The sequence below is a fragment of the Saccostrea echinata genome, unplaced genomic scaffold, assembly GCF_033153115.1.
Source record: "Saccostrea echinata isolate AGI-Se365-2 ecotype Australia unplaced genomic scaffold, CSIRO_AGI_Sech_v1 ptg000056l, whole genome shotgun sequence".
Taxonomy (NCBI): domain Eukaryota; kingdom Metazoa; phylum Mollusca; class Bivalvia; order Ostreida; family Ostreidae; genus Saccostrea; species Saccostrea echinata.
This window is the reverse complement of record NW_026889805.1, coordinates 1,450,745-1,522,833: the sequence shown is the minus strand read 5'-3', so window position 1 is coordinate 1,522,833 and position 72,089 is coordinate 1,450,745. Positions and strand designations below refer to the sequence as shown.

General features: G+C 33.2%; 1 protein-coding gene and 1 long non-coding RNA gene across 4 annotated transcripts; both read left to right on the top strand.

Annotated features, from left to right (window-relative positions):
• Positions 1-12,508: 12,508 nt before the first annotated feature.
• Positions 12,509-17,041, top strand: LOC133173383 (uncharacterized). Its single transcript, XR_009719037.1, has 4 exons — positions 12,509-12,596; positions 15,106-15,138; positions 16,470-16,502; positions 17,019-17,041. It is a non-coding gene; the product is annotated as an uncharacterized LOC133173383 (long non-coding RNA).
• A 27,622-nt stretch (positions 17,042-44,663) lies between these two features.
• LOC133173403 (uncharacterized) lies at positions 44,664-58,217 on the top strand. Of its 3 annotated transcripts, none has more exons than XM_061308385.1 (7): positions 44,664-44,879; positions 44,958-45,347; positions 49,086-49,183; positions 53,973-55,175; positions 55,492-55,578; positions 56,404-56,611; positions 57,500-58,217. In XM_061308385.1, exons 1-7 carry the CDS (start codon positions 44,693-44,695, stop codon positions 58,168-58,170), a joined length of 2,844 nt encoding a protein of 947 aa, XP_061164369.1. In that variant the 5' UTR covers positions 44,664-44,692; the 3' UTR covers positions 58,171-58,217. The 3 variants fall into 3 exon arrangements, with proteins under 3 accessions (XP_061164369.1, XP_061164368.1, XP_061164370.1); XM_061308384.1 differs by having other exon boundaries at positions 53,973-55,190; XM_061308386.1 differs by lacking the exon at positions 55,492-55,578.
• Positions 58,218-72,089: the final 13,872 nt, after the last annotated feature.

Genomic DNA, 72,089 nt, shown 5'->3' with positions numbered 1-72,089 from the left:
AATATTTTAACCTGTTATTCTGAATGTTATGTTATACAAAATAAGCTTTTTATCAAATCGAAACTAAATACATATATAAGGGAAATAAATCAAGTCTTACAACTAATGCAGGTATTAAATCAAACAGGAAGTTGACTTTGTATATTTTTAAAGTGATTTATTTTACATTATAACTCATTATAAAATCGTTGCATCAAGAACGTTTATAAAGGGCGTCTTCCTACAATCAGAATCAGATAAAATATTAATGTAAAACAAAATCGGGATTTTCCCCTAGATGTTTAAGAACAGTAACTGTACTCGTGCTTATATTTAAAATTCCAAGTATACAGATTTTATACCGAGGAGCTCCTTTTGTACCTGGAGACAAGTTTTATTGACACATATCTTACTTACTGACTCATTTATATAATATTTTTGATACTAGTGGGGTTTCACTTGTCAAAGTATATTAGATAAAAAAAAATGAATAAATGTATTTCTAACATGACAAATTCATGTTTTAAGAAATTCCACTGCGGGACGTGGAGACTGGTCCTTCGAATGAGACCCTATAAACCGAGGTCCCGTGTCGCAGTAGGTTTTGACACGAAAAAGATCCCTCACTTCTCAATGGCTGTAAGTGCCGTGTATAGGTCTAAGTTTTCATAAATCATTATGACGTTGAAAAACAAAGACAGAAACTCAGGTAAGTCGCGGAAGAGAGTTCGAACGAATGATCGCCCGATCAGGGAGCGAGTGCTTTACCGAATATTGTGACGGTATACAAGAAGACAATATTAACACATGGAGTAACTATGACAAAATAAGTTTACAAGTATATCCAATTTGATTGAAATGGGAATTATGAGAGTAGAACAGTTACTGGAGTAATTTCGAAGAATCTTTGTCAATTGTGTATTCAGTTTCATTGATATCGTTAAAAACGTGGGAGAAGTAGCGTTTGAAAAGGATTTCATGGAAAGGTCCTTTTAGTAACCATAAAAAAAAAGCGTTCATCGAAATCAAAATTCAATAAACATCATATACACCATAGTATAGTTTAATCGTGTACTTGAATTAAAGCTCAATAAAAAGCTAAGAATTGTAAAGAAATATCTCTATTTAGTGCCTAGAAGAATTACATTCTAAAATTCTATGGTCGTTATAAAGACCTTGTTAGCAAATATATTCTATCACTGGGCCATATTTTGGCTGACTATATTCATACCAATTGTTAAGTATTTGCTTTATAATGAATATGACTTTAGAATTTCTGTTTACTTAATCAAAACAAAGGGCTAATCTCAGGTGTGACCGGTCAACAGGGGGTACGTATCTCTCAGAGGCACCTGATCCCACTCCTGGTATTTCCGGGGGTCCCTGTTTTTGCCTGTTGACAGATTTGTTTGTTTGTTGATTTTTTGAGATGGATCACTGTTAGTTATCCTCACATTTTTTCATTGAAATCGAAGATCAACAAACAGAATTAGTTATCTTTATGTAGTCTACTTCTGAATTAAGCTGCAATTAAATCCAGATAAAAAATATGGAGGAAAGAATTAAGTATCTTTTAATTTGTTCCATTGAATCGGCCCCAATCTATGGGAGCTGAGGTGAAGAATTTTTAAAGATGTCAACAATCTATAGTTTAATGAAATATGGAGATAATAAACGGTATTCAAGCTCAAAAGTCCACTAAAACGATACAAATAGGGAGCAGAGCAAACACGGACCTCTAATGATCAGAGGTGGGATCAGGTGCCATGAAGGAGTAAGCATCCACTGTCGACAGGTAACACTCACATTGTGCTCCTTGTCATCATCGGAAAAACGAAAGAAAAAAAAAACATAGACAGTTCAGTGTGTAAATAATGGCTTAACAATTAATATGAAGAACGTCAGTCAGCATTCCACTTTATGACATTTAATTTCTGACAAGGTCGTTGTTTCGATTAATAAACTTACCAAATGATGATCTTAAACGAGACTGTTAATATTCTTGTTTAATCAACTTGATTGTCAAAAGCTTGCCCTGTTTTAGAAATTATTCGAACTTAAAATATACTCTTGCCTATCAAATTAACCCCATAGGCAGGTAATAAGGGTATATTGCTACATAAGTAAGGGAAGTTGACAATAGAAAAGTGAACGTCATCACATCTATCATAAAGTTTTGTTGAAATGTTACCATTAACGTCTCTTTCCAGTAAAATATCGACATATGAATGGAAGCATCTATATTTAATTGATAATACGTCGTCGATATATCTAAATGTAGAGTCGAAGCCCACAGCAATTTTTTTTTTCAAACATCTAAAAAAAAAACGTGTTTTTGTTGTTCCCGTTTTTTTCCGAAAAAAAAAAACCTGGAAAAATCTGTCGACAAAACAGTGTGTATATAGCAGTCAAACAACTGGTATTAAAAAACGTCAGTCGGCATTTGACTTACCTATGTTAGCTTAGAAATAAACTGTCTAAGATGATCAAATATGTAACAAAAAATTGAAGTGTACGAAACAAGACATCTAAGCAAAATTCTATTTTCCCTGAAATTGATTAAAAAAGTTTTGCTCGATAAGATTTGCTAATGAGTTCAACGCTTGGTTGCAAACCAATGGAAATGAATATATTTACAGATATATGTAATGGTTTTCCAAGTTTTATGATTAGAAAATTTATTATAGTCTGTCCCACGACCGGAACGTCACCACTTTTTGCAAGATATCTCAAAATATATAAATACCTTGGATTTCAACCTAGGTTCGATTGGTAGATTGATTTTTTTTCCAAACTTCCTGCAATTATACGAATTCTCGAGGTCAACCAGTGTATTGACACGGCGGCTAATTCTTGTCTTTCTCAGACAACAGCTTCATTTTGTCTCTAAGGTCCCATACAAATGTGGACTTAGAAGGTTCTCATCTGAGTACTTCTTTTTCAAATCCCTATTCACTGGTATTTGCAATTTTCTGTTTGCATAGTTTAATGCAACAATATTCATTTAGAGATCTCTTAACACCCATATGAGAGAATAGTTTTTTATTGTAAAAAAAAAAAAACTTTATAAAAAATATGGTAATTGTATCCATAGCATAATATATTTTACGCCGAGAAACCTACTATGAAAGAAAGTTATGAATTGTTTTCTATTGAATAAAAATTCAAACTTCTAAATTAAAAACACTTTTGATGAAATAGATGCCCTGTATATACAGGTATGGCACATTCTCTTGATTCAGCTATGTAGTTTGATTTAGATAATGAGAGTGGCAGATCAGAAATCCGTGGCTAAAGCAAAAATGATTTACATTATAAACCAGTCAGACTATTATAAGGTCTAATATCTTCAAACTATCCTGTGTCTTGTATCTTTTACATATTAAACAATCAGAATGAAACTTTGAAGATTAGCACACTTAGAGATAAATTTTCTCAAGTGTATTATTTTTGTCCCTCAGCATCCTCAGTGTTTACATTTTTCTCTTTCAATCAAGAGATTTTGCCTTTAAAATTTACAGGTCATTTTTCTTTCTTCAAAACTTTAAAAAGAATTTAATTTCAAGAAATATAATACATGTGATGTCCAAATCTGAAATATTCTGTAAGTTTACCGGACGTACAACTTACTCAACACGGACAAAAAATGTAATGTATCCTGATACACAAACCTTATATATTCTTGTATTTCATGATACATTACATTTTAAGCCTTGTCATTTTTTTTTTATTTTTATCTTCCCATTGCACAGTCCTAACTAACTGAAAGACAAAACATTGATCAAGTGAAATATATGGAGATAACGAATAGTATTCAAGCTCAAAAGTCCATTAAACAATACAAAATAGGAGCAGAGCAAACACGGACCTCCAAACATCAGAGGTGGGAACATGTGCCATGGAGGAGTGAGCATCCCCATCCCGACCGGTCACACCCGTCGCCGCCGTGTGCTCCTTGTCATGATCGGGAAATAACGGAAAATCTGTCGACAATTCAGTGTGTAAATAATGGCCTAACAATTAGTATGAAAAACGTCCGTCAGCATTTGACTCAATGATAAATTGTGTTTGCTGACAAGGTCATTGTATCGATACATTATATATACATTATATCGATTATACATTATATCGATTGTATCGAACTTACGAAATGATGACTTTAAACAAGACAGCTGATATTCTTGTTTCATCAATTTGTTTGTCAATAATTTATCTCCTTTTAGAAATTGTACATACGTAGAGTATGCTCTTGCGTATCGAATCAACTGAGAGATATATACTCCGTATGCTGGTGATGAAGGTATATTGCTGCATAAGTAAGGGAAGTTGACGATTGAAGAGTTAAAGTCATCACGTTTATCATAAAGATTGGTTGTTAGATTACCATTAACGTCTTTTTCAAGTAAAATATCCAAATATGAAAGAGATGTGTCAGACTCTGTGGTATCTTTTATCTCAAGCTCACCGGGATATATCGTATCGACAAAAGAATGGAAATAGCCATTGGTTATTGACAATACTTCGTCCATATATCTAAATGTCGAGTTGAAGGCTACAGCAAGTGTTTTCTTCTTTTCATGTACAAGATTTTGGACAAATTCTGCTTCATAATACAAAACAAAAAAGGTCTGCTAATAACGGGGTGCAATTGGTATCTATGGGAATTCCAATAGATTGTTGAAAGACTTGGTCTCCAAAAACCACATAGATATTGTCAATCAGAAACTCAAGCATCTTTTTAATGTCAACTGCAGAGTACTTGTGTGTTCAATCAGAATGTTTTTTAACAAAATTATTTTGCAAATGACCAATGACAAGGTAAGCAAATTTACGAGTTCCATTTTTATTGAAAAGGCAGTTGTCAATGATATCAAAAAGCCTTGACTTTAATTTATCGTGGGGAATGATTGTGTATAAAGTTGAAAAGTCGTAAGTTTTTAAGCTGTTGATTTTGGTAAAATCTTGTGATTTCAAATTTTCCAAAAGTTCCTTGGAATTTTTATGTATCCACATCTGATTTATACCATTTCTCGAATATATTGTTGCACAGTACTCTTGAAGTTTCTCCTTCACTTCTGTTAATATTGTAACGAAACCGAGGGTATATGGTATTAACTAAATCAGTTAATCGTGGGCCGCTGTTGGTTACTGGTAACTGGTCAAGGTTGAAATGGTTATCCACAAAGTTTATATACAATCGGAATAATGACCAAGTTTTGGTCCACTGAATAATTGACGAAATGACCAAATTTTAGTTCACTATAATATCTGCACTAGAACCGTGATGAATAACACGTTGTAAAGTTTATGATATTTATTCAGACGATCAAATGGTTCAATTATAAGCACAATGATAAACTTGGTTGGTACAACGTTATTTGATAGTGATGAACCTATCCAGGACGTTACCATTAATTTGGTAATAAACTATAAGAACTAATGCCACAAAACCAATATATGGTTAAACGTAATTAGACTTGGTAATGTTTGTACATACCACTGACTTACTTCGAGAGATGCTGAGTCGCTCTCCACAGTCGACTGGCTTCTCCTCACAAAACAGCTGACTTTTATAGACAAAAGTTGTTATGATGACGTATAAACGTCAGATACCAATAACGTCACAATCAATATCTGATTTGTAAGTTTGCGGATTTTAACCACTAAAATTACTAAATAACGTTGTACCTATATAGAACATATACAATATCACGCTTTGTCATTACAATACATAAATCAAATTGATAAAGTTCAAATAAATCAATTATTGTTCAATTCTTTCGTTCATTGTTCATAGACAAATATTTTAGTAGCTTATATACATCGGGTTCAGGGTCCGTTTATTCTTACTTTTATGCGGTTAGTCCAAACGAAAATCACAACACTGTACACATATATAATGATATGGATTTAACGTAATGTAATAAGTGAGTCAATTATAATATCGTTATTAATAAATTATCCTGAACATTATGTTCATAACAATATGGTAAGTTCGTGACAATATCTTAGTGAGGAGTAAAAAAAGAGGCTTGGTTGAACATTTACTGGAACCCCCTATGTATCTTTGTTTGTAAGGATTTTTATGAAATTTCGGAATCCAATATAGATATGGTAATTCAAATTCATTTTGGTTGTTTGGAATATTGAAATTATTCAAAACTGACATATGATTTTGAAGAATTTCTTCCTTAGAAAGGGAACTATGAGTATAAGTTGGATTACCACTTGTAGAATTAAATCCAAGTTCCTCTAAAATACATTTAATATAATGAGCCTTATAAACAAAAACAATGTTGTTACCTGCTTTGTCAGCAGGGACCAGTGCATACTGATCATGTAATCTATCTATTTCTTTTTTTTACTTCTGGATTATTGAATACAGAACGATAGATAGTTCTCATATTGCCCCTCAATCTTTTAATGCGCGATTTTAACATACATCTGATACATTTAATCCATTCTGACAAAGTGTCAAGGTCTTCTTTTTCATGTCTGGCCCATCGCCTGGCGTAGTCCTCTACAGAATCTATAATATTTATGAAATTAAATTCCGACGCCAGTTGAAGGATCGAGGTTCCATATATTTACGACCTTTTAATATTAGTGATCTAAGGTCCTCATTATTAAGTATATTTACGTCACCAGTAATAACGTGTCCAGCAGGATTATAGTTATAGGGTGAAGAAGAACATGAACACGATGGAGGATTATGTTTCAGATATTCGATATCCAGGCCCTGTAAAGTTTTCTTGTAATTAAAACGTTTGGAAGCAATAGTCGATGTATATTTGTAGGAAATACAAGGTGTAGTCTTTAACTTTAAATATGGTGGAATACAAGTCTGGACCCTTTTGTGATTAAGAATATTACTTATATTAACCGCGTCAATTCCTTTGTTGGCATATTGAAGTTTAATGGAAAAACGGATTGTTTTAGCTGCATTTTCCTCAGTAAAACGTGAGGGTTTAAAAAGCCCATGATTTGCAATATCTATAATCACAGATCCGAGCCTATATTCTGGTGTCGAGGAATAAATAAATGGACTTTCCTTGACCTTTTCAAGAAGACTATTTAAAAGTTTTAAAGGGACAGAGTAAAGTTTGGTGCGAATATGATGTAGACCTAACTGTTGATTTACGTAAGGTAGTAATGAATCAAAAGAGACATCGTGTATTACAGGTTTATTGTAGGAGCGATGCCCATGACTACGCTTACGTCTCTGTGTATGTTTAAAAAGTCCCATCACATTAACATTGTTACACTGTGGACTGCAAAGATTTCCAACACTATCGACATTGTCATTACATCCATTGGGAAAGGCTGTCCCTAGCTTTCTAATCCAAAATTCTTCTCGTTGTCTACGGAAAGGTGTACTCAGTAATGGACTGTTTGTGTGGTGGTAAATCTATTCTATAATAAATTCTATTTTACATTTGACTATTTAATTGAATATATTTTGACAATTATTAAAGTCATGTTCATGACTCTTGAGTTTAAAGATTGTGGATTATTAATGCTTATCATAATATAATTTGTCCTAGAATCTTGTCCAACAAAAGCTTGTTAAACGAGGTCTCTGAAAAAGAATAGCTAAATACTATGGGAAACAATTCTGTACTATCAATGTTAATTTCATCAGAGGGATACGGCAAGAGTTCTGTTAAACAATATATTCGAGAATTGGTGTTAATTAGATGTGGATACATAAAATTCCAAGGAAATTTAGAGAATTTGAAATCACAAAATTTTAACCCCCCCCCCCCCCAAAAAAAAAAACAACAACATAAAAACGTGCTATTTTTTTAGAAACACTTTATACAACCGTTCCCGATGATAAATCAAAGTCCAGTTTTTTTTTGACACTATTGACAGCTACTTTATTTCGTAAATTTACTTACCTTGTCATTGGTCATTTGGAAAATTATTCTGATAAAAAACACTCTTTTCACATAAGCACTCTGAAGTTGATATCAAAATGATGATTCAGTTTCTGATTGACAATATCTATGTAGTTTTTGGAGAACTGGTCTTCCAATAATCTGTTAGAATTTGTATGCGTACCAATTTTGTAACGTATTTTTGTATTCAAATGAATCAGAATTAATTCAAAACCTTTTACAGGAGAAGAAGAAATCACTTGCTGTGGCCTTCAACTCGACATTTCAATTTTCAAGTGATGCATGCTACTCACTGATAGGTTGATATTACAGGGATTACTACAATCTCTGCAATTTCCAGGGGTCTGTGTTTTATGACTTCTTACTATATTTGTATTGTTGATAGATTTTTTGAGATCGGTCGCTTTTCGTTGTCGTCATCTTCTACATGGAATTTGGCAATACTGAAGAGTATTCATCTGATATGTCGATGACGTATTATCAATGAAATATGGAGATAACGAACAGTATTCCACTCAATTTAAACAGTACAAATCAGGAGCAGAGCAAGCATGTACTTTCAAAACATCAGAGATGGGATCAGGTGCCATGGAGGAGTGAGCATCCCCGATGCTGTCCTCCTTGTTACGATCGTGAAAAACAGAAAAATTCGTAGACAATTCAGTGAGCAAATAATGGCCTAACAATAAGTCTGAAAAATCTCAGTCAGCATTTAACTCATTGATAGGTTGTATTTGCTGACAAGGTCATTGTATCGACCATAAAACTTGCGAAATGTTGACTTCAAACAAGACTGTTGGATGTCCTTGTGTCATCAACCTGTTTGTCAATAGCTTGTCTCGTTCTATAAATTGTTCGTACGTAAAGCATGCTCCATGCTCGAATCAACTGAAAAATATAAATCCCATTTGCAGGTGATAAGGGTATACTAGTATTGCTAAATTAGGGAAGTTGACGATTGAAAATTAAAATTAACAATAGTTGATTCCATTCATATATCAACTCGATATATCCCAGTGAGCTTGAATTAAAAGATACCACAGAGTCTTACGTATCTTTCATAATTGGGTATTTTACTAGAAAAAGTGTTAAAGGCAACATAGCAATAAAACTTTATGAAAAACGTGATGAATTTAACTTTTCAATCGTTAACTTCCGTTACGTATGATCGTTCACGGTAGCTCAGTCGGTAGAGCGCTCTCTCCATGATCGGGAGGTCGTGAGTTCGAATCTCGGCCGCGACTGACCTAAGTCGATAAAAAAAATGGGTAGCAACTGTTCCTTCGCCATGCGCTCGGAACTTTGAAGTGAAAGTTGCGGGTCCTTCGGATGAGACCTTAAAAGCCGAGGCCCCTCGTCATGGCAGGCGTTGGCACGATAAAGATCCCTCTCTGCTCAATGGCTCCTTGAGTGCCGAGTAAAGGTCAAAATCTGAAGCCCTTCACCGGTATATGGTGACGTCTCTATATGAGTGAAAAATTCTCGAATGGGACGTAAAACAACATACAATTAATCAATCAATCAATCCGTTACGTATGTGGCAATAAAACCATATCACCTGCATATAGGGTTTATATCTTCCAGTTGGTTAGAGTATGCTCTACGTACGAACAAATTCTAAAACGAGGCAAGCTGTTGACAAACAGGTTCCCCCCCCCCCCCCCAGAAATTATAATGTCTAAAATTAATTCAACAGATGAATAACAGTATTTCACCTTTAAAAATTTAATTTATAAGGTTAATTTTGTGAAATAAAAATTATTATGATATCTTAATCTGTTATTTATTTCACTTTCCTTTCTTAGAAAATGCCTGAGAAAAGTAAAATCGAATGTTTGTCAGTAACCACTATTTTTATAAGAGATTCCATTACGTTTGGTTTCAATGAACTTGATTGAACAAAAACGCGTAATACAATGGTAAACATGTTTAAGTCTTTGTTACAATATTATAACTATTTTTGATTATTATCTTTAAAGAAAATACACAAAAAGAAATTATGTTTCTGTCATAAATGCACTATCCAAGAGTCACTAAGCTAGAAAAAAGTTCTTTGTAACTAGATCCGTGAAATCAGATTAAACGGTAAACGATAAACTTATCTGTTGCATCACAAACTAAATCATTTCAATGATTTCGAAACAAATTTGTTAAAAATATTAAATGAGAATATTCTTATTCAGCAGTATTTAGATTGTGATATTAGTATCATAGCTGCCACCATGTAGTGTTGATCACAATAATCTAACACTTGGCTCAATATATACATGTTTTTTTTTTATTCTGCACTGGACTAGATCCAGCTTTTATCGGCATGACAATCACCGAAGAGACATAATTTGTCGAAATACGCATCTGGTGCCTAAAAGTTGGTACCTATATGATTTACATTATGACCACTGGGTCGAGGCCTCAGCTGGTGGACTGTTAGTCTCCGAGGGTCTGTACAGCCCAGTAGCTAAGTACTTCGGTACTAGCTTGAAAATACAGCTATATATTTAATAACCGTGGTAAAATTTAGAAAAATGGTTTATAAAAAACAGGTTTTTAAAATTAAAATTCAAATTGAATTTTTATCTTGATTTGGTCACACAGAAAGTTGTAATTTTGCATTAATCATGCACATTCATCAACACCCGTTGGAATTCCTGAGTAATTCACAGAAAAGAGGATAATTATGCATGTTCAACTTGAACTTCATTACTAAATATGTTTCTCCAGAGAAAGCCATTTACATAAATTACAACAAAAAATTACATTTTCCTCATTTTCTTATCATCAAAGCCAGTTTAATGGTTTACCATAGCTGTCCAGAATCTACCTACCTAGAAGCTGACATCATTTGGACAGCTGTCTGTTACAATACACCATTTAGATAAACTTAAGTTTCCTGTAGACAAGTACCTAAGCTCTAATTAGAACATTTTGCAGATTTTATTATCAATCTAATTTCTAAAATTTTTCATAAAATGTGTCATTCTTTGGAACTTTAAATGCAACTTTGTTATGTAATATTACAAAATGGTATCAGTGTAATTTTTTTTTGTTATAAAGAACAATGTATATACTCTCCGCGAATATATAATTGTTTGGTGAGCTTAGAATATCAATGATGAAAATTTGCTTCAGACTATGCACAAAAACCTTCTTTCAGAATGCTATGTGTGTATTGCTGGCTGCTCTGGAATAAAGGAGATAAATGCATGATGTTTCCGGCAATAAGGGGAAGAACTGCGAACGATAGTATTGTTCTCTCGCCTACCTCCAAGTCAATTTTCAAAAGTTAACATATTTGAATGATTTATCATATTTATATAGATATTTATAAGAATTTTCATAAAATATTACTTATTTGGGAAAACAAAGAAAGATAACTCTAAAATTTTGGTAAAACTTGTGTTTTTCACTATAGAAATCAACGGTAAAGGGAAAATATTTTTAAAACATCTCCCCCCCCCCCCCAGTGAAACAAAAATTCCTTTTTATAGGTTATATGGATTGTTATTTCACAAATGCATACCAAAGCTTTTTGTGTTTCACGCGGGGGGGGGGGGGGCATATGTTTACAGACAAAAAAACAACAACAACACAAAAATGCTCATTTTTTCACCAATTTCGAAGGGGATTAAAACTAAAACAGTGTATTTTATCAATTACATATGTTTAATTTTACATGCGTAAAACATAAAAAAAAGATTTAAAGAACTTTTATCCATATCCATGAATATTTTAAAATATGCTGATGCTTTCAAGCCCAATTTCAATGGAAAACATCGTCTACCCCCTTTATAAAAAAAGCTGGAATTAAGAGTAATTAACTATTTAACACTGGTATTAAAATTATTAATCAATTACCATTGAACTCTTCTTTGCTTTCAACAAAGATTTTAAGGCAAAATTTCCATTAGTATTGAATTAAATGGTGGTAAAATGTAGGCGGGAATCCGGAGTTAGCGTACGTAGTTCTTAGATCAACAGGCTTAAAGATGTAATAATTAATTTAGGAATCTAGAGTACCAGTGCAAAAATAAAAAAAGAAACCATAAGAATTTTAAGGTCCTTCAAGGACCTGTATTGGAGACTCATCATGACGTATCAACACATAATGTTAAAGTAACAGCACATAATGTTATAGAAACAACATGTTATGAAAGTTATCCACATAAATCAGTTGAGGCGTTCCATATTTATATCTCCCAGTTGATGTAATACGTGTCTTGAATTCAAATCACAATAACTTTAATAGGCGTGCTATTTCTTTTGACACGTAATAGGAATTTATCTGTGTCACACTTTACTGCGTCTGGGTCAAAAAAGTATAACTTTTTTAATATTATTATACAAATGAAATAATTTAATCTAATGAAAAAATTGATAATAAATTTACAAATAATTCGACATCTTCTACGAAGTTACAAGTAGATTCATCCCTTGGAGGGAACGACAATCGGCTTTTGGCCGCACTAGCCCCAAAAAGCCTACTTCCGGAGGTGATATCAAAACGAAAGTAGTTCTTATTTATTCAGATAATTGGAGATTAACGTGAATTTAATAGTGATCCAAGAATGTGACGTAGTTATTATAATGCAGAATATATTATGTTTTTCTTTACAGGACAAGAATAACATTATGCTCCTATTATTGTAAGAATTGAATGGAACAGAACTATTACACTCTCAATGGAGTGGACATCGAGTTCTTCTGCTAGTAAGCACGGTAAGTGTCTTAAGAACAAAGCTCTTCGGTTAAGATATATTTTATCAATTTATATATCTATGATGTTTCTTGTAATTTTGCGTTTCTAAGAAATATAAAAAGTTGGAACAGAAATACATATGTCTCATCAGTTATATTTCACTATCATTCTCAATGAGAATTTAATGTAGGGCTCGCTGCGAGAGAAACTTCCATCGCAATCGAAAGCAAGTGTTTTAACACTGAACCGTCAAGAGCACTATTCATATACTGAGATATTACAGCATTGTGATGACTTAATTTCCGCAAGCCATTGAGAATATATATATTGGAAACTATTAAAATAAAACAGGCAACTATTAAGAATATGCATGTGAAACACTTTATAAAATACATGGATATAACGAACAGTATTCAAGCTCAAAAGTCTCTTCAAACAATAAAAATCAGGAGCAGAGAAAACACGGACCGCTAAAACATCAGAGGTGGGATCTGGTGCCATGGAGGGGTGAGCATCCCCTGCCGATCATGCTTCTTGTCATGATCGGGAAATAACGGAAAAATCAGTAGACAATTCAATGTCTAAATAAGGTCTAACAATTAGTATAAAAAGTCAGCTAGCATTTGACTTAGGATAGGTTGTTTTTGCTGTAAAGGTCATTTTAGCGACCAGAAAACATTTTAAAATGATTACTTCAAACGAGATTGCTGATAGTCTTGTTTCATCAACCTTTTTGGGAAAAACTTACTTCGTTTTAAAAATTGTTTGTACGTAGAGCATGCTCTTGCGTATCGAATCAACTAAGTGATATAAACCCCAAATACAGGTGATGAGGGTATATTGCTATTTAAGAGAGGAATGTTGACGATTGAAAAGATGAAGTCATCACGTTTATCGTAAAGCTTTTTTGTTAGATTACCATTAACGTATTGTCCTAGTGAGAAATCAAAATTTGAAACAGATGTGTCAGACTCTGTGGTATATTTTATTTCAAGTTCACTGGGATATATGAATGGAAATAAGTATTGATAATTGATAATATGTCGTCGATATATCTAAATGTCTAGATTAAGGCACGTAGGATTCAAGGATTCGATCGACAGTCTCCATCACCATGCACTATATACTCGTTGGGACTCATAAAAATGGAAAAAATTATTCAGAAGAATCAGCTACTCCTCTGGAACCGTCTTTGTAGATCTAGCTACACATATTTTTTAAGCGTCTATTTATTGCAAGGTTGTGTTCTTTCTCTGATAATACACTTCAAAAGAAACGCGGATTTATAGACTGTAGTTATAAAATAATGAAAAGTAACAATATAGAGTACTTCTTCAGCGAGTACCTCATCAATAGAGAAACACCGTCAAAACTTAGTTGGAATCAGTACATCAGCAATCGTATAAACCTTTCCTCTTATGATGAATGGAGAATCTCACTTGGAGGCCGACCAGAACTAAATCGTTTCGCGGAAATACATCAAGAACTTACACCCCATCCACTGTGGACGCTTAGCCTCCAGCACCCATAATTTTACTTGGAAACTATTCAAACTCATAAATCTTTCAATTACGTATGAGACGGAAGAAGTAGTGTGCAAATTGTACAAAAAAAGTACACAGGATATCCTCTTACATTTTATCTTAGACTGTCCAAATCTGTTTAAAAGCCGTGACAATCTTATGACCCTGATTGTAAACTGCCTATCAGTGAATATATATGTCGATCTCACGCACAAGTCCGAAACTGTTATGGTCAATAATCTTCTGGGGTCTAGAAAAGATGGAATCATCTCAGAAGATGAATGGACCACCTTTATATTGTCGGTTTCTACCGGCATAACAGGAATGCTGAAGGCCATGAAAAATCTTTTATAGTTAAAGATAAAAACTCTTTGAAATTTCAATGTGAAAAAAAAAACTTTTTTGTCTTCACTGCACCTGTACATATATTATTAACTTATGCACTGTTGACCTTAAATGTTTTTCAATATGATAGAACCAATCTCTATACTATAGAGGAAATAAAGAATGACTGTCTGTCTGAAGAAAGCAAGAATTATGAATTTTTATTAATCATTTTGTGTTTATTCTCAGAGAGTGAATTTCAATGGTGTTATTTTGTTTTATTTTTTCTTTCATATTAAATAAAAGTTGCATGGGAAACACCCATGCAGACATTTTTCTCAACACTTGAAAGTAATGCTTTGAGATTATTATTATTTTGTGCCTACAATAATAAAAACGACAAAAACATTGATAAAGTTTATTCAGCATTTACGATACATGGTGTTTAGTCACTAATTTTTTTTATCATTAATGTATAGTATTTGTGCTTTATGATATACAAAAAGTATTCTCCCATTTGTACAAATAACTTCCATTTATATCTAAAAGCTTCTCAATATTTCATTAAGACAATTTTGAAAAAAAAACAACCCATTATATCATTTTTATCAACACGGATATTCATTAAATATTCTCATAGTTTGCATTAAAATTGATGGGTATCTGTTTTGTTTATTTTCAGATCGGGTAGAAGGTAGAAGGCGCCAACAGACAGGTAGGAGTATTTTTTCCCAGTAATTGAGATAAATTCTTACCGATTTTTTTTTTTCATATTTGCAATTATCATGGCAACAAAAACGAACAAATAGCATGTTTTTTGAGAAAATCATACAAAATATCATTAAGATGATAAGATGAAAATCCCACGAAGTTATAATGATGAAAGAGGTAGGATGTTTTTGAAAGATGCACATTTTTGGAATGGAGTTACTAATATAAAATTATTATATTTCATGAAATGCCTCATCTTAACATTTATTCTTTTTAAAATTAAAAAAGTCCGATAGTAGAGACAAATTTAATTCTTTAATCATTGAATTAATGATGTCCTTTTTATTTTGATCTTAGATAATTTTAAGGACAGATTATACGAACAATTTTTTTTCAAAAACTATAAAAAGGAGATTCTGACATGTGTATATAAGTAAAATAAACAAGTTTAAAGGTATAGGTTTCATTTTCTCATTCAAAATATCACAACAATGTACTACAAAATATACGGAGATAACGAAGAGTATTCAAGCTTAAAAGTGCATTTAAACAATACAAATCGGGGGCAGAACAAACAAGTACCGCTAAAACATAAGAAATGGGATCAGGTGCCATTGAGGAGTGAGCACCCCCTGCCGACCGGTCACAGCTGCCGTCATGTGCTTCTTGTCATGATCTGGAGATAACCGAAAAAAAAAATCTGTCAACAATTCAGTTGTAAATAATGGCCGGTCTAACAATGAGGTTGAAAAATGTCAGTCAGCATTTGACTTAATGATAGATTGTATTGGCTCAAGTCATTGTATCGGCCATAGAACTTACGAAATGATGACATTGAATGAGACGGTTGATATTCTTGTTTCATCAACTTGTTTTTCAAATTTTATCTCGTTTTAGAAATTGTTCATACATAGAGCATGCTCTTGCGTATTGAATCAATTCAGAGATATGAACCCCATGTGCAGGTGATAAGGGTATATTGTTGCATAAGTAAGGGAAGTTGACGATTGAACACTTAAAGTCATCGCGTTTATCATAAAGCTTTTTTGTTAGATTACCATTAACGCCTTTTCCTGGTGAAAAATCCAAATATGAAACAAATGTGCCAGACTCTGTGGTATCTTTTATTTCAAGTTCACTGGGATATATCGTGTCGATATATGAATGGAAATAAGTATTGATAATTGATAATATGTCGTCGATATATCTAAATGTCTAGATTAAGGCCTCAGCAATTGATTTCTACTTCTCATGTAGAAGTTTTAGAATAAATTCTGCTTCATATGAATTCAAAAATAATCCTCATTTTTGTTTTACATTATTATATTTTTTCAGATTATAGTTCGGTGTTAGATGAACCCGTGAGAGGTAACGTATTCATTTTGTAATTACCTGATGAAGAAAGCAAGAATTATGAATTTTTATTAATCATTTTGTGTTTATTCTCAGAGAGTGAATTTCAATGGTGTTATTTTTTTTTATTTTGTCTTTCATATTAAATAAAAGTTGCATGGGAAACACCCATGCAGACATTTTTCTCAACACTTGAAAGTAATGCTTTGAGATTATTCTTATTTTTTTGCCTACAATTATAAAAACGACAAAAACATTGATAAAGTTTATTCAGCATTTACGAAACATGGTGTTTAGTCACTAATTTTTTTTTTTATCATAAATGTATAGTATTTGTGCTTTATGATATACAAAAAGTATTTTCCCATTTGTACAGATAACTTCCATTTATATCTAAAAGCTTCTCAATATTTCATTAAGACAATTTTGAAAAAAAAAACCCATTATATCATTTTTATCAACACGGATTTTCATTAAATATTCTCATAGTTTGCATTAAAATTGATGAGTATCTGTTTTGTTTATTTTCAGATCGGGTAGAAGGTAGAAGGCGCCAACAGACAGGTAGGAGTATTTTTTTTCCAGTAATTGAGATAAATTCTTACCGATTTTTTTTTTTCATATTTGCAATTATCATAGCAACAAAAACGATCAAATAACATGTTTTTTGAGAAAATCATACAAAATATCATTAAGATGATAAGATGAAAATCCCACGAAGTTATAATGATGAAAGAGGTAGGATGTTTTTGAAAGATGCACATTTTTGGAAAGAAGTTACTAATATAAGATTATTATATTTCATGAAATGCCACATCTTAACATCTATTCCTTTCGAAATTAAAAACGTCAGATAGTAGAGACAAATTTAATTGTTTAATCATTGAATTAATGATGTCTGTTTTATATTGACATATATATTGACATTTATTGACATATATATTGACATTTATATTATAAGGACAGATGATTCGAACAAAGTTTTTTTTTTAAATTATAAAAAGGGAGATCTTGACATGTGTATATAAGTAAAATAAACAAGTTTAAACGCAAAGGTTTTATTTTTTCATCCAAAATTTCACATTAGTGTATTATAAAAGGATTTAAAAACTGTATTGATTTATCTTGGGGATTTCAGAAAGGTTGAATTTTGATCATCATAGAAAGCAAACAATTTCTTAATATTTTTGAAATGTAATATTTCCATCAATTCAACAAAAATAGGTCCAAAAATATATACCAATCAAGGAATACATTTTTTGGTATCATCTTACCTTCATTTTTTAAATTTTGCGATTGCAATCTTTGGTAATGGGTGTTTATTGTTAATTCCTTCAACAGTCATACACTATAATACGGAAACCAGTTTTGGACCTATCAACATTTTATTTAAAATTCGATATAATGAATTGTCGAATTTGTCAAAACGGATTTAATTCGCTAGAAAGAATTATTTTGAATTCGTTATAGCAAAATTAATTTGAAATAAAAGATATGTTGAAATTGTGATCTTCAACTCGACATTTAGATATATCGACGACGGATTGTCAATTAACAATGGTTATTTCCATTCTTATGTCGACACGATATATCCCACTGAGCTTGATATAAAAGATACCACAGAGTCTGACACATCTGTTTCATATTTGCATATTTTATTAGACAAAGACATTAATGGTAATCTAACAGCAAAGCTTTATGAAAAACGTGATGACTTTAATTATTCAATCGTCAACTTCCCTTACTTATGCAGCAATGTACCCTTATATCACTTGAATAAGGGGTTTATATCTCTGAATTGATTCAATACGCAAGAGCATGCTCTACGTATGAACAATTTCTAAAACGAGGTAAGTTATTTACAAACAAGTTGATGAAACAAGAATATCAGCAGTCTCGTTTAAAGTCATCATTTCGTAAGTTCTATTGTCGATACAATGACCTTGTCAACAAATACAATCTATGATTAAGTCAAATGCTGACCGAATTTTTTCATAGTAGTTGTTACGCCATTATTTACACAATGAATTGTACTGATTTTACCGTTATTTCACAATCATGACGAGGAGCAAAGGGTGCGTGTGACCGGTCGGATTGGGATGCTCATTCCTCCATGGCACCTGATCCCACCTCTGATATCTTAGAGGTCCGTGTTTGCTCTGCTCCTGTATTGTAATGTTTAATTGACTTTTGAACTCGAATATTGTTCGTTATCTCCACATATTTCATTGTAAAAAATCCACAAATTTGTAAAAAGTGACTAAATTCTTAATTTAAAAATATTTAAAAAATTGACATAACGAATTAAATTCGTTTTAAAAATTTGACATTTTGGTATATCGAATTCAAATTTATTTTTGGTACAGTAGGTCCTAAAAGAGTGAAACTGAAGCCTATTAAGAACCCATCAAAAATATTTTTGAAGTTGATATAACGAATGAAAAAGGTGAAGATTACGAACAAAGATCGATGTCATAAAATCTATAAACAATGTAAATCTGTGAAGAGGGCATAAAAGACGACCCCTGGAAATTCCAGAGGTGGGATCAGGTGCCATGGAAGAGTAAGCATCCCCTGTTGACCGGTCACACCCGCCATGAGTCCTATGTATTGATCAGGTGACGGAACATTCCGTAGTCAAATTCAGTTTAAAAACAAAGGGCTAACAATTGGTTTGAAGCAAGTCAGCTAAAATATGACCCAATGATAGGTTATATTTGCATTTGCTAACAAGGTCATTTTAACGACCATAAAACTTACACTTACGAAATGCTGACTTCAATCGAGATTGTTGAAAACCCTGAAACATTGACGTATTTCTCTGTAGTCTACCTCGGTTTAAAAATTGATATTATTCGCAGCATGCTCATGGATAAGTTAGGAGATGTAAGCCCCATATGCAGGTGATAGAGGGATATTACTACATGAAACATATGGAGGTAACAAACAGTATTTAATCTCAAATGTCCATTCAAGTCTTCTCAAGCAATACAAAACAGGAGCAGATTAAATACGGACCTCTAAAACATTAGAGGTAAAATCAGGTGTCATGGAGGAGTGAGCATCCATAAATAAGGAAACTGACGATTGAAAAGTTGAAGTAATCTCGTTTGTCATACAATGTAGTTGTTAGCTGGCCCTTTTCGTGTTTAATCTGTAAAACATATAGATATGAAGAAGATGTGGCAGACTCTGTGGTGTCTCTATTTTTAAAAAGTTCAATAGAATATGTTAAAACGAGTTCGAAGCGTTATAACAATTTCTTTGAGTTCGTTATAACGAGTTAAAAAATTATCTATAACAAATTAAACTCGTTAAAATAAATTTTACAATTCGTTATATCACATTCATATACATTTTTCTAAAGGTCCTGATTGCTGTGGGTAATTAAACGAATTTAATTTGTAATAACAAATTTTAGAATTTGTTATATCGAATTTAATATGTTGTAACAAATGTTAAATTCTTTTTAACGAATTCAACATATCTGTTATCAAAAATTCAATTCGTTATTGCAAATTCAGAAATTCTCATAAAGATTTAAATTCGTTATAACAAAGTCCACAATTCCTTGAATAGAATTCAAAAATGTTTTTGATAGGTCCTAAATGGGCTTCTGCATATAAATGGGCTTCCCTACCATTAACATTCTTTAATCGAATAAATTGATAAGCTTGCTTATCAAGGAATTTCTGTTTTATTATGAGCCCCCTTCATCAGTACCTAAAAAAAAAAATCAGCATTGTGGTGACATTATTTTTAAAGCCTCAGAACATTTTTGGAAATTATTGAAAATTATATACAAGCAACCGTTGAGAATATGTATGTTTAACGACTGTTTTGTTCTTTTTTTAAAAAAAAAATAGAGCTGATAAGACTTGCGAAATCAAAAGGATATCTGTAAATATTCCTCATGAAATATGGAGGTAACGAATAATATTCATGCTCGAAGTCCAATTAAACAATACAAAAAATCGACAGCAGAGCCAATATGGACAGACAAAAACATCAGAGGCCGGAATAGGTGCCATGGAGGTGTACGCATCCACTGTCGACCAGTTACACTCACCTTGTGCTCCTTTTTGTTGTTTGTTATTAAGTTTAAACAATATTTATTTGAAAGTGAAAAGCACACAGTATAAATATCTAGTGAATATCAAACAGAATTCGGAAACAAGTTTAAAAACTTATGTTAATCCGTCTCCTGATAATTTGTTGAAGTTACAGATCCATATTGGGTCGTGCAGATTAGTGCACTTAATTTTCAAATAACTAAATAATGGAATTCGTAGAAGAGGACAAAATAGAGAAAAAATTGTAGGATTTAAAAAGAGTAATTTTTTTAATGTAAAAATAGTAAAATGATATTGATTCAGAGAAAAAAAAATGTTAAGGATAACAAAGCGCTTGAAGTTGTTTATAAATACTTTGGGACGGGGGTATTACCTATGCAAATCTCTTAGTAGCTACTAAATATTATATATTTCTGGACTGATTTAAAAATCGAAATAATTTCTGCTAGTGGAAAATTAAAATCACCAAATAATAATACATTAATGTTCATTTTATGAGGAAGAGAGAAAATAAATCTATTTTGTTGGCTCTCAAAATTAGGACAAAGCTAAAGAAAATCCTCTGAGGTTTCAACCTCGCCACAGTTACAGTTAAGGCTATTTATAATATTTTGTGAAACAGATGACTGTTCAGTGCGCTCAGCCATGCAAGTCGTAATCTTGTGTGCAATATTTGTTCCCTGCGTATTCCAGTCCAAAAATATTGAGGAGGTTTACACTTTGCATTATCAATTAACAGTTAAATAACTTTTAAGATTTGATAGTGATAGATTTTGTTTGATAACGTCAGGCAATTCGTTCTAATGTTTGATGGCTGATGGGATGAAGGAGTTATCTGTTCCACATTTGATTTGTTGAATGTGACACTTTTGTCTAGTGGAATAATTGTAAATGTCTTGGTTTGGCGGTGGAATAGATTTGAATGCTACTGAGGAGTTTGACCGTAGACCATTTGTGAACTTGTATTATTTTATGTTTGTATCTACTTTCCCTTTAAATCTCCCAACCAATTTCTTAATAAATGCTCTGTAAACGAACTTGCAGCTTCGACTTTAATTTGTTTAATTTTATCGATAAGATCGCTGGATATGTTATCCTGAATTCGAGAAGCTGCCTAACAAAAGCAAAATACAATTTTTCAAGCAATTTTCTCGAGCTTTCTTTATATATGAAGACGTTGAGATGCTTTCTGAAGAACTGAATGAACATGTAATTTCCAGTGGCCATTTTTGGAAAAGTGTATCTAAGATGCTTGTGACTATTAAATTTTTTTTTTTTATACATTCATTGTCCAAGTAAAGTGACGGGTGAGTGACAGGATTGCATTTATTGCTGAAGAGTGAACATTTGGTTTTTGTGGGGTTGGAATTTACCAAGCACTGACTTGCCCACGTACTTATTTGATCAAGATCATTAAGTCTGAGCGGTTACTACAACTATATACAGGATTTTATCGGCTGCAGATAGTTTGATTACGAAGTTGATACCACAGACAATATCACTTATGTAAATGAAAAATAGCAAGTGACCAAGAATAGATCCCTGGGGTTCCCTTGCCCCAAGTTGACGTAGTAGAATTATGTATTACTCTTTGCTCTCGATTTGTAAAATATCTCTATAATCAATTAAGTAAATTTCCACCTATAGCTGTAGTTTTTGATTTGAACCAGAGACCCTCGTGCCATGCCCTGACAAATGCTTTATTTATATAACCAAAAGCCGTCACGGTAAATCAGCGGGTTGAGCGCTCGCTCCCTGATTGGAGGATCGTGTGTTCGAATCACGGACGCGACTGAACTTAGTCGATAAAAAGTAAGTAGCATTTTTTTTTCGCCAAGCGCTCCGCGCTTTGAAGTGAAAGTTACGGGTCGTTCAGATGAGACCTTGAAAACCAAGGCCCCGTAGGCGTTGACTCGATAGAAAACCCTCACTTCTCAATGGGTCTGAGTGCCGCGTAAAGGTCTTAATTTAAAGCCCTTCAACGGTAAATAGTGACGTCTCTATATGAGTGAAAAATTCTCGAACGGGACGTAAACCAACGTACAATCGATCAATCAATCAATCAATATATCACAAAAACAGCTCTTACTTCTTTTCCGGAATCTAGTACTTTATCTTTGATCTATTGTAGAGTCTCCAGGAATAAAGCCCGATTGGTTCGAACAAAGAAAATTATTATAGGTTAAATATGATTTTACACTATTGAAGATACATCTATCCATAAATTTCCCAGTGATGGAATGAAATATATGAAGATAACGAACAGTATTCAAGCTCAAAGGTCCATTAAACAATACAAAATAGGAGCAGAGCAAACACGGACTTCCAAACATCAGAGGTGGGATCAGGTGCCATGGAGGAGTGAGCATCCCCTGCCGACCGGTCACACCCGCCGTGTGCTCCTTGTCATGATCGGAAAATAACGGAAAAAATCTGTCGACAATTCATAGTGTAAATAATGGCCTAACAATTACCCGGTAGTATGAAAAACGTCAGTCAGCATTTGACTCAATGATAAATTGTATTTTGCTGACAAGGTCATTGTATCGACCATAGAACTTACGAAATGATGACTTTAAACGAGACAGCTGATATTCCTGTTTCATCAACTTGTTTGTCAATAATTTACCTCGTTTTAGAAATGGTACATACGTAGAGCATGCTCTTGCGTATCGAATCAACTGAGAGATATATACCCCGTATTCAGGTGATGAAGGTATATTGCTGCATAAGTAAGGGAAGTTGACGATTGAAAAGTTAAAGTCATCACCTTTTTTTTATAAAGTTTAGTTGTTAGATTACCATTAACGTCTTTTTCAAGTAAAATATCCAAATATGAAACAGATGTATCAGACTCTGTGGTATCTTTTATTTCAAGCTCACCAGGATATATCGTGTCGACATAAGAATGGAAATAGCCATTGTTAATTGACAATACATCGTCGATATATCTAAATGTCGAGTTGAAGACCACAGCAAGTGTTTTCTTCTTTTCACGTACTAGATTTTGGACAAATTCTGCTTCAATTGAATACAAAAAAAGGTCTGCTAATAACGGGGCGCAATTGGTACCCATGGGAATTTCAATAGATTGTTGAAAGACCTGGTCTCCAAAAACACATAGATATTGTCAATCAGAAACTCAAGCATCTTTTTAATGTCAACTTCAGAGTACTTGTGTGTACAATCAGAATGTTTTTTAACAAAATAATTTTGCAAATGACCAATGTCAAGGTAAGTATATTTACGAGTTCCATTTTTAGGTCACCTGAGTCACTCAGGTGACCTATTGCTATCTGTTTTTGTCCGTCGTCGTGCGTCGTGCGTCGTCCGTCGTGCATTAACTTTTGAACATTTTTAACTTCTTCTCTAGAACCGCTCAACCAATTTCAACCAAATTTGGTATATAGCATCTATGGGTAAAGGGGAACAAAAATTGTGAATTTTATGGTCCCTGCCCCCCTTGGGCCTGAGGGGTGGGGCTAAAACCACCAAAATTAATGCAATCTTTAAAAAATCTTCTTCTTTACTCCTGGACATCAAGCAGTCAAACCGTTGGCATCATTGTAATAAGCATTGAGCCCTCTACCAAAATTGTGAAATTCATGGTCTCTGGGTCAGGGGTTCTGGCCCCAGGGTAGGGCTATATAGATCATAGAGTGAAAGTGCATTATTTCTTTGAAAATCTTCTTCTCTGCTCCTGGGTATTAAATAAAGTTACTTAGTACATAGTTATGATGAGCAAGAGTGCCTCTTCCAAAATTGTGAAATTCATGGCCCCAGGGTCAGGGGTTCTGGTGTTAGGGCGGGGCTCTATTGATTATATAGTGAAAATGCATTAATTCTTTGAAAATCTTCTTCTCTGCTCCTGGGTATTAAATAAAGTTACTTAGTACATAGTTATGATGAACAAGAGTGCCTCTTCTTCTAAAATTGTAAAATTCATGGCCCCAGGGTCAGGGATTCTGGTGTTAGGGCGGGGCTCTATTGATTATATAGTGAAAGTGCATTAATTCTTTGAAACTCTTCTTCTCTGCTCCTGGGTATTAAATAAAGGAACTAAGTACATAGTTATGATGAGAAAAAGTGCCTTTTCAAAAATTATGAATTTCATGGCCCCAGGGTCAGGGGTTCTGGTGTTAGGGCGGGGCACTATTGATTATATAGTGAAAATGCATTAATTCTTTGAAACTCTTCTTCTCTGCTTCTGGATATCTAATAAAGTAACTAAGTACATAGTTATAATGAGCAAGAGTACCTCTTCCAAAATTGTGAATTTCATGGCCCCAGGGTCAGGGGTTCTGGTGTTAGGGTGGGGCTCTATCAACTATATAGTGAAAATGCATTAATTCTTTGAAAATCTTCTCCTCCGCTCCTGGGCATTAAGGTGATAAACTAAGTACATAGTTATGATGAGGAGGTGGGCCTCTTCCAGAATCGTGAAAGCCATGGCCCCTGGGTCAGGGGTTCTGGTGTTAGGGCGGGGCTCTATTGATGATATAGTGAAAATGCTTTAATTCTTTGAAAATCTTCTTCTCTGCTCCTGGGTATTATTTAAACAAACTAAGTGCATGGTTATGATGCATAAGGATGCCTTTTCAAAAATTGTGAATTTCATGGCCCCAGGGTCAGGGGTTCTGGTGTTAGGGCGGGGCTCTATTGAATATATAGTGAAAATGCATCGATTCTTTGAAAATCTTCTTCTCTGCAACTGGAGACTATTTAAACAAACTAAGTGCATGGTTATGATGCATAAGGATGCCTTTTCAAAAATTGTGAATTTCATGGCCCCAGGGTCAGGGGTTCTGGTGTTAGGGCGGGTCTCTATTGATTATATAGTGAAAATGCATTGATTCTTTGTAAATCTTCTTCTCTGCTACTGGAGATTATTTAAACAAACTAAGTGCATGATTATGATAGACAAGGATGCCTCTTCCAAAATTTTTAAATATATGGCCTCAGTTTTTGGGGTTCTTGAGGAGAGGGGGGGGGGGCTCTATTGATTATATAGTGAAAAAGCATTAATTCTATTAATTAATCATTAAATAATCCTGTCTGCTCCTTAGTGTTGAGCTGATAAATAAATTGCTTAGCTATGATGAAAATGGGAGCTTCGAACAGAATTTTTAAATCTTGTGGTCCTAGGGTCAGGGGTTCTGGCATAACGAGGTTGTGGGGGGGGGGGGGGGGCTTTTGATAATATAGTGGAAAAGTGTTAATTCTTTGAAGTCCATACTTATGATGATGAGGGTAACTCTTCCAAATTTGTAAATTTCTTGACCCTTGGTCTTGGGTTCTGGTGTTAGGGTAAGGCTTTGTTGAATCTGTAGTGAAAATGCATTGTACCTGTGAAATTCTTCTCTGCTTCTGGGCAAATCGGAAGCAAACTGAGTCCTGGGCAGGGCTCTATTAATTGTATTCTACTGAGAGAAGTTATTCCCCTTTTCCATTCACCTTTGATAATTAATCACTGTAAATAATGTATTTGAAAGGTTAATAGAATAAGATAATTATGCAAGAATGTTTATCGTATAATTAAAAAAGTACTTTCTTAGTTTTAATAATCAGGTAGACCTGTAAGTAATAGATAAATAAAAATGAGACAAAAATAACTTATCTTATTAAAAGTTCTTCAAAGACCATAAGAGAGGTCAATGCTAGAGGTCTTAATATGGGTTTAAAAATAGTACAGAAGCACTAATAGTTTGTTAATAGTCTGCATGGTGATAGTGTTAAGTGGGGGACAGATTAGAACTTAATTTATGAGTTGATACTGAATACTAGACTAATTATTTTGTTGATCCTCATCTTCCTACTTCTCTTGCTTTAGGGCAACAATGCTTCATCTATTAGTGTATTTAACTTCTAAATTGTTGTATTATACTCAGGTGACCGTTAAGGCCCTTGGGTCTCTTGTTATTGAAAAAGCAGCTGTTAATGATATCAACAAGCCTGGACTTTAATTTATCGTGGGGAATGTTTGTGCATAAAGTTGAAAAGTCGTAAGTTTTTAACCTGTTGATTTTGGTAAAATCTTGTGATTTCAAATTTTCCAAAAGTTCCTTGGAATTTTTAAGTATCCACATCTGATTTACACCACTTCTCGAATATATTGCACAGTACTCTTGAAGTTTCTCCTTCACCACTGTTAATATCTTAATGAGGAGTAAAGATAGAGGCTTGGTTGAACATTTACTGGAACCCGCTATGTATCTTTGTTTATAAGGATTTTTATGAAGTTTTGGAATCCAATATAAATATGGTAATTCAAATTCATTTTGGTTGTTTGGAATATTAAAAATATTCAAAACTGACATATGATTTTGAAGAATTTCTTCCTTAGAAAGGGAACTATGAGTATAAGTTGGATTACCACTTGTAGAATTAAATCCAAATACATTTAATATAATGAGCCTTACAAACAAAGACAATGTTGTTACATGCTTTGTCAGCAGGGACCAGTACGTACTGATCATGTAATCTATCTAATTCTTTTTTCACTTCTGGATTATTGAATACAGAAGGATAGATGGTTCTCATATTGCCCCTCAATCTTTTAATGCACGATTTTAACATACATCTGATACATTTAATCCATTCTGACAAAGTGTCAAGGTCTTCTTTTTCATGTCTGGCCCATCGCCTGGCGTAGTCCTCTACAGAATCCATAATATCTATAAAATTCCGACGCCAGTTGAAGGATCGGGGTTCTCTAAATTTAGGAACTTTTAAAATTAGTGATCTAAGGTCCTCATTATTAAGTATATTTACGCCACCAGTAATAACATATCCAGCAGGACTATAGTTATAGGGCGAAGAAGAACATGAACACGATGGAGGATTATGTTTCAGCTATTCGATATCCAGGCCCTGTAAAGTTTTCTTGTAATCAAAAAAAAGTTTGGAAGCAATAATCGATGTATATTTGTAGGAAATACAAGGTGTAGTCTTTAACTTGAAATATGGTGGAATACAAGACTGGATCCTTTTGTGATTAAGAATATTACTTGTATTAACCGAGTCAATTCCTTTGTTGGCATATTGAAGCTTAAGAAAAAAACGGATTGTTTTAGCTGCATTTTCTTCAGTAAAACGCGGGGGTTTAAAAAGCCCATGATTTGCAATATCCATAATTACAGATCCGAGCCTATATTGTGGTGTCGAGGACACTTTTCAAGAATACTATTTAAAAGTTTCAAAGGGACAGAGTAAAGTTTGGTGCGAATATGATGTAGACCTAACTGTTGATTTACGTAAGGTAGTAATGAATCAAATGAGACATCGTGTATTAAAGGTTTATTGTAAGACCGATGTCCATGAATACGCTTACGTCTCTGTGTATGGTTAAAAAGTCCCATCACATTTACATTGTTACACTGTGGACTGGAAAGATTTCCAACACTATCGACATTGTCATTACATCCATAGGGAAAGGCTGTCCCTAGCTTTCTAATCCAAAATTCTTCTCGTTGTCTACGGAAAGGTGTACTCAGTGATGGACTGTTTGTGTGGTGGTAAATCTTTTGTAGAATTCTAACTTTCATTGACAAAATAGAATGATCAGGTAAATTAAAATGTTTATATAAAAGTTGCTGACCTCCATTATTTATCTGAAATCTATGACCTGATGTTCTTTTATTGAGTGATCCCTTGGTTTCACCAAAATAAACAAGTCCACAAAGATTACATTCTATTCCGTAGACAACATTAGAAGATTTGCAGTTCAGATTTTCCCAAGTTTTGGTACAGAAGCTCTGTCCAGTAAGATTACTGGTGAAAGAAGTGTTAGTTATCAAAATGTCTATTATTAAAAATATTTTTCAGGTCTATTATTAAAAATATTTTTCAGGTCTATTATTAAAAAAATATTTTTCATGTCCTCCTTTTTAAATATTCGCGTGACATTAGCTCTTTTCCATTCAGTTGGATAGATAGCTTTTTTAAGAGACAAACTAAAAAGTTTGCGTAAAGGTAGTTTCAATATAAAAGCTGCGTCTTTTAGAAGACGAGGATTTAAGAGATCTGGGTCGGTAGCTTTGGAGGTATTTTAGGAAAGAAGTACTGTTTCAATTTCATTCGCCTTACGTATTACAGGCCTCTAAAATTTAGGCGCCAGCTGGCACCTTATCAAAAAACATAAGTCGCCAATGCAAATTTTTAGTCTCCAGGCCATTTTTCTAGGGCGCAGGGCGCCAACTTTAAAAGTTAATAGACTATAGGGACCCATGACATGCCTAAGAAAACAAGACATGCCCATTGCTAAAATTAATGTCCTCTTCTTTTAAATTTCTTTTCGCCTTTTCAGAAAAATTGTTAAAATTGTGAAAATTTCCGGAATTCGACGATCGCCAAGTTAATTTAAAATTGTCGCCAATTTGGCGACTTATGGAAAATGTTTAGGCGCCAATCAAAAATTTTAGGCGCCATGGCGACTAAATTAGTCGCCAATTAGAGCCTTGTATTATATTTGAGAGAATTTCGTCGTTGTTGTAGAGATCACCGACACACTGATTACGGGTATTCTATACGTTTCCCAGTCAGTGTCTTTCTTCGTACGTTTTGCCATGTTGTGCAGACGGTGTCGTTTAGAGTTAAGTATTAAAGTATTATTAATTCATGGTGGGTTGGATTACCGTATGGTAACCGATTTTGTGGGAACTGACATTTTAGCACACTAGGCGATGGTTTTGCTTAAATTAGAAACGCTATATCTATATCAGATTCATTAAGTAAGCCTTCCCAGTCCACATTAGCTGTAAGAAACGTAGTCTCCTTCATTGAGAGCCATATATTTCATTAAAAACTGTGAGATTCTAAAGAAATTTGATTAAAATGGCCATAAGATATGGAACATATGTAGCGCCGTCGAGCGGTAAGGCACACTAAATTTTTATATGGCAGAATTAAGTCAATAATAAATCCTTGATTCCTCAACAAAGTGTGACTTAAGTGAAACACCTGGTTATCCTTTCACGATTTATTTACATTATATCAAGTTTTAATAATCCATCAAAAATAACAAAGTAAAATAACCTTGAACAGCACTGACTATCTGTATATTAAATGACCACAAAACTGACTACTGACCAAATAACTCTCTCCAGAAACTTTCAATCCCCTATATATATAATGTAGATTGCTCACGAAGAGCATTGCTCTTAAATAGGTCAGTTATATAACTTGCTCAATGGTTCCTCACAAAGAGCAACGGGTATTTGTACTATAAATAAACATTTTACTAAATAATCTAACATAGGGCGCTAAATGAAATAACTAAGACTAATTATAGATAATTAATTTTAAACAATAATATAAAAACGACTTTACACATACTGGTCTAAAAACAACCACCAACCGAAGATCTTTTCAGGATTGAATCATTACTTATGAGTATAATATCAAGAAGTGAAGAAGAATGCTCGGTAAAGTGTGTAGGGTCTTCAATAATTAGAAACATGTTGTTAATTCCAGCAATATTTAGTAATTGGTCGGCATGTTTTTTGGTGAAAGTAGATTGGCATTAAAAATCTCCGACGGATAATAATTTTAATGAACTTAAGTTCAACATTTTTTACCTAGGCAATTATCTGTCGAGGACCTTATCTGTTCTTATTGTTGGCCCCCAACTAGATGAGAGACTTCAATGTCACTGGGTTGGAGTTAGATTTTAGCTTTTGTTGATGCCCCTAGAAGAAGTGCTGAGATGTTCTCATTTTGTTACTCAGGAATCCCGGATATCCAAATCATAGGACATCTGCCATATTGGTCGAGCTCGTCAAGCTGGCGGAATAGGTTTTTATTTTCTTGTTCCAATATGATTATCCTGTTGTTCAGATATTCCACGGCGTTTACTACTTCAGATGCAACCAACGGAGAGATTTCCTCTTGTAGCGCCTGCTTTACGACAGCAGTAATCTGCAACACATCATCCTCTCCAAGAAAAAACCTCTGGATATGTGAATGCGGCACTTGTTATGCCAGGGTGATCTGATGTAATGGGGGGGTGGCCGTAAGATATCTATTGGACTAGCGTAGACATGTGAGTAAATGGGTGAGATTGTATTTGGATGAGGTTATCTGGCCCGATGGAAAGAGAGTCTTCTCTCTGTTCTTTTTTTCGAAGGGAAGAGAGAAGTTTCGGAATTTGATTGAGTGAGGGAACTCAAGTTTCTTTTGTTATTTTCATCGTTATTGTCACCCATTTTGTGATTCTTTCTTTATTTTATTATTAATATATACAATGTAACGCTCAAGAGTACACAGTCAGAGTATTTGTAACACAGTATTAGACAGAGGGCAAAGTTTAGTATATGTTATAACATCTAACAACGTTGACATAAAATTATTGTATGACGGTCAAAGTTGGAGACTAATAGCATAAAGTTCCCATTATTGCTTGAAGTAAATATTCAAAGCAAAAGGTCGATGCGCGTAAAGAAAAACAGAATGATTTTTGAAATAGCTCACTGACATCGATAAACCGTGCAGTGTGTAAATCTCATGGGCGTTCTCTATAAACACAACGCAGGTTATCTAAAAACTGCATTTAGAGAAGAACTTCATGAAAATTTTTACTCATACCTCCCTCATCCTTGATGTCTCCAACTCCCACAATGATCCATCATCTCATACCAATACGCTGCATAGAATTAATCACATTGTGGTGCTACACAACAATGTACACTACAAAACAATGGTACTATAATAACTCTAAGCATGTTTGTTGTTTAATGTCCCACTCGAGAATTTTGGTATCATATTGAGACGCCACCACTCGCTGGTGGAGGGCTGCAAATTTAGACCTATACTCAGCACTAAAAGCCATTGAACAGTGAAGAATCTTTTTCGAAGCAGAGCCAACTGCGAAAGAGTTTGAACCGAAAGACTGGTCTCCACATCCCGCAGTGGGATTCAAACCCGTAAGGATCAGCTTCTTACTTCCCAGTTCTAGAGCAGACGATCTAACCACTGCGCCACGTGGGAGTTTGTGCTCCTTATCATAATAGGTAAAGGAAAAATCTGTAGACATTTCAGTGTTTAAATAAAGGCCTCACAATTAGTATGAAATGCGTCAGTCAGCATTTGACCTAATGATAGATTGTATTTGTTGATATTCATATGCCATAGGAACATGCCCGATATATTATTCCATTGAGGTTGAAATAAAAGATACCACGGTGTCTGACACATCTGTTTCATATTTGGACATTTTACTAGAAAAAGACGTTAATGGTAATCTAACAAGAAAGCACTATGTTAAACGTGATTTCAACTTTTCAATCGTCAAATTCCCCCACAATATATCCATATCTCCTGCATATGGGGTTTATATTTCTCAGTTTATTCGATACGCAAGGACAAGCTCTACGTATGAACATTTTCTAAAACGAGGCAAGCTATTGATAAACAAGTTGATGAAAAATAAGGAAATCAACAGTATCGTTTGAATTCATCATTTCGCAAGTTTTTTGGTAAATACAATGACCTTGTTAGCAAATACAACATATAATTAGGTCAAATGCTGATCGAAGTTTTTCATAGTAATTGTTAGGCCATTATTTACACACTGATTTGTCTAGGGATTTTCAATTCTCCCCGATTTTGACAAGGAGCACACGGCAGATGTGACCGGTCGGCAGGGATGCTCACTCCTCCATGGCATCTGATCCCACCTCAGATGTTTTGGAGGTCCGTGTTTGCTCTCAAAACGTAAATTTCAATGGTGTAATTTCATTTTATTTCTCTTTCATATTTGAAAAAATTAAAACTGTACCGACAACACTACAGAAGCTATTTTCGCCAGTACTTCCAAGAAGGATTTTTCTTATTTTGTGCTTTCAATAATAAAGACTTCTAAAAAATAATTTAGATAAATCAGCATGAATGATACACGGTGTTTTCTCAGTAATTTTATCATAAATGGATAGTACGTGTGCTTTATAGTATACGGACATTATTTTACAATTTGTACTGCTAACCTTTATTTAAGTCTTAAAGTTTCTCTCAGTTTCATTCGGATTATTTTTTTTACTTATATCTTATTTTATTCTTTGAACACAGACATTCATTTGTTATTGTGATAATTTGAATTAAAATTGATAAATATGTGTTTTATTAAATTTCATATTGGGTAAAAGGAAAAAGGAGCAAACGTGGAGGTAGGAGTACTTTTTCTAGTAAGTGAGATAAATTCTTACCGAATTTTTTGTTAATATTTGTAATAAGGATGACTACAAAAAACTAACAAATAGCATCTCTTTGAGAAAATCATCAAAAATGGCTATTTTATCGTGAAGAGTATAAGATGAAAATCCGACGAAAATATCACTGCGATGACGGAGTTGGGACTGTTTTTGAAAGATGCATATACATTTTGGAAAGAGTTACTGAAATTGAGATTATTATCTTTCATAAGATGCCACTTCTTAACGTCTATTTTTTTTTAAGTTTGAAATGTCAGATATTTGAAGCGAATTTAATTCTTTGATCCTTTAATAATGGATGTGTGTTTTATTTCGCTGTTAGATAATTTCAAGGACCGAAAAACTTTTTTTTCAAACATTTTATATTTTGTCATTTAAAATTTCACAATAATGTACTATTGAGTGATTAAAAATTGTATTGTAATGGGACTGGCTAGGATTCAGTTCCTGTGTAATATAAACCAACAACCGAGTTCAAGAAGGATGAGAGATTTCCAGAGTTATTAATAATTATATTCTGGTAACAAAAAGCATAAGTAGTAACTAAGAAACAATTTTAGAAATAATTAAAGGAGAGTGTAATTTTCAGTAATTATCGTTAATTTAGTACCTGCCCCTAAAATGCCTCTGGAAACAAACTTAATCTAGCCTGAACTGTATAGAAGACAACCTGAGGTTACTATATGTGAACAGTGAAACCGGACAGGTCTGAAGCCCGGGTGCGCATAAGCCGGACGGATTCTGCGCAAAGGGTGATAACTCTAAATAACAAAAAAATACAATGTATAATTTATACGATATCTGGAAAATACCTATAGCTAAAAAAATACCCTGTAGTAGTATAATAAATAAACACAGGACGGTTAGAACAAGACACCAAATCTTTATCAGAGTACCCATGGTGCAAAAGAAACAGGTCTACCATTCCAACATTATAGGAGTCTACACAACATACTGCAGTCAGTCTTCCAGAACTCTCCACTTGTCTCAACAGACATTATATATATAGAATCTTAGGTTAAAATGGTACCAAAACAAATTTGAAACTAGTATGCTGTCATAAGACAGTAATACCTGCACATAAATGTTTGCTTCTAAACTCTCACCTATATCTGAGTATTGAAGAATACATAATAGTTATTCTATATTTTTTTACCTACATAAAATACCCGGTATATTCATGCATTAAATTGAAGGAGAAATGCACAGGTAAGCATGTGGCCAATAGGCCTCTTGTTTCAGTACACTATTCTTCAATAAAATAAATTATTTAAATAATAATGTACGGTTTCAATACAGATCTGGCCCTGTATTTCTTTAAAATTTGGAAGTGATGTAAGAAATTAAACTTCATCCTTTCTGAATTATTGAGATTCCATGCAGTAAAAACATACAAATTGTGTTTTCAATATGACCTCTTAAATGCTTATTTTGACGTCCTGAACTTGTGCGTTTTCCCGTATTTTCTTTAAAGCTGAAGAAGACATCAATTTTCAGTGGGATTTTCTTTCAGAAAACAAACAGTGCATGCATTGCCCACAGAGATTTTGAGATATGTGATTTTTCAAAGCATTTTAACAAATTTAAAAGGAAAATCAACACAGAAATGAGTCGTTTTGAGCAGGGTTGGGGTCAATTACTTTGAAATGTAATTAAATACTTTCAAATACATTGAAAAATTTGTCAATTACTTGCAATTACAAATTACATTGATTTTTACAAATGTAATTAATTACTCTCAATTACGTTGAAGAATGTAATTAAATTCATTTCAATTATTTTTGTTTTATTTTCAAAAATCTTGAAGAAAATGTACATGTAAATTTATGGTTGGGGGAATATTTAAAATAAATAATGTTAGGTGCCTGTCATGTTTGTCTGTTTCATCAACATAAGACCTAGTCCTACATGTACATTTATCAATCAGTTGACTGCCTTTATGAAATTTGATTAAAAGCAAGTTTTCAAGAGTTTATGAATCAACCATAAAATACTCTAACATTATTTCAGCTACCAGTAGGCAAGCTAAGCTCCTTAAATTGCAAATGTTGACAAATAATACTTGCTTTATGTAATAACTTTAAGATACCAAATGAATGCATATATTTAAAGATCTGTTTAGTGTTAAAATAGTGATTCAATATTTATTTCTTTTCTGACGTACATGTATATAAATAGTAGAGCATTCTTAATAATATTTAGTAAATCACCTCTAATGGTCATAACTTGAATTTAAACAAAGCATGGTATAAAATTATATAAAATTATGGAGGTTTGTATTGATAACAATTTACAGCTGGGAGTTGAATGGCAACAAGACAGGTTTTAATGACACATTAAATTATTTTCTATTCTTTTTTGATAATCAAGCAATAAAAAATTGAAATGTTTTCATGTCTATACCAATGAGAGGTAGAACAAAATTTTTGATAAACATTAAACTAGTATTAATTCTTTATGTGCATTATATTTATAAAACAAACTAATATTTTTTATAAACAAGCCAATATATCAAATTCATTTATTGAGATTTAAAAGAGTTTAAGGTTTTGAAAAACAGAGGGGCTTCTTTGAATAATTTTAAATAACTGTAAAATGTGGCTGTGTTGGAAATATTTCCTATGAAATACACATAATATGTATTATGTTAAGTAATTGAAATGTAATTGAAAAGTAATTGAAATGACAGGGTATTCTTATCATTGTAATAAATTATATTCTAGGGATTGCAATTTGTAACCGATTAACCGGATACTCGGTCGGAACGATGACAATGGGTTAGAAAATCTGTAATCGCTTAGTCGGAAAAAAAAATTAAAATATGTGTAAATTTCCTTAAAAATTGATTAACAATGTTAAAAACCATTCTGAAAATTGATAAGGTATGACGTTTACATATTTAATTCGGCTGATTTGGAGGTAATGAAGACTCTCAAGATTGAAATCGTCCTGGTAATTGGTCACTTTCCGAAGTGTTAATTGCTGTATAAACATCGTGTTGTTGCCCAGCAGGTCCTAAATTTCTTTAACGACATTTTATATCTTTGTTGGGTCTGTTAAATGATTTAAATGATTGCAATGTGTGTCTTACCCTGTCTATCCTTTGCAGATATCTGTAAAATTATATTTATAAACAAACATTGTAAATTAAGTGAAGTTCAGACTCAGTTTCTGTTTATAGTGACAATGCACATTAACCTTGTGTGGTAACATTATCAAATTCTTTAATATCTAATTTTTTTTCTTTTTTCTTTTGCCTTTCGAAATCGAAATAAAATACAATATATAGCTCTCTAATCAAACATTAACAAAATATTACCACCATCTTTTTCAGCTTTCTTGTGTATATAATTAGAAATTATTTGAGAAATAAAATAGGAAAATGTGTATTTTGATACAATTAACCGATTAATCGGTCGGAACGTCTTGCGGTTAACCGATTAGCAATTCTGTATTCGATTGCCATCCCTATTATATTCAATTACAAGTAATTGAAAAAATGACCAATTACAAATTACTTCCAATTACTTTGAAAAATGTAATTAATTACACTCAATTACAATTACTTTTATCAATTACCCCATCCCTGGTTTTGAGGCTTTTCTGCATAAAACTAAGAAATGTACCAAATTAATGACGTCATATTTCCAGAATGGTCCTCCTTCATGCCATATTCTTTAAATGCTTTATCATATTCATCTACTCAACTCATGTTATAGCCAATTTAATTACTTTTTAAGAACATTAAATTTTTAGGGCACAATAAAGCCCAAATGTACTTTCTAGTTTACCAGTCTTTTTAAGAGTTCTCTTTAAGAAAAATTTTTTGGGTATGTTTTTCTGTAGAAAAAAAATGTTTGGAAGTTGATGAATCTGTTCATGTTGTTGCAAAACAGAAAATAAAACTTTAGTATGTGACAATTTCGATAAAATTGAAAATCTTAGATGCCATTACATGCAGTTTTTGAAAATAAGGTATATGGTGATCCCAATTGACTTCGCCCAAATATACATTCCAAATTCATGCCTCGACTACCCTCTGGAAAATTTCTAGATGACGTTTTTGCAAGCTCCCAAAGTAACAAGCTCCCTTCCCGAATTACAGCAGTGATACTAGTTTTACCATATTCTTTGATTTGCACGTGGTGTTTATGATGGAATTATTTCATATAGTGAAGCTATTTTGTGGTGTTAATTAAGAACTTGTATCATGTTTTGAATGGATTAAAATGGATTTTTTGGCTGACTAGCTGACAACAAAAAGTTATGCTCTACCAGGTACAGGTCATACATTAACTGTATGTCTGAGAGAGGAAGGAACGATAACTCTGAATGGAATAGTGAACACAGATATGTATCTCAAAAGGAATCCCTAAACCAGATAATTATATAATCTTGTGTCATGACACTGAAAATGGCTCATTAGTCATGACCCATGGAGGTCATTCCCACCTGCTGAAACTGGAAAATTAATGATCTTTTATCTCAAAAATATTAAGCTTACTCTTAACCATATATAATCTTATTCTTTGTGGCATGACACATGAAACATGATAAGGTCATGGCTCCTGGAAGTCAACCCCCTCCCCCCAACTGAAAATGGCCAAATATCTAAATATCTCAAAACAGTCTCAACAATAGGTCATAACCCATGGAGATTATCCATTCCCCATAAAACTGGAAATGGTCAAAATACCTCAAAAATGAATAAAAGCAATAACTTTGGCAGCTATTAAAGTCAATCCTTACAATATTTTTGTAATGTTTATTTTGTCAAATTATTGACATATCATATTTGATGACAATTAAGTTTCACAGACACAATTTTCCTGATTAATATAAATTACCAGCTGTACTTTTACTTACTTAAATGGGGAAAATACATTCAAATAAAGTTTCCAGCTATTTCAATTTGAGAATACCCTAGTACTTAAATTAATAAACAAATATTGTCATACACCGTAGAATTGCAGTTTTCACATCAAAGGACAGATCACTCTATAGTTAACTGCAAAAAAGTACCGGTGAAATTAGAATTCTAGAGATGGTTCTTAAAATTATGTATTTTTGCATTTTTATCAGGAACAATTCAGTTGTTAATGTAGGTTTTTGAGGTCAACCCTACCTTTTTTTTTAAAATCTTGATTAAAAAAATCTTTGTCTGGTGTATATTTTTCTTCTCTTGACCCTACCTGGCCCAAACTTCACTCATGGGTAGAGGGGTGAGCAGGGACCTTGAACCAATTTTCCAAGCAAGGTCAAGGAAAAAAAAAATCCTTGTTTTGAGCAAATTTTCTCTCCCTTTCGCACAGGGCTTAACTTCATGAATAGAGTGTCCTTTGGTAGAGAGGATTCTAGCTGAAAGGTCAAGGTTACAAAATTTGTATGCATAAGAAATTCTTGTTCAGAGTATGTCTTATCTCCCCTTGGCCTTACCTGGTTCAAACCTTACCCATAGAGTAACCATGAGTTTAGGGTGTTCAGGAATCTTGAACCAATTTTTTCAAGCAACAGTCAAGGTAAAAATACCTACTTGTGTAAAATCCTTGTTCAGAGCATATTTTCTCTCCCTTGAGCTCTGTTGGGCTCATACTTTATTCATAGAGTTCCCTTGGGTAGAGGGTGTGCGGTGACTTTGAACAAATTTTCTAGATGAAAGGTCAAGGTAAAAATCTCTTTGCATAAAAAAATACTTATCTGGTGCAAATATGTTCTTTCTAATTTTTATTGATGAAATGTCTAAGTCGGAAAATTGTTTGTGTATAATCCTTGTCCAGGTTTTTTTTTTCTCCCCTTGGTCCTACTTGGATCAAACATCAAGTTTTTAGGTTGGTGGTCAAGTTTATTGCAAAACTCTGTAAATAAAATTCTTGATAATTTTTCTCTCATCCAAGTCACAAAGAAAGTACAAGTGTCTAGTGAGTTTAAAGGCCTAATTCTATTACAGAATACATGACTGTCTTAATATTTTGAGTATGCAAAAATGAACTAAATTATGTTTGAAAACTACTCACATAGACCCTCACTTGACTTGTTTCAGATGGATAAACAATACCCCCCAGAGACTGAGTTATCATTACCATACATGGGCATATACAAATTGTGACTAGTCAGAATCAAATCATAATTATCTTAATCAAAATAACAAGAAATACACTAGAGGTGCTATAAAATTCTCATGTAAAACATGTTATATTTTGTATATTGTTTAACTTTCCCTCATGTCGAGTTAGTTGGGCTAGTGCTCCAGGGTCATCCCTACTCCCACCATCACCTTCCTTGAGACTTAGCTCACCTGAGCTGAAGTCTCAAGTAAGCTTTTCTGATCAAAATCTCTGTCATCGTTGTTGTCGTTGTCGTAATTTTTTTTTACAATATCATCTTCTTCTCAAGAACTGCCGGACCAGTTTAAACAAAACTGCCTCAAAGTATCCTTGGGTAAAGGAGATTAAAGTTTGTTCAAAGAAAGGGTCAAACCCTCTTTAAGAAGATATAAGAATTACTGAAAATTTCCAAAACTTTCTCCTCAAGAACCATCGAGTCAGAAAAGTTTAAACTTATATGTGCAAGCTTCATTACATAGTGTAGATTCATCTTGTCTAAATTATGATCCCCAGGGATAGGGTAGGGCCATAGGAGGCGATCAAAGATTTACATTGGAATGCTTAGGGAAACCTTATAGTACATCTACAGGACACCACCAATCATCTTCCAAAAGATGATTAGGCTACTGCGTAAAATGTTAGAGGAGTTCTGGGAACCAGATTTTTGTTGAAAAAAAAAAATTTGGATTAAACCTCTCGATCATACCGTCAGACTGTAGACGATAGGGTGTAGTGCGCGACTTGGAAATACCCAGTAGAGAGCTAATTTGCGACAATAGCTCGGACTCGAACTCTCTTCCCTGGTCAATATGAATGCGTGTTGGTTCACCAAATCGGCATATAAACTCCGTAACCAGGATATTTGCTAGAGTCTGCGTAGTATGATCGACTATGGCAAAGGCCTCCTTCCACTTTGAGAGGTAGTCTCCTACGAGAATAATGTACTGGTTTCCTCTGTTGGTTACTGGAAGAGGACCAACTATGTCAATAGCAATACACTCTAATGGTTCATGTACTTCATAGTGTTGCATTGGTAATTTACCTACCCCTGGTCCTGGCTTCTTCTTTGGTTTGACACCAACGGCTAATTTCATCAGACATTCCAGGCCAGTAAAACCTATTTCGGACTGAATTAAAGGTGTTGTCCCGCGATTCATATGTGTATTGGCGCTGTTGTAAGTAAATGCTTTAAAGTATTGAATGCAAGGTCACAGTCATCAATCCACTCCAATTTCATGTTTTTCTGGTTTAAATACGTCAATAGGTTAGCAATGTTTGAAAAGTTTTTCATTAAAACGGCGATAAAAGAAAGCAATTCCTATAAAAATCCTTACTTCAGATAACGTAGAGGGCGTTGGCCAATTCTTCACTGCATCTGTCTTCTCTGGATTACATATGATTCCGTCATGAGAAACGATGTGTCCAAGGAAGTTTACTTGTTCTTGAATCAGTGTGCATTTCTTTGGTTTTATACCGTCATGGTAGCTCAGTCGGTAGAGCCCTCGCTCCGTGATCGGAAGTTCCTGTGTTCGAATCGCGGCCGCGACTAACATAATAAAAACGGGTAGCATCTGTTCCTTCGTTAAGCGCTCGGTACTTTGAAGTGAAAGTAGCAGGTCCTTCGGATGAGACCTTAAAAACTCAGGCCCCGCGTCACGGTAGGCGTTGGCACGATAAAGAACTCTCATTGCTCAATGGCCCTGAGTGCCGAGTAAAGGTCTTAATTTGAAACCCTTCACCGGTATATGGTGATGTCTCTATATGTGTGAAAAATTCTCGAACGGGACTTAAAACAACAAACAAACAATCAATCTTTGATTTTCGTTTCCTTAACTGTAAAATTGTTTATTTTGCGGTAATCAACACATAATCGTGTGGTTCCATTCCTTTTCTTAACTAGAACTATTGGTGGATCCAAAGTTGAACTTATTTAATAACATTTGCTTTTAGTATGTTCTATAACTCTTGATCTGCAACAGCTTTTTGGTGAATAGAGAGACGTGTCGGTGAAAACTTAATTGGCTTAGCATCGCCGGTATTAATGGAGTATTTTACGAGGTCTGGATGCCCTTATTGGATATGTAGTCCCGTGAAAAAGGTCAACATAACTTTTTAAAGTCTTTCTCAGCTGTTGGCCTTGCTGAATGGTAAGACTGCCAGAACTATTATCAAGAAGAGGCTGCAAATTGGAGGCTTGTTTCTCCGGGACCGTTTTCTGTGACTTAATTGCTGTATTTGGTGACAGATTCTATTTTTGGACAGATTGACACTGGGACGTTTTTCTTAAGTGTCACTGTTTCGGTTGTAGGGTTGAGGACTGAGAATAACACATTATTATCACTTACCTCGACAATAGACTTAGGCATCAATATATCTTTCTCCTTACGTAGTGACTCTTACAACCTCTCGAGACCTTGTGGAAATTTGCAGTCCGTACTTCCTTTTACAAACATTTTGCACTTAGCGGATATGCCCACTGTCTTAATCATGAGAATACGTGCACATGTATTCTGTAACTTGTTCTCCCTAACCAGATTCATTTCACCAAAGTATGGTGATTGTAGAAGTCCAGCATTCATGTCCAATATGGCCTCGTAGGAAGATCATGCTCATATGTATCGACTGGCCTGGGAGACATAATTTCTGTATGCAGGAGATAAGTGTATATTGCTACATCATTGAATATGCTTTGTTTGACTTTTTCTTAATTCTGAAAAAACACATGTCTATTATCTTAAAAAAGATTATCTCTGCGTAATGCCCTATGCTTGCTTGATTTGCGTCCGATGTGTAGTGAAATAAACATGCCAGTAAAAAACTTATCTAAGATAATTGATACATAACTTTAGAAGGAATTTTATGGAAATTTCTATAAAATTATCAATCATAAACAAATTTTACCAAGACAGACTCGTTTCCTTGAAGTCTATTGAAACAAAGATTACTCAAAACATTTGCAAAATCATAATATTCTGGTTACTCCCCTTTGATGATGTCAAATATATCAAAGTAACTACCGTAGTATTTTTATCACTACTAGATTATAAAAATCGGCATATTTAAACAATTTAAACTTCAGCTTTAAATCAGAAACAAGACAAATTATGGAGGCATTCATGTTTGATGCAAGTTTATTGCTTTAAGTTGTCAATAGCAAAGTGTGTGTCCTATGCATCAAGAACTATCTCTATGTATGATTCATTACATACAGATCCAACTTCGTCAACTGAATAACTTTATTTCCTTTTGGTTTTTAAGTAAAATCTTATTTCTAAGTATTAATCTAAAAGTATAACTTTATTTTTGTAAAAGAATAATAAAACGTAGAATGTGTTTTTTCTCCCTCTTATAATGGTTAAAAAAATCTATTGATGATTTTGAAAAAACATACCTGTTTTCAGGTATGATTTTTTTCAGCATTTAAAAGTATTCAATACTTGGCAATACTTGCTAAATTTTTCACCAAACTGAAAATTGTAAAGACTGTAAAACAAAGATAAAGTTGAAAAAACTAGATAAGAATCATCTAAAGTTGCAATTTTATCTCTACTCGATTAATGAATGAAATTTTAAGGAATCAATTTAATACTGTGGCAACATGAAAAAATAATATATATATATTTTTAAATTTCATGTTATATCAAAGGTCCATGCCCATCGCATACAGGTAAGAATTTTGTTTGGAAATAAAAGTGTTACTAGTAAATAGAAATTTATTATAAATGTTGTTTTATAACATTCACTTGAAAGTCATCCAAATTTTCAGCATTTAAAAGTATTCAATACTTGGCAAAACTTGCTAAATTTTTCACCAAACTGAAAATTGTAAAGACTGTTATACAAAGATAAAGTTGAAAATAAAACTAAAAAAGAATCATCTAAAGTTGCAATTTTATCTCTTAATGAATGAATGAATGAAATTTTAGGGAATCAATTTAATACTGTGGCAACATGAAAAAATAATATATATATATTTTTTAATTTCATGTTATATCAAAGGTCCATGCCCATCGTGTACAGGTAAGAATTTTTTTAGGAATAAAAAAGTGTTACTAGTAAATAGAAATTTATTATAAATGTTGTTTTATAACACTCATTTAAAAATCATCCAAAATGCATTGTTATCATTTAGACACTTAAATAAAAATTTATAATGGAGAGGTTTACATTTTGATGAAGAAGATATCCGGTATTGTCAAAATCCATGAATATGAATTAGAATTTCTGGTTGTGGTTGAGAGAAAAACTTGCAGAAAATGCTGTGTCTTCTGTGATTTTTTCATTTGATATTAATATCTCGGTAGTAGTTTTAATTCAGTAATTAAAAATTTTGTAAATATACTCTTACACTAATTATCAAGTATGTTCAAAGCACATATAAGATAACAAATCTCTTTTGTTTTTGAAATGTAAGCATAATACAGGTTGATTTGACATTACATTTTTAGGTCAGGTGAATGAGCCTCTATATTTTTTTTTATACTCTCAATTAACTATTTTTAGAAAAAACAGTTACATACTAGTAGGTTACATTGCTTTTAAATTTGTAGGTAACTTTGTTTCGGTCTAAAGATGAAAAATTAAAATACGAGATAGGAATGACTTCTTGAACAACTTAGGTATAATTTGTATGGGTAAAATATTTTGTTTTAGTAAAACTATATATAAAAAAAACAGTATTTTTGACGTTGAGATTATGAACGTACATTGAAAGCTGTGTTATCGGGTTTTTTTTTAAAAATCTTTTTTGAATTTTGATTTAGTGGTTGTCTTTTTAATTCATAAACATAATTTTTGTTTCAATTTTTAAAATTACGTGAAATCATTTTTAATGAAGAATTCAGGTAAGAAACGTCTTTTGTGTTGAAATGTTAAGATACTTAAGATTGCAGTGACGACAACGACAAATTTATAGCTTACTTAATATATTTATTTCTATGAATACAGATTTTTTGTTAATTTCAAAATATACTTTCTTTAAATTTCTTAATAGTTACATAAAATTTAATTTTCGTATGTTGTTCAAAAGCCTTCCGGGGATCACATTTTTTCTAAACAAATTCTTTGCAAATGGCACTACAACCAAAATGATCTGAATAAAATGAATATTTAGAGAAAAGTGCCTTTTTATCTAACAAAGAAAAAAAGCTTAATAAAATCAGCAAAAAATGATAGCTTGATCTATTTTTTCAAATAAAATTTAGTATAAATGGATACTATGTGTACTTTATGGTTTGAATAATTATCACACTTATTTAATTGTTGATTGATGAAAGAACGGAAAAGGAAATGAATTCATCATTGTGTGTGGATTAAAGTAAAAAGGTTTTATTTGTTTTTCTTTTATATTTATTAACAGATGTAGGGCGTCTGCTTGAAGATAGGATTTTTTTATATTGCTTTTGTGATCCTGATTTGTTTTGTTTAATGGACTTTGGGGCTTTAATACTGTTCGTTATCTCCATATGTTTCATTAAGTGTATAACTAGAAAACAAAGATAAAAAGAGGAAATAGCCATTTCATAATCCTTTAAAAATGTTTTATCCAAATGACGTGATAAATCCATGTAGAAGAGGATCTCCTTTCGTGGTAGGAGGTACACTGTGTTTGCAAGATTACTGCTTTATAAAAACAGACACTTTCACACTAGAATTTGGCGTACTGAATTCTGAAGTAAAAAAATACATGTCTCGTAATTATGTTATTGCAAAGTTTTTTGAAGAAATGAATATTTTCATCTGAATGCCAAAACTAAAAGTCTCACCTGATATACAGTATATTTTGTTTAAAAATAGATATTCAAGCAAAACGGGTTTTGCAGTACATGATCTCTGGAAAAATAACAGTTCGTCATGCACGAGGGATTGTTGTTGGATGCGCGGGTGCTGGAAAAACTACAATGCTTTATAGACTGATCGGAAAAACTCTGGAGGAAATGAAAGAAATTTGTTCCACAAGAGGACTTCAAATCTACGAATATGTATTTACTGTAAAAGATGGAACCCTAAGAGGTAAAGGTTTATTTATACCGATTGAGTTCATATCTTCATTTACATGAGGTTTTCAAGATTGCAAATAATTTTTTTTAGCTGGTAAAGAACAGTCTCAAAGCAAACAATTGATTTGTGTTCCAAAGTCCGCTCTCAAGAGGAAAGACAAAATATTGAATCTTATTCAAGATGCAAATTTCAATTCAATGGATGTTGAGGACGATGCAGTCAATGCTAAAGAGGGTCGAGCAAATTCTAAACCATTAGCAATAGATCTAAAAGACATATTGGATGAAAGGGAAAACGAAACAAGTGTCAGCATGATAGATTTCGCCGGACAATTTGCTTATTACGCATGCCATCAAATTTATATGAGGTCAGAGGCTTTCTATACTTTGGTTTTGGATATGACTAAAGGATTTGAGGATGTCGTTAGCAGTGAAAAAGACGAACGAAAGGGTTCCGTCTTTTCTACTTGGACTTACAAAGGTTTGTTTTTGACAATCTAACCGAGTAATTTTTTAATTTAAATTTGTATTTCTTATTTAGTGGCTTTTACTATGACCATAACCAACTTTTGTGTTAGATGTAGCTCAAACATTGCTAGTATATTGATGTTCTAATGTTGTTTGCTTATGATCGTAGTTATAGATAAAATATGGAGATAGCGCACAGTATTCAAACTCAAAGTCCATTTATACGATACAAATCGTGAGCGGAACAATCTAGGACCTCCAAAATCTTCAGAGGCGGGAGGAGTTAGCATTCCCTATCGACCAGTCACTTGCCGTGTGCTCCTTGTCATGATCGGGTAAATGGAAAAATCCGTACAAATATCAGGGTGTAAAAATGGCCTAACAATGAGTATGAATAAGTCAGTCAGCATTTGAGTTAATGATACATTGTATTTGTTGATAAGGGCATTGTATCGACTATAGAACTTGCAAAATGATGGTTTCAAGCGAGACTGTTGATATCCTTGTTACTTGCCTCGTTTTAAAAATTATTTGTACAGAGCATGGTTTTGCGTATCGAATTAACTGGGGGACATCAGCCCCATATACAGGTAACAAGGGTATATCATTATGCCTCATATAAATAACAAGTAAAATAGAATCTGATTGGCCGAGACATTCACGTAACCGTCGTGTTTGCCCTGCAAGAAAAATTCGTGTTTCACAAATGTGAGGTAATTGCTTATATCGTTGATTGACTGTGTCGATTCAAATGTGTAAACTGTAAATATTAACTAGTGTATAAATCACACAGACTTGTCACAAAGGATTTTTTCAATGTAGCGCGACTAGTGATATAACTTGCATCTGTTTCATAATATTCGTATAAAATATTTACTTTCTTCGTTGGATCTTCTTTAAATTTCCTGCATTGTGCTTGATTTGGAATAATAAACAATTTATTGCATGGATCTCCGGGAGACATGAAGATGTCTTCGCCCATGAAAAATCACATTCCCCTTGGGCGTTGGCCTCGGGGAATATGATTTTTCAGGGGCGAAGAAATCTTTATGTCTCCCGAAAATTCATGCAATAAATGTACATTGCTACATAAGTAAGGGAAGTTGACGCTAGAAAAGTAAAAGCACGATTATCAGAAAGTTTTGTTGTTAGCATAAGGCCAACTTTAAAATAATGTTTGTTTTCCCTCACCCGACTCGGGATTAAAAATCTGGATCGATAGGTAATTTTTTTTCACAGAAGACTTTCAAATCAATGCCGAATTTTCAATTTTCAAAATGCATAAAAAAATTGTTTCCTGGAGGTTAATGCGCTGTCTATGATCTGTTTACGGAATAGCATTCGGAACATCTTGGGCGTTTCTGACCACTGACATTCTAAAGGCCGAGATGATGCGACCGATTAATCAGCTTGAGATTGGGGGAGGGGGGGGGGCTATCTGCAAGGTCTAAATTCTTTGTTGATAAAAAAAATAAAAATAAAAAAAATAAAATAAAAAATAAAACAAAAATACAATAATAAAACCTTGTTAGATATGCACTCTCACATTATTAGTACATTTTTACAGACTTTTGGAGATACTAGACGGTTTTATTTCGATAATATTTGCAAAAAAAAAAAAAAAAAGAAAACCCACATGATTTCTCTTATATTAAGAGTATTGCGTGAAAAAATTTGTCTTCTGTGTATCTGTGTAGTGTGTAAGTCTTATTATGTTTTTGATATTCTTCCATTTCTCATGCACATTTGTTCACATGGTCAAGTTTTTATAAATTGCTTGAAATTTTATTATCTTGATAGCTTGTTCATTTTCCAGTGGTAAGGGTAGTAGTAATTGAACATTGAAATATTGCTCAATACCTCTAAAATACAGAATCCCAACTATCATGTTTAACCTAACGTGTTTTAACATTTTTTAAAATGTGAGGGCAACTAAACAAATATTACAAAATTTTAGGGATCATGCCTATAAATATACAACATAATTTATTGCAACGTCGGGATTTCTGATCGTAACAGAAATGAATTCAGAATATAAAACTTTTTGGGGGGATTTTTTGTTTATATTTCAATTTAAAGGAACATATTGATTATGCTCACTCTCATATTGTTATATTTTATAATATTGTATGTATGTTTAGCTATTACTATATGTAATCTGATGTGTCGTATGACACAAAGAAATAAAGAACTTGAACTTGATGAAAGGTATATGAACGATAACGAACAGGGGTCGATCTCAAAAAATCGATTAACAATATAAATATGTGCAAAGGCATAAACATTGACCCCTGGAAATTCTGGAGGTGGGATCATGTGCCTAGGAATCAAAATCAGTATAAAAACAAAGGTCTAACAATTGGAATGAAATAAGACATCCAAAATATGACCCAACTGATAGGTTATATTTTTTTTCACGGTTATAAAAACGACAATAGAATTCATAAAATGACGATTTTAAACGAGTTGAAATCCCTGAAACATCAACTTATCTGTCTGTAGCCTTCCTCGGTTTACTTGAATATGAATTTATGGCATCAGTTGATAAAAATATTTTCTTTTTCATTTGGCTTTGTAATTTTATTAAGGTCAGACGATACGTTCCTCAAATATCTGTTTTGTATATCTTCGTAATATATAAAAAATATGCAAAATTTTATCTACCTTCTGATTTCCAAACCAGTTTTAAACCAGTCTTAACATCTTTAAAAAGTCCAAACACTAAAAAATTTGATATTGGTCAATTAAATTTTTCCCAAAAGGATTATATAAGGAAAACTACCCCCTGGTATCTTGCACAAATGTCTGGTAAGGTACCTCAATTTTTGGCGAGTAAACATGTTAAAGTAGCAATACTTTAATGACAAAATCTTGGAAAAAATTATATATTATTTAGGAAGGTATCGTCTGTCCTTAACTACTGAAAAATTCAGTATTTATGCATCCTCTGTGATTTTATTTGACATAAACTCCAATGTTTTTTTTAAATTATAGTATCATTTAGGACTAAGAATTTTGTTGTAACTTATGCTAAACGTTCTCCTGCACTTTCAGTACTTTGATTAAACCGAGGCAGACTTTGAACAGATTAATTGATGTTACGGGGATTTCAAAAACCTCGTTTAAATCAACATTTTTAAAATCTTCGATCGTTATACCGGTAATGACCTTGATTGCAAATAAAGTTACATTCTTTAGGTAGTATTTTAACTGGCAAATTTCATACCATGCCCAGGCCATTGTTTTAGAAAAGACTTTGACGACAGATTACTCCGTTTCACTGATCAATACATAGGGTTGAAGGCGAATATGACAGGTCAACAAGGGATTTTCACCTCTCCAAGGCAGCTGAACCTACCTCCAAAATTTCCTGGAGTCCGTGTTTTATGCCCTGTTCACAGATTTGTTGATTTTTTTTTTTTTTGCATGAAGTTCTTTTTTTAGATTTAGCATTGTTCAATCGTTGTCCTCATCTTTTTTCCTTGCATACAAGGTCATGACAATGTGTTCCCCATTGAAGAAGACGACAATTTGATCGCTTGCGTGGCGCAGTTGTAAGAGCGACTGCTCTAGAATCGCGGAGTAGGGAGCTGATCCTTACGTCGCGGGTTCAAATTTACTGCGGGACTTGGAGACCGGTCGTTCGATCCCTGTTTATTATATTCACCTTATTCACTAGGAAACATAAGTTAATATATGCTTTGAAGGCGAATTAATGTATACTTCCTTAATATTCTCTTTCTTTTTATAGACTATCTAAGATACTGGGTCAATTCCATTAAAACGTTCGGTGGTTCTGATGCATCAGTACTTCTTGTAGCTACACACGCCGAGGGCAAAACAAAGGACGTAAGTCATGAAATATTGTATGACTTTTTATTATCATCTGTCATTATAACTGTAAAAAATTTATAATGGACATTACAAAAAATGTTTATCAAGTAAAACACAGTTCTACAAATTAATCAAGACAAATTGGAAATTTTACTCTGTTATGGAAGTTAATCTGTACAAATTATACTAAATTTTCGAGAGAAGTAGTTTTGTTGTTATATGCCAATAATGCCGCATAATTATATTGAAGCAAATGATGTTCTTTACTCTGTGTCTACCACTGTCCATCTGTTGAATTCAAGGAGTAATTCTCTGATGATTTCTTTCACAAATGACAACAAATAATTTTTGACAACTGTAAATCCAGATTTCTTGTGTAAAATCAGGTATCGATCTTAAAGAGCAGTGGTTACCCCACGTCTTGACTGTTGATGATTCAAGTCAGCATCACATCCGGTTATTTAAAACTTCTGGTACAGCACATTGACATCTTAATGGTTACAAAGCAATTACCTTGAAACCTGGAATTTCTTTTGTATATGTGAACCAAACTTTACTCTGTCCTTTTGAAACTTTTAAACAGTCTATTAGAAAAGGTCAAACAAGGTCCATATTTGGATTCTTCGACACCAAAATACAGGCTCAGATCTATGATTATGGATATTGCAAATCATAGGTTTTTTAAACCACCACGTTTTACGGAAGAAAATATTGTAAAAGCAACTCGTATTTCCTGAAACTTCAATATGTCATCAAAGGAATTAAAGAGGTTAATATAAGTTATATTCTTAACCACAAAAGGGCCCAGTCTTGTATTACACCATATTTCAAGCTTCCAAGTGAAGACAACATCTTGTATTTCTTTTAAACATACGTTGACTTTTGCTTCCAAACTTTTGAATTACTAGAAAACTCTACAGAGCCTATAGCCAGATAACGAACATATGAAACATAATCTTCCAATATATTCATATTCTTCTTCACCCTACAGCTAGTCCTGTTGGACACGTCATTGCTGGTGACGTAAATATAACAAGCATTCTGAGAGTATTGCATTAGCAATACTAGTCCCCTACCGGCAAGTGTAATCTGGTTCCCGTAAGAATTGAAAATGCCATAATTCCGTCAAAAATTAATGAAACGTGACGAAATGCAAACTTGATCTATAACTAATCAAGGTAAAGCCACATACCAAAAATCAGCTCAATATCTACAAGCTTTTAGAAGAAAATTGCGGAAAACCCATAAAAATTGAAAAGGCCGTAATTCCGTCAAAAATCAATGAACTGGAACGAAATGCAAACTTGATCTGTAACTCATCAAGATACACTCACATACCAAAAATCAGCATAATATCTGCAAGCGTTTAGGAAAAAAGTGCGGAAAACCAAGTGGGACAGACTGACAGACAGACAGAGGGACAGACAGACGGACAGCTAGACAGACAGACGGACGGACAGACTCAGAGGAAACCTATAGTCCCCTCCGGTTTCACCGGTAGGGGACTAATTAACAAATCTTAAATTGCTGATTTTAGAAGGGCCAAAAGATAGGGAAATCCGATCTTTCAACTGGCGTCATGATTTCATGGATACTATTAATTAATGCACATTTATATTATATTGTATAATTAATTGTATGAAAGATTACACAAGGCGATGGGTCAAAAATGAAAAAGGCCTTGACACTTTGTTAGAATAGATTAATCAGATGGATGATAGTATATCCCATTAAGCGTTTGAGATGCAATATAAAACCATTTATCTTTATGTATTCAATAATTCAGAAGTGGAACAAGAATTAAATTACACAATCAGTATTTACTAGTCCCAGCTGACAAGGCAGGTAATAAATTTATATTTGTATGTAAGGCTCATTTTTTAATTATATTTAATTGGAACTGGGATTTAATTCTACAAGTGGTGTTCCAACTTAAACTCCTAGCTCCCTCTCTTAGGAGGAAATTCTTCACAATCATTTGTCAATTTTGAATATTTTTAATATTCTCAACAATCAAAATAAATTTAAATTAACATACCCATACTGGATTCCTAAATTTCACGAAAATCCTTATACAATTGTAAACAAAGACACATAGCGGGTTCCACTAAGTGTTCTACCAAGCCTCCTTTTTTCCTCCTCATTAAAATATTAACAGAAGTGAACGGAAAATTTTAAGAGTACTGTACAATAATGTATTCGAGAAGTGGTGTAAATCAAATGTGGATATTTAAAAATATTAAGGAACTTTTGGAAAATTTGAAATCACAATTTTTTTACGTAAATCAAAAACATTAAAACTTAAGACTTTTCAACTCTATATACAACCATTCCCAAAAATAATTTAAAATCCAGGCTTTCTGATATAATTGACAATTGCTTTTGCAATAAAAATGGAACTGGTAAATTTACCTACCTTGTCAACGGTCAATTGCAGAATTATTTTAATGAAATCATTCTGATTTTACACACAGGGACTCTGTTTGTACTCAAGTTGATATGAAAATGATGCTTGAGTTTCTGATTGACAATTTTTATGTGGTTTTTTGAGACCAAGTCTTTTGAACAATCTGTCGGAATCCCTATGGGTGCCTATTGCGCCCCGTTGTTAGCAGACTAATTTTTATATTCGTATGAAGCAGAATTTTATCAAATTCTTATACATGAGAAGACGAGAGCACTTGTTGTGGCCTTCAATTCGACATTTAGATATATCGAAGACGTATTGTCAATTAACAATATATACTTTCATTCCTACGTCGAAACGATATATCTCATGGAGAATGAAAGAAAAGATACCAAAGAGTCTGACACATCTGTTTCATTTTTGGATATCTTTCTATAAAAGACGTTAGTGGTTATCTAACTAGCTTTATGATAAATGTGATGATTTTTTCAATCGTCAACTTTCCTTACTTATGTAGTAATATACATTATCACCTGTATATGGGGTTTATGTTTTCCAGCTGATTTGATATGCAAGAGCATGCTCTACGAACGAACAAATTCTTAATCGAAGTAAGTTATTGACAAAATTTGATGAAACGAGAATATAAACAGACTCGTTTAAAGTAATCATTCTGCAATATTTTTTTTCAAGATTATTGGTATCATTGTTTCATCTACTTGTTTGTCAGTAGCTTGCCTTGTTTTGAAATTGTTTGTATGTAGAGAAAAGAATAAATATTTTTTTTAAAAAAGAAAACATTTCCAATATACCATGTCATATATAGGATTTATCTTCTAATTAAGGCATAATATTATCCCCTTATTATATCCAATGATCTAGTTTAACTTCAAGAATAGCCCTTTTTGATTATCTTAAGGGTTCTCCAAAAACAGTAATCATCAAATTAAATCTCATATTTTGAACTCTGACTCAAATACTCTTTCTAAACTTTATACTATTTTTCAAAGGGTTAATAATTGAACCAAAAAAAAAGAATAAGAAGCGAAACATTGTACCTTGTATGAGATTTTCCAGACATTTGTAAGCCACGTATAAGTAGCCCAGTTGTGTTCACCAGTTACATACTCTTTGCAATACAAATCTTTAGAAACTTAGCAAATTAAGCATTGAAAAATTCGATCAGTTTAATTTCTTAAATGAGTGAAAGTTCATTGAATTATCAAATATTTTATCTTATACTATCCTTGTTTTTTTTGTCTCATTCTTTAAAATGAAATATGAAGATAACGAACAGTATTCAATTTCCAAAGTCCAATGAAGCAATACAAATTTGAAGCAGAGAGGGCCTCAAAATTTAGAGGAGGGATCATTAGCCATGGAGGAGTGAGCATCCCATGCCACCGTGTGCTCCTTGTCAAGTTCGGAAAACCCCCGGAAAAATCCGTAGACAGTTCAGAGTATAAGTAATGGCCTAACAATTAGTACGAAAAACATCAGTCAGCATTTCTCTTAATGATAGACTGTTTGTGCTGACAAGGTCAATGTATCGTCCGTAAAACTTGCGAAATGATGACTTCAAACGAGACAGTTGATATCCTTGTTTCTTCAACTTGTTTGTCAATAGCTTGCCTCGTTTAAGAAATTATTCATACGTAGAGCATGCTCTTGCCTATCGAATCAACTGAGAGTTTAAAAAATAGTGTCTTTAATCAAAAGTTAGAGTTAACTTTTTATTACTACGTGTTGTATAGTAGTCTCGTTTAAAGACATAATTTCGTAAGGTCTATGGTCGATACAATGACCTTGTCAGCAAATATTATCTTTCTTTAAGTCAAATGCTGACTAGCTTTTTTGATACTAACTGTTAGGCCATTATTTACACACTGAATTGTCGACATAATTTCCGTTATTTCCCGATCATGACAAGGAGCACACGGCGGATGTGACCGGTCGGCAGGGGATGCTCACTCCTCCATGGCACCTGATCCCACCTCTGATGTCCTATAAGTCCGTGTTTGTTCTGTTCCTATTTTGTAATGTTTAATGGACTTTTGAGCTCGAATACTGTTCATTATCTCCACATATTTCATGAAGTCGAAATCAATTTTCATGACGATTGCGAACAGATTAAGCTCCTTACAACGCAGCATAAAATAATACCCCTTATGTTGATAATTAATCTTTTGTAATTTTTTCATGTAAAATGTTTGATTTTATATAAATGAAATACAGATATCAATGTAGAATGTCATCAGAGAGTGTCTGTTTAGTTTAATTTTATGAACAAATTCTTTTTAACATATACTTTATGCAAGTTATGGATATAGAAGTAAAGTATATTAAAATAGAATTAAAATAAACATGATAATAATTAAATGTTTTAATTTCATTCAGGAAATAGAAAAATTCTTTGAAAGCTTTTGGCGTGTCGTACCAGAAGAAGACATTTCATGGCTTTACAAGTCTATAAATGGAAACGAATTTGCAATCGGACCAAAAGAAATGAACGAAGGATGTAAGAATTCTCTACAGTCCATAAAATCTTCGATTGCAGATGTAGTATCACGTAAATTAGACACAAAATTCGAAGTTCCTTCTTCATGGGCTTTGCTTGAACATTATTTGAAAAAATTAAAACAGCCGCTCTTGTCCACTGATGAAATAAAAAAAGTCAATAATGAAATCCCTGACGAATATCAATTGAAAACAAATGAAGAAATTTTAGATTTCTTAAAATTTTATCATGCACATGGAATTTTTCTATATTTTGAGGAAGATGGACTAAACAAACATGTTATTCTTGGAATACAATGGTTCTCTAATGCATTCAGCAGAATTATTGCTGATAAGAATCACGTCACTATAGACTGTAAAAGAAGATATATAAAAGAATGGGAATGTTTCAATGAGACGGGGGAACTAAAGGATACACTTCTCGAAGCCCTTTGGAAAGAGGAACCATTGTATGTTAAACACAAATTTGAGCTTGTGCGTTATATGGAGAGGCTTCGAATGCTTGTCGTAATCAATGCCACAAAAACTGAAATGTCTTGGTATGTTCCATGCATGAACAGGAAACCCTTTAAAAAAGACATCTTTGAAAAGAAATGGAGTTATTCATCAATTTTGTGTTTTCGATTCAACTCCTTTGCCATGTTTGTGTTTTATAGGCTTGTAGCCTATTGTATGAGTTTCCTCGGATGGCGTGTTGCCAGTGATAAAGGCACTCAATGTCTCTATCACACGGCAGCAGTGTTTGAACATCAACATCACACTGTTATTCTTGGTATATGTGATGATGACATACAGCTTCAAGTCATGTGTATTGCTCCTTTACAAATAAAATCTGAAGTATGTCATAGAATCGGAAATGATATTGAACTTGCACTATTAGAACTCACGAAGATTTTTGCTGAAAAAAAGAATTTTCAAAGAGGCTTCAAGTGTCGAAACATTATATGCAATGAAAAGGATCTGTCATTTATTCCTGAGAGTGAATTGTTCGAAACAGAAAATGAAACGGTCCAATGCATGCATTGTCCCATCGGTGAAAAACACGAAATAAACGTTCACAAAACTCTGCGATTCTGGAAACAGGTAATAGAAAAAAGTGTGAACTTCCATAACAATAATTGTTGACATTTATGTCATGTTTTGAAAATTTCAGAAGGAATACTTATTTTCATTTATATTAATAATACATCTCCAAATAAATTTCTGTACAATCAACATTTCTTCCTATGCCCCTTCCCCCTTCCTCATTAAAATCTACAATTGAGATAATGGTCTTAATAATCCATGGTACAAAACAATGTGAATCAATATTTTCCAAAAAGCAAAAATGAACAAATAGAAAGAATATTCTATGATATTTAACGTAGCTAATCTCTCTCTATCTGTCTCTTTTTTTAAGAAGGAACCAATGCCCTCGCAATTCCATTTACAGACAAAGAGTTCAGCTCAGAAGCCGAAGCGTTTAAATGTTTCAACACATTCTGAGGTAATTGGTTAAACTTTCTCTTTGCACTTCGTGCATAAAAAAATAATCAACTTGTGTTCACTTACAATTACACCATTTAATTTTTCTGAATGAGTTTCGATATAAGACTGTATATTTGTAAACTGGAATGTTATAAAGTCGTATTATAGAAATATTTTACTGTTGTCCATAGTTGCTAAATAATTTAGCCATTCGGATCATGAACACTCACTACATCAAGACCAAAGCTTACTTCTATCACTCCTTAGTTTAGATATACAAACTAGCTATGTTACTTCACCTAGAACTGTTTTATTACCAAAGGGAAACTATTTTTAAGTGCTAGTGAAATAAGTATTTGAGGAAGAGTTTGAATTCACAATTTTATAATTCAGACCATATATTTTTACGAATTCTTAAGAAGAATTCTGCATTGCATATCAGAGTTTCTATAGAGTGAACTGAGGAGATACTTTATCTTGAATGTCAAATTCAGTATAAAACAAAGGCCTTTATTTTTATACGAATTAACTTCGGAAAGTTCCGTCTAGCTGATCAATGCACAGGGCTCATGGCGGGTGTGACCAATCAACAGGGGATGCTCACTCCTCCTAGGCACCTGATCCAACCTCTGGAATTTCCAGGGGTCTGTGTTTTATGCCCTCTTCACATATTTGTATTGTTTATAGATTTTTTTTTAGATCGATCTCTGTTTTTTTCTTTACCTTAGTTGTTAGTTGGCCCTTATCGTCTATAGTCAGTAAAACATCCAAATATGAATCATAATGGCAGACTGTCGTGTCTTTTACTTTAATCATATATAAGTTCACATTTCATTTTATGTAGCCGAAGACAAAATTACCAAAGACAGGACCAATGTATCCTTTTTCCAAGACAACGTTTCATAGAGATGTGATGACAAGTCAACTTAAAGCAGAAGTCAGCAGAAGTGTTGGGATGATTTACATCGACGGGCATCCTACAGGAACAGGATTCCGTGTGGGAGACAAATATATAATGACTTGCTTACACGTAATAGAGAGTACTATTACAGGTAAACAGTTTATATTTAGAACTCTGTATCTTGCATCTGTAGGATAAATATCCCGTAACATCTTGAAAGTAGGATGGTACTGTTGAAAAACTATTTTTGAGAAAGGTCTCAAACTTTTTGATTAAAATTTTACGCCATGGTCAATATGTGACTTGTAACTTCATTATTGTCACGTGACTGAATAACTAGGCACGTTTTGCCCATGCATTTCATGAAGTCATTACAATCCTTGTATTTCCAGAAGCTTCTTTTGTCCTATTCTTGTTTCTAATTGCGTTTCGAACCTTTTATAGGATTTATGAGATTGTTTTTTATTATCATTGCCTTTTTGGTTAAACTCGTATGGAATTATCTGCACCAATGATATATAGAGGTATACATACATAAAAAAATATAATATTTTAAAAATACTTTATTTTTAACACCTCCCAAAATCTGGCCTCTTTTCCTCCTAATCGATACATCAGCCTACGTTACGGCAAACTTAGAATAGCACGGGGGTTAAACAGAATGGCATTCGGTTTTGAAGGCATAAGGTTCAAATGGTATGAATATTATTATTGTGATTTTCATGAAAATGTTCATAGGAATAAATGTTTTTGCAAGATCCGATATTAACAGTTGTATAATCCACATGCTTGTTTGGTTTGTAATGCAACAGAATAACATCATAACTGCCGATCTTCATATTTTGTTTCAATTAACATTGATTTTTTTTTTTTTTACAATGCTTTGTCCTGATTTCCAACAACAAAATTAACACCAACTTAACAAAAAAGCTCATATGACATCTTATTGTGAATTTGTTTCTTACTATTCATAACCATGTTCATGTGAATTTGTATTTGAAATAAAATAATTGTTTGCAAATGTTTTTTTTCAATACAGAACAGCGAAAATTTATGGATCAATCCAGAATCTTTATACAATTTGAGAGAAAGCTTTACCTTCAAGACCGTGAAGAAAAAGATACCTTCAAGTTTAAACGATCTGTTCATTACGTACATGATGGATTTGATGTTGCTATTCTGGAACTGAAGAAGCATCGTCTTTCAGACGTCGAGTTTCCGCCACACTTGTCTTCATTTAGTAAAATTCAGCAGTTTCCTTCAGAGGTTCATCTTGTTGGTCATCCTGGTGGTGTTCAGATGAAGGAAGACAGCGAAGTTTACCCAGGAGTTATTAAACCAAATAACGATGTTGACAAGTACATTGAAGAACTAAGTCAGTGGAGTGTAAATTATTTTCCTGATGGTGTTGACTATTACAGAGAACTTCGTGATCCACCGAGAAAAATCTTATTCCGTACAACATTTAACCAAGGGTCATCCGGTTCACCTGGCGTTATATTAAGACAACAACGACCAAGTGTGGTTCTCATCATAAGGGGCGGCACTCCTGGTTGTTTTTACGAGAACAAATTCCAGAATTATCCAATAGAGGACAAAAACAAGGTTGAATATGGATATGCGATGGAAGATATTCATCAAGATATGCATAACTCACAAAACAAATGTATAAGAAAACTGGCATCAGAAATATTCAAAGAATGGATTTAAAATATTGGCAATTTCTGCAAGAGGAGTTGAAATTCATAGTCACATTCTGAGTCATTCAGAAAGGCAATTTTATTTAAAAAATTGTTCTAATGCCATGACAGAACATAGAAGTGATATTCTTTTTGATATATTCGATCAGTGCATATTATCTATTCAAAATATTTACTAAAGTCAGGTACTCTTCACACAATTACTCTATTGCTATTTGGTCTTGGAAGCACAGGTGTGTGCACTGTTTTCTAGTGACGCACATCTGGTGACAGTTTTTGCTACGAACACGAAGAAATATACAGCAGTTTCATAACAAGTGTAGGGTTTTAGAGATCTGCTGAGCACAGTGAAAATTGAAGTAAATTAAAAGTCGAATATCTTGGATATGGGGTAACCTATATTTATTCTTGTTGATGTACATAGTTTGTTATAAAGTGGTGTCGGTATTTTATCTTAATCAAACATTAGAAATAAACGAAGTATTGAATTGTTATTTTTTGAATTGAATTGTGCCATCCATGGATGAGCTGAAAAATCGAATTACGTGTGTTATCGTTTGAAATTACAATGCCTGTCATAATACGTTTTGTAAAAAATTCATTTATTTTTTAATGGGCTATGTTTATCTTTACTTATTCAAAAGATAAATTTTTACAACTATTCTGGTTTTAATTTATTATGCAATGACCTTGTCAACGAATATAGTTTATCATTGAGTCCAATGCTGACTGACGTTTTTCATACTAATTGTTAGGCCATTATTTACACACTGAATTGTCGACGGATTTTTCCGTTATTTCCCGATCATGACAAGGAGCACACGACAGGTGTGACCGGTCGGCAGGGGATGCTCACTCCACCAGGGCACCTCATCCCACCTCTGATGTTTGGGGGTCCGTGTTTGCTCTGCTCCTATTTTGTATTGTTTAATGGACTTTTGAGCTTGAATACTGTTCGTTATCTCCATATGTATCATTTATACCACCGAACATGTATCTCTGCAGTTGGACAGTTTGTCCCCGAGGATACTTTTCGGTCGGTACCTATTCATTCATGAGTACACAGAATAACGAAATGATACTGGCAGACGCGTCGCCCAGTATAAAAAGGCGTCACTCTTTTGGGTCTTTAAGGGACACAGACTCAAGGAGTTCATTCGGTGCCCCTCGGATAATCCTCAGGGATATTAAACATATGTCATATGTACAGTCTTCAGATTCCCAGTTTTAGTATAAAACCAATAGTTTATATAAAAAAATTGAAAGAATGTAAAGTTTCTATTAGAGATATATTCGAAGACTCCTTTTCCGATCCCATGTCTTCTATTTCAAAATGTGCGAAAAACTGTAAAACTTGTAATATTTTGATGACTAAAATTTCTTTCACCAGTAATCTTACTGGACAGAGCTTCTGTACCAAAACTTGGGAAAATCTGAACTGCAAATCTTCTGATGCTGTCTACGGAATAGAATGTAATCTTTGTGGACTTGTTTATTTTGGTGAAACCAAGGGATCACTCAATAAAAGAACATCAGGTCATAGATTTCAGATAAATATTGGGGGTCAGCAACTTTTATACAAACATTTTAATTTACCTGATCATTCTATTTTGTCAATGCAAGTGAGAATTCTAGAAAAGATTTACCACCACACAAACAGTCCATCACTGAGTACACCTTTCCGTAGACAAAGGGTGTAATCCGTTTTGGATAAGAAAGCTAGGGACAGCCTTTCCCTATGGATGTAATGACAATGTCGATAGCGTTGGAAATCTTTCCAGTCCACAGTGTAACAATGTAAATGTGATGGGACTTCTTAACCATACACAGAGACGTAAGCGTAGTCATGGGCACCGGTCTTACAATAAACCTTTTATACACGATGTCTCTTTTGATTCATTACTACCTTACGTAAATCAGCTTTTAGGTCTACATCATATTCGCACCAAACTTTACTCTGTCCCTTTGAAACTTTTAAATAATCTTCTTGAAAAGGTGAAGGAAAGTCCATTTTTTGATTCCTCGACACAAGAATATAGGCTCGGATCTGTGATTATGGATATTGCAAATCATAGGCTTTTTAAACCCCCACGTTTTACTGAGGAAAATGCAGCTAAAACAATCCGTTTTTCCTTAAACTTCAATATGCCAACAAAGGAATTGACGCGGTTAATATAATTAATAATCTTAATCACAAAAGGGTCCAGTCTTGTATTCCACCATATTTCAAGTTAAAGACTACACCTTGTATTTACTACAAATATACATCAACTATTGCTTCCAAACTTTTTAATTACAAGAAAACTTTAAAGGGCCTGGATATCGAATATCTGAAACATAATCCTCCATCGTGTTCATGTTCTTCTTCGCCCTATAACTATAGTCCTGCTGGACACGTTATTACTGGTGACGTAAATATAGTTAATAATGAGGACCTTAGATCACTTATTTTAAAAGGTCCTAAATTTAGGGAATCCCGATCCTTCAACTGGCGTCGGAATTTCATAAATATTATGGATTCTGTAGAGGACTACGCAAGGCGATGGGCCAGACATGAAAAAGAAGACCTTGACACATTGTCAGAATGGATCAGATGTATCAGATGTATATTAAAATCGCGCAGTAAAAGATTGAGGGGCAATATGATAACCATCTATCCTTCTGTATTCAATAATCCAGAAGTGAACAAAGAATTAGATAGATTACATGATCAGTACGTACTGCTGACAAAGCAGGTAACAACATTGTCTTTGTTTGTAAGGCTCATTATATTAAATGTATTTTAAAGGAACTTGGAATTAATTTTACAAGTATAAATCCAACTTATACTCATAGTTCCCTTTCTAAGGAAGAAATTCTTCAAAAACATATGTCAGTTTTGAATATTTTTAATATTCCAAACAACCAAAATGAATTTGAATTACCATATCTATATTGGATTCCGAAAATTCATAAAAATCCTTACAAAGATACATAGCGGGTTCCAGTAAATGTTCAACCAAGCCTCTTTCTTTACTCCTCACTAATATATTAACAGTAGTGAAGGAGAAACTTCAAGAGTACTGTGCAACAATATATTCGAGAAGTGGTGTAAATCAGATGTGGATACTTAAAAATTCCAAGGAACTTTTGGAAAATTTGAAATCGCAAGATTTTACCAAAATCAACAGCTTAACGACTTTTCAACTTTATACACAACCATTCCCCACGATAAATTAAAGTCCAGGCTTTTTGATATCATTGACAGCTGCTTTTTTAATAAAAATGGAACTCGTAAATATACTTACCTGGTCATTTGCAAAATTATTTTGTTAAAAAAGATGCTTGAGTTTCTGATTGACAATATCTATGTGGTTTTTGGAGACCAGGTCTTGCAACAATCTATTGGAACTCCCATGGGTACCAATTGCGCCCCGTTATTAGCAGACCTTTTTTGTATTCATATAAAGCAGAATTTGTTCAAAATCTTGTACGTGAGAAGAAGAAAACACTTGCCGTGGCATTCAACTCGACATTTAGATATATCGACGACGTATTGTCAATTAACAATGGCTATTTCCATTCTTATGTCGATATGATATATCCTGGTGAGCTTGAGATAAAAGATACCTCAGAGTCTGACACATCTATTTCATATTTTGATATTTTACTTGAAAAAGACGTTAATGGTAATCTAACAACCAATCTTTATGATAAACGTGATGACTTTAACTTTTCAATCGTCAACTTCCCTTACTTATTCAGCAATATACCTTCCTCACCTGCATACGGGGTATATTTCTCTCAGTTGATTGGATACGCAAGAGCATGCTCTACGTATGTACAATTTCTAAAACGAGGTAAATTATTGACAAACAAGTTGATGAAACAAGAATATCAGCTGTTTCGTTTAAAGTCATCATTTCGTAAGTTCTATGGTCGATACAATGACCTTGTCAGTAAATACAATTTATCATTAAGTCAAATGCTGACTGACGTTTTTCATACTAATTGTTAGGCCATTATTTACACACTGAAATGCCGACGGATTTTTCTGTTATTTCCCGATCATGACAATGAGCACACGTCGGGTGTGACCGGTCGGCAGGGGATGCTCACTCCTCCATGGCACCTGATCCCACCTCTGATGTTTGGGGGTCCGTCTTTGCTCTGCTCCTATTTTATATTGTTTAATGGACTTTTGAGCTTGAATACTGTTCGCTATCTCCATATATTTCATGTAATCTATAAAGAAAAGCCTAGAATGACTTAAATCGGTTTCCTTTTAGTCCTCTGATACAAGGGTAATATAGCGCAAGAATAGATTTATTCAATTTATATCAGTGTCAAAAATTCTATTTTTCTTACAGTTATATAGGAAACAAGTTGATATATCCCAGTGAGCTCGAGATAAAAGATACCACAGAGTCTGACAAATTTGTTTCATATTTGGATATTTTACTAGAAAAAGACGTTAATGGTAAACTAACAACAAAGTTTTATGATAAACGTGATGACTTTAACTTTTCAATCGTAAACTTCCCTTATTTATGCAGCAATATACCTTCATCACCTGCATATGGGGTGTATATCTCTTAGTGATTTCGATACGCCAGAGCATGCTCTACGTATGAACAATTTCTTAAACGAGGCAAGTTATTGACAAACAAGTTGATTAAACAAGAACATCAACAGTGTCGCTTAAAGTCATCATTTCGGAAGTTCTATGGTCGATACAATGACCTTGTCAGCAAATACAATTCATAATTAAGTCATATGCTGATTTACGTTATTCATACTAATTAGGGCCCCGCAAGGATTTGCGGGTGCCCTATAGTAATCACTCTGTCTGTCTGTCTGTCTGTCCGTCTGCCTGTCTGTCTGTCCGTCTGTTATTCTTCCGTCCACAAATTTTCTGTTTTTTTTCTAATAACTTTTTATAGGGTTGACCAATAAACTTCAAATTTTGTATTTTGATTGAATAGGCAGTAAGAAATATTATGCTAAGTTTGCTTCTCTATGTCATCCGGTTTGGAGCTGGTGTGGTGAGGTAGATTCCTTAACTTTATATAAGAGTGAATGGGCAAAGAGAAATAACTGCTGAGAATGTTCCTATTGTAAACTAGGAAAGGATGCAATGAGTCTCTTGGGATTAATTAACTTTCCTCTTGAAGAAAATCCAAAGCATTTATTTTTATCTGCCATATTGAGATTAATTTACACTTCTGTCTGCAAATGAAGTTTGTTTTGAAGTAAAGGTCAATTCTGAATGATGTTTACATTCTCTAAAATGTGGATTTAAATTATGTTAATACTTTATTTTGGTAAAATTTACAATGAGTTATGATTTTATTGAATTCTAAAAAAGATGATAGTAGTTTAGTAGTGTTCATAGGGTTATATTCATGCTGCATGTATATATTTATTTAAGTTCGGGTTTGATATTTTCCGGAATTTGCTAGTTTATACATCGGGATTTTTGATTTTTTTTTAATGTCTTGATTTCCGGTGTAGAAATCGTGCAGCATGGATAGTGTTTACTTGTAAGTTTTGATCAATTTTCTACCTTATCACTCAACACAGGGCGGATCTATATGCATAATTTCAATTCTAATCTAGTGTATAGTATGAAAATATGATATGGATAAATATTTGTTGTAATTACATTGTAGACATATTCCGTTAATAGTGTAGGAATTTAGGCTGAACTGAGGACATCGGCCTGGACAGCTCAGTGGTTAGAGCACCTGACTAGTAATGCAGGGGTCCCAGGTTCGATTCTCGGTCCAGCCATATGTTTTTCATTATATATATATTTATGAATTTTCAATGTATATTAACTCATTCCTCCTTTCCATACTACAGATGGTGCCGTGGTCTACCTTGATCAGGCAATATAATAAATAATATATAATCAATGTTAAGTCCTGACAAGGTGAACTTGTGTTGTGTCTTCGGGGGCGAAGACTATTTAAGGAGGGAGGAATGTAGGAATTTAGGCTGAACTGAGGACATCGGCCTGGACAGCTCAGTGGTTAGAGCACCTGACTAGTAATGCAGGGGTCCCAGGTTCGATTTCCGGTCCAGCCATATGTTTTTTATTATATATATATTTATGAATTTTCAAAGTATATTAACTCATTCCTCCTTTCCATACTACAATAGATATAACAACCATGGTAACTACAACAAACTGGGAAAAAAAAACGAACAGGAAAGTAATTGAGTATATAAGTTTCCTTCCAACTGAAACTACTTTTCTATAATTTTAACAATTCTTTTTTTAAGGTTAGCATAAAGTTAGGTTTTTGGTAAACTTTGCATATTTTTGAAATGACAGTAGGCATGTTTGAGCTCAACTACTTTTTGTACTGTATATAGATTTGAACTTTTTATCAACTCTTTTTTTTCTTGCTGTTGGGGAACAGTAAATTTTGTTAAGCATCCACTTTGGTTATACTTTGAAGAAACTGTCAATTTTCAGAATATGAAAAATATTGGAAAACTATTTGTGATATGATATAATGTATTAATTTTCTCAAGTTTATATACAAATGAACAAGTATGTTAAAATACTTAATACTGTTCCCCCACCTCACTTTTTTGCACCCTTTTACCCCCTTTTCCCTTTCTTTAATTTTATTTCTGTATATAAAGCTTTCACAGTGAAGATTATATAAATGTACAATATGTCATATACAATTTTAGTTTGTTAACTAATATATTGTATAGTCTGTATATGTGAAAGCACAAATAAAATCGATGAATTAAAAAAAAAGAATTCTAAAAAACAAGATATATATAAAGATATCTTTATTATTATTATTATTTTATTATTTTTTTTCTGCCTTATGTGAATTCAAGCATACTATTTATTTTAACAGGTATTCAGATAATAACCTCATTTTATCATTGCTGAAATAGTTCTTATTGTAAACTTAGATGAGAATCCCCTGGGATTGATTATCTTTCTGCTTGCAGAACATTTTAGAGGGTTATCTTTCTGTCACTTTAAGATTAATTAACACCTTTGTCTGCAACTGATGTTTGTTTTGAAGTTAAGGTCAAGCCTGGGTGATATTTACATTCACTGAAGGCTGGCATTTTAGAAAACACATGCTTCATTCTTCTTTAAATATACATTTAATTGAGTTATTATAGATGTGATGTTTTTTACTGCCTTATGTAAATACAAGGACGCTATTTACAGGTTGTTGGATATTTAGCAGTTGCTGTTGCTTATTCTTCTTTATATATTATTAAATTTGTGTAATCAAGTAAAATTCTCATCCCCTAATCTGCACCTCTACATTTCTACCCCTCAGCGGGGCCCCTGCTGACTGGTCAGATTTCTAGTTGTTTGGCTATTACATGTATTTACACACTAAATTGTCTACAGATTTTTTCCGTTATTTACCGATCATGACAAGGAGCACACGGCGGGTGTGACCGGTCGGCAGGGGATGCTCACTCCTCCATGGCACCTAATCCCACCTCTGTTTTTGGAGGTCTGTGTTTGCCCTGCTCCCGATTTGTATTGTTTTAATGGACTTTTGAGCTTGAATACTGTTCGTTGTCTCCATATTTCATCAAAAAGGACTGCAAAACGTGAACCATATGCAGGTGTTTTAAACGGAAATATGAAGGAAAGTTTACTTTTATTTATTTATTTTTTTGAGAATAGGTACAAATAAATTTAAAACATTTATGTTGCAATGGATTTTTTTCATTATGATTAAACAAGTCTATTTGCTGAATTAAGCTTTAATAATAAATGATATCATGGCCTTTACTAAAATGCATAGAGATTTAAATTATGTATGTCATTTGCAAGCAGTTGATCATTAACTTTTATATGAATTATTGAGAGTACTAGTATATATATACAAAACTGAAAGAAGCAAAAAAAAAAAAAAAAAACAAACAAACAAAACAAAACAAAACAAAACCAAAACAAAAAAGAAAAAAAGAAGAGAGAGAGAAAAAAATAATTGCAGATTTGTTCTGTTTTGATTAATTTTCTATTTTTACCTAAATAAATCTTAATGAGGGGAGATAAAAAGTTTTGCAAACTAAATGATTAACTTAAGAAAATCTGAGTTTTAGTTTTTATAATTTTTTAAAGTAGTCCCCTTCCGTTTTATTTTACCCACGCCACCGTTCTGCCCATGCACGAAACACGTGGTCCAGGCTGTCAGTGACATGCTTCGTGGCGTACTTTCACAGCAGCCCTAAGATTTCCTCTCATGCAGGTTATTATTTATTACATGAATAGTCCATTTGTCACAGATTGTAAGGTCTTGGCATTAAGTTAAATGGATTTGGATATCTTCTCAAAGTATGAGCATAGTGTCCATCACAAACCGAATCCTCTGTCATGGATGCGTCGTGATCCAGTAGGGATCAAGTATGGGCGCTTTCTCTTTATCATATCTGATCTGTTTACAGTCTAAATGACTGGACTTTAGTTTTTCGAAATTATTTTTTTTATTGCTAAAAAATTTAAATAATTTTCTAACTGTGGCTTGGAGATATTTTATTATAAATTGCTCAACAAAGGACACATCTCTTTCCCAAGCTACTTTCACATGCGTCATCTACATTTTGACGCAATTTTCAAATTATGACGTAATCATGGAATGAAATATATCATTAAACCTACTTGTTAAAGATCATGATCAGACTTTATGTATGCCAAATTTCACTCTGATCTGAATTGTTTTTAAGTAGCTGCAGAGGTAGTAGGCAAACTTTTTGCTCAACCCTCGTATTATGAGATGTTAAACATATGTCATAGTGCAATATTCAGATGTTCAGTTTTGGTGTAAAATCACTAGTTCATACAAAATTGTAAGAAATTTAAAGTTTCTATTAGAGATATATTTGAAGATTCCTCTTCCGATCCCATATCTTCTATTTTCAAATGTTCTGTTAAAAACTTGTAAAACCTGTGATGCTTTGATTACTAACACATCTTTTATTAGTTATCCTACTGGAAAGAGTTTTTAATATAATTTAGGGAATAGACTGTACCCTTTATTGGATTATTTATGTTAGTGAAACCATGGGTTCGCTTCATAAAAGAATATCGAGGCAAAAGTTTCAAATTAACAATAAGGACCAGCAGTTTCTATATTTCTACATTTTAATTTACCTAATCATTCGATTTTATCAATGAAAGTTAGAATTCTAGAAGATTTACCATAATTCGTATAACCTATCATTGAATACACCTTCCCGTAGACAACGATATAAATATTGGATTAGAAAACAATAGGCACGGTCTTTCCAAATGGATGTAATGACAATGTCAATAGTGTTGGGAATCTTTCAAGTCCACGATGTAGCAATGTGAATTTGATGGGTCATTTTAACTATACCCATATATGTAAGTGGAGTCATGGACATCGGTCTTATAATAAACGTATTACTAGGCTTTTCAACTAATTTTTCAAGTTGAACATATGGTACAACATTTGATAAATAGATTTATAGGTATGTGAAATTCTCAAAAAAGATTATAACCCATACATATCTTAAATTAAACCATCAGAAAATTTAATTATTAATAATTGATTCGTACGATGTTGTGTTTTAAGGACAGGTAACTCAAGTGAGAAAAACGATCAACGAAGTGCAGATTTATGGGTTATCGTTTATAGGAATGACATATAGGCTGCTTCAGCCTGTATTGTTATGTACACAAACGGGAGTCTTGTATTGTTGTGTACACAAAAGGGTTGACCAAAACAAGAAGAATGTCTTCTCTCTACCAGGAATAACGGGATCAAAATGAATGGGAAACGGACTATATTCAAGATTTATAACTCACTCTGACAGTTGTTCTAGAGAAGAAAATATAATATCATGTTTTTTGTGTGTGCATTGTTTTGCTTCTTCTATAAAAATATGTATTTCTTCTATTTAATGCAATAATTAATTATCGTATTTTTTTCTAAGCACGAAGAAGACCGACAAGGTATAAAAATTTAATCAGGTTAAATTTAAAAGTGGGGAGGGTAGATTTCACTTTATATATTTTTTAAAAAAAAATCACTTATATATTATTGTATAGTTTCGGTAACTACATGATAAATAAGTTTACCATTTGTGCTGACTTTTAAAACCACAAGATTCCGCTGACATTGAGTGAGCACTTTGGAAACGCTAGAAACTGACATACCTAAAAACAATTAGCAACCTCGGACTTGTTGTAAACAAGTTCCGGTAATGAGTTATCATGCTTTACATCGAACCCTAGCGGCAGTTGAAAGGCCTACAATCTATGGTCACTTGGTTCTTAGGATGTCAATTCGAGTAAATTAAGAATATTTTAATTGTGAAAAATGAAATATGGAAACTTCAACATGTACATATTTCAAATCAATGTTACATGTAATAGTAATTGCTTGATATAGATTACAAGTGTATAATGCCGGTGACCTATATAGTATATAGGTCCCTGGTTATACTGAATTTGCGAATGTTTATATATATATAGAAAATAAAGAGCTAGCGAGCAGCATCCTGTTTACGACACATGTGTTTGTTGATTATTTAGCATTTAATAGCCATTCTCTGTAAGCATTTAAACTCTTATATAGGGAGTGTGGCACGCTATGTCTTAGATTTTTATGAAACTTGGCACACATTCCTATATTGATGTATGAAACTAAAATTCATAATAAAATGGTTGCTATGGTCAATAGTTACCATGGCAACCAACATACATTTTTCATGGCCTAAAAAATGTTAAATTTTGATGAAAAATGACAATTTCTTGACAAATTAAAAGTCTTTAATATAACAAGATATTTTCATTACTTCATCTTTTTGCCAAAATACATCATTTTTGTAGTTCTTCAGATAATTTCTAGTATTTGAGTAACTTTACCTAATAGAAAAAATATCGCCAGTTTCTAGGCAGGATTTTTCTGGGAAAAATTGTAAATTTTAGGCTCTTTTGAAAAGCCTGGTATAAAATTTTGCGGACATTTGGGAAAAAATAAATATACTGGTTTGAAAGTCCATATATAGTTCTAATATAAACTGTATAGAAACACTTGGTATTCATATTTTGTTTTCATGTTACTATGGTTACAAACTTAAGCTTTTTTAAAGAATTCCAGACAAGGGCAATGGATATCTACAATCAGTTTCCATATAAATACCTAAGTATTTTAAAATGGATTAAAACCAAATTTAGTTATGTGGTACACAATAGCAAAAACAAAGAGAAAAATCAATTTTCATGACAAAAGGTGAAAGGTCAAGGTCAAAATAGCTTGATTTAGATGGAAATTTAAGGAAACAAAGCACATTTTTTCTGTGTCCTATCCAATAGTTTTGTTTTAAACAGCATGAATATTAAACAAATTTACAGTTCTGGTGGACAATAACTACATGCGGCATCACATGAATTGGTAAATACGGACAGAAGGTTAAAGTTCAAGGTCACAATGGTATATAAAAATTGCCTTTTTGTACCCCGCTTTCATTGAAAGTGGAGGATATTGATTTGGGTCTGTCTGACCGTCCATCAGTCTGTCTTTCTGTAACACTTTTGTTTCGGCACGATATCTCGAGAAGCCTTTGCAATGAAATTTTGCATAAAAAATCCCTCTGGCCTTGGGAAGACTCCCATTGATTTTAAGGTCAAAGGTCAAAGGTCAATGTCAAAAAATTTATACAGTCTGTTTGTGTATAAAACTTTCATTTCCGAGTGATATCTCAAAAAGATTTTAAGCTTTTGCAATGACATTTTATATCACAACTCCCTATGGCCCCGCCCGCTCCTCTTAAAGTGTCCCGTCCCCCCAACCCCACCACCCTCCGACCACCACCCTTCTAGACCCGTACATGTTCTTCTTTTTTTCCTTAAGCAGAGGACACAGATTCCCTGAATTAGCTTGTTAGTATAGCATTTATACTTGGATATTGTGAAAGCGTATCCTGTTTTATACACAATTTATTTTACTGAAACTGCATGGTATATAATTTACATTCTCACCTTTAGCTTGATGCATAATGTGAAAATGCTATGAGAATGTTTTTTAAGGTCATTTGTTGATTAAAAGGTAGCCAAGTCAAAATATTGAAAGCCTATACACTTACCATATTGAGTGACTTGTATGTAGAGAATTGTGCTACATGCATGTAAAAACACTCTTTTGTTGTTTCTGTAGACTAAGTCCTTGTTCTAAAATGTACATTTTTGACTCCATTCAACAGCCCGCACTTTTCCAGTGAGAATCAAATTATGTTTTCCTGTGATTTTTTTTTCAGAGAAGTTGACAGAAAAAGCCTAAATCCATTTTACTTTGCAATATTATTCTTAAAAACTTGAAAATTTAGAGACATTGATGATAAATATTTCAACCCAACTATGCATGGGTTTACACATAATAGATTTGCTATTTCCCAAAATTTAATCAATAATTATCTGTTGTAAAAATCTGCTGGACCTGTTTGGATAATCTGTTTTTGTGCTTTCTTCAATTTATGTCGGTTGCTAAATTTGAGTTGGTTGGTAAGCTTGATGGAATCGTACACTTTTAATATGGTGTGTTATTTAAACATAATTTCTAAAGTTTAGTCCTTGAAAATATTGAAAAAAATAATCTGTCCCTGCCTTCTTACAACGGTTTTCATTTTTTTTTTTAAATGAATATAGTAAAGTCACCAATGACCAGGACTTATTCCACACCTTCCAGGAACCATTTAAAGGCACTTTCCCACATCAATTGGTAAGAGGCATTTGTAAAAAAAACCAAAAAAAAAAAAAAAAAAAACCAAAAAAAAAACAAAACCGAAGAACATGGATACCTTGTAAAACGTTAAGAAGCGTTATTTATAAATATTAAAGGAAGTGGTTCTTTCATAAGTGAATAACCCCTTTCCGCCCCCATTCTGAGGTATAGATTTGTTTTTTGCTTAATTAGGTCTTTCCACCTTTCTGTGGAAAGACCTATTGAAATTGTTCTGTTTATTATTAGGTCTTTCCACCTTTCTGTGGAAAGACCTCTTGAAATGCTTATGTTTATTAGGTCTTTCCACCTTTCTGTGGAAAGACCTCTTGAAATGCTTATGTTTATTATTATTAGGTCTTTCCACCTTTCTGTGGAAAGACCTCTTGAAATGCTTATGTTTATTATTATTATTATTATTATTATTATTTTTCTTCCCGGACTTTTGAAACTGCAAGACTTATCGAAAAACTTTATAGTTCATGATACTGGATATCAAAAGTTATTCCGAAAAACGACCCCCCGTGTTTGACCTATGACCTCTTACGAAGTTATTGCCCCTTTCGCAAGAATAGCTTGTTATCGCTACTCCTCCGACACCGTAAACTGTAGAGGTACGGAACCTTCACCAATGCCTTCGACTAATTGAGTGGTCTCTTCAATCTTTTCATTGCGGAAGTATTCGTCAACCCCTTTTATGAGTTATTGCCCCTGAAAGTTTTGGAAGCTTACAAATAATGAAAAATTTTCAAAACGATAAGCCGTAGAGACATGAAACCAACTGCATTAGATTCTTTGACCTTAGACCTTGAAGTTTATGTCAAGGTCAAAGGTCAAGGTCATTTAAAAACATAAGAAATTCCTTATATATATGTACAATTTAGCAATTCAGCAAATGACCTTGAACTTTGACCTTGACCTTTGACCTTGACCTTGGGTCAAATGGAAAAGTAAGGACATGCATCCAGCTCCAGTATCAGGAAAACCATAGAAAGTAAAGATTTCTTGTTTTTTTTTTTTCTTTTTGTTTCTTGTTTTTTGTTTGTTTTTTTGTTTTGGTAATGACCTTGACCTTTGACCCTTGACCCAAAGGTCACAATCAGGCTTAAGGATGTGGAAGTAGTTACAATTCTTAGTTTAAAAGAGGCATAAAATAAATAATTCACCCCCCCTTCTTAAAAAAAAAAAAATCACATCAACAACA

What these genes read in the sequence shown, in the direction of transcription:
- LOC133173403 (XM_061308384.1), top strand. Translation starts at nt 44,693, where the DNA reads ATGATCTCTGGAAAAATAACAGTTCGTCATGCACGAGGGATTGTTGTT. An exon ending in AACAGGTAATAGAAAAAAGT is followed by an intron (nt 55,191 to 55,491) that starts GTGAACTTCCAT and finishes TCTTTTTTTAAG; the next exon opens with AAGGAACCAATGCCCTCGCA. An exon ending in AATAGAGAGTACTATTACAG is followed by an intron (nt 56,612 to 57,499) that starts GTAAACAGTTTA and finishes TTTTCAATACAG; the next exon opens with AACAGCGAAAATTTATGGAT.